The sequence below is a fragment of the Natator depressus genome, chromosome 14, assembly GCF_965152275.1.
Source record: "Natator depressus isolate rNatDep1 chromosome 14, rNatDep2.hap1, whole genome shotgun sequence".
Classification (NCBI taxonomy): Eukaryota; Metazoa; Chordata; order Testudines; family Cheloniidae; genus Natator; species Natator depressus.
In genome coordinates this window covers 3,253,113-3,320,601 of record NC_134247.1, presented here as the reverse complement: position 1 = coordinate 3,320,601, position 67,489 = coordinate 3,253,113, and the positions used below count along the sequence as shown (strand labels likewise).

The window sequence follows — 67,489 nt, the reverse complement described above, 5'->3', positions numbered from 1 at the left end:
TTCCTCACCCCCTGGACAAGCCCTCTGGGAGCCCAGATTAATGAAGATTGTGGGACGGAGCTGGTGGATGAGGCCCCGTGCTGGGGGTTATGGAGCTAATGGTCTGAGCATTAGAGGCACTTGGTGCCTGGGAGCTGAGACGCTGGGCCCTGCTGCTGCTTTCAGAGGAGTCTGGACCCTGCAGGTACCATGTCCAGGAGGAAGTGCCTTCATCCCCGAGCGCATCTGGAGACAATGTATACCTTCAGATCAGTGGCACTGTTATGGGTACCCGCGTGGCCGCACAGTATGCCAACATTTTTATGGCTGACTTAGAACAACGCTTCCTCAGCTCTCGTCCCCTAACGCCCCTACTCTACTTGCGCTATATTGAGGACATCTTCATCATCTGGACCCATGGAAAAGAAGCCCTTGAGGAATTCCACCAGGATTTCAACAATTTCCATCCCACCACCAACCTCAGCCTGGACCAGTCCACACAAGAGATCCACTTCCTGGACACTACGGTGCTAATAAGCGATGGTCACATAAACACCACCCTATATCGGAAACCTACTGACCACTATTCCTACCTACATGCCTCCAGCTTTCATCCAGACCACACCACACGATCCATCGTCTACAGCCAAGCTCTGCGATACAACCGCATTTGCTCCAACCCCTCAGACAGAGACAAACACCTACAAGATCTCTATCAAGCGTTCTTACAACTACAATACCCACCTGCTGAAGTGAAGAAACAGATTGACAGAGCCAGAAGAGTACCCAGAAGTCACCTACTACAGGACAGGCCCAACAAAGAAAATAACAGAACGCCACTAGCCGTTACCTTCAGCCCCCAACTAAAAACTCTCCAACGCATTATCAAGGATCTACAACTTATCCTGAAGGACGACCCATCACTCTCACAGATCTTGGGAGACAGGCCAGTCCTTGCCTACAGACAGCCCCCCAACCTGAAGCAAATACTCACCAGCAACCACACACCACACAACAGAACCACTAACCCAGGAACCTATCCTTGCAACAAAGCCCGTTGCCAACTGTGCCCACATATCTATTCAGGGGACACCATCACAGGGCCTAACAACATCAGCCACACTCTCAGAGGCTCGTTCACCTGCACATCCACCAATGTGATATATGCCATCATGGGCCAGCAATGCCCCTCTGCCATGTACATTGGTCAAACTGGACAGTCTCTACGTAAAAGAATAAATGGACACAAATCAGATGTCAAGAATTATAACATTCATAAACCAGTCGGAGAACACTTCAATCTCTCTGGTCACGCGATTACAGACATGAAAGTTGCGATATTACAATAGAAAAACTTCAAATCCAGACTCCAGCGAGAGACTGCTGAATTGGAATTCATTTGCAAATTGGATACAATTAACTTAGGCTTGAATAGAGACTGGGAGTGGCTAAGTCATTATGCAAGGTAACCTATTTCCCCTTGTTTTTTCCTACCTCCCCCCTTCCTCAGACATTCTTGTTAAACCCTGGATTTATGCTTCAAATGGCCCACCTTGATTATCATACACATTGTAATGAGAGTGATCACTTTACATAAGCTATTACCAGCAGGAGAGTGGGGTGGGGGGAGAGAAAACGTTTTGAAGTGATAAACACCCATTTTTTCATGGTCTGTGTGTATAAAAATATCCTCACTGCATTTTCCACTTTTATGCATCCGATGAAGTGAGCTGTAGCTCACGAAAGCTTATGCTCAAATAAATTGGTTAGTCTCTAAGGTGCCACAAGTCCTCCTTTTCTTTCATCCCCGAGGTGGTCCTGGCCCGCCTGGGGCTGGCGAATCTCCAGCAAACCAAGGGGGGCTGACCTGAGCTTCAGCCCCGCTCCCCAGCCTGCTGCGGGCACATCTTCCCCTCCCTCCTGACTTCAGGCAGTGGCCAGACAGAGGTTCCCAGATTGGGTGGCAGCTGCTTTCTCTCCTGGTGGTTTTACTTCCTGCTCCGTCCCCATTGCTGGGGTCAGAACTGGGGGAGGCTCAGAGGAAGGCCTGAAACCACTGGGAGAGAGTCCTGTCCTCAGGACTTGGGAGGCCCAACTGGGAATGGGGCTAAGCTCGTGGTTTGCTGACTCAGGGCCTGAGCCGCCAGGCTGTGAGGGCCACACGCTGCCAGGGATGAGACCCTGGCTCGAAGGCGGGAAGCAAAGAGCCAACTTTTCACCCCCGGCCCAGGTGAACAGCGAGGGTCTGTGCCAGGCCCCACGTGGTTTAAGGCAGTGAGCTGGACCGGGGCTGAGCAGTGCTGGGGCAGGAGTGCCGCTGACACCATGGGTCAGTTTAGGGTTTGGGAAACTGTGGGGCAGAGGAGGGGGACCCGCCCCAGCCACGGGACGGGCAGCCCAGTGGCAGGTGAGAATAGTTGCTGGCAGGGTGACGCGCGCTGGAAGGCGAATGCTGGGCTCCGTCTCGTGGCTGGGGAACTTGCCGGCACAGGACAAATGTTGGAGCGAAGAGCTTAGCAGGGCTCAGAGGAAGGACTGGCAATTTACACGGCTCCTGAGAACAGCTCCACAGCCTGCCAGGCTTCCCGGCATCAGCCAGCCGCTAACGAGTGGGGCTCCGAAGACACCGCTGCTATGGGCAGGTTCCTCCATCCAACTGGCCACGGGGTGGGGAACTTCTTGCACCTTATCATCAAGCATCTGGGACTGGCAACCGTGTGAGCCAGGATCCCCACCAGGCTAGCTGACCCCCGCCGGGCTGAGACAGGTCCGGCTCATCACAGCAGTACAGCCCCAAACACAAGGAAAGACTGGGTGTGGGAGAGGGCAGATAGGTCGCATTGGGCGGGATGTTGTGCCCACAAGGCCAGGGCGCCGGCTGAGGGGGACGGAAAGTGGCAGGGGATAAGTGCTGTGATATATCGCTCCGAGTAGCCACAGTGACAGCTACAGCTCTCCAAGGACGGACAGACAGACACACACACTGCAGGGCTCAGGACACACACCGACGTCCTTTGTGTAGTATACACCAGGTTCTTTTAGCCTTTGTTTTACAAAGAGGGCCTTGCCCGCACGGAGGCATATCTGAAGCGTGGGGGTGTTTGTTGACAGCCAGGTTGGGGTGTAGGGTTTGCAGTACCTGTTCTGATTGTTTTCTCTGCATTGCACCTTTAAATGCCCAGGCATGTGTCTGTCAGCAGGGGCAGCTGCCACGTTTGCCAGGGCTCCCGCAGCATGGTACCGTGTGAGTCACGCACACTGCGCTCTCTTCTGGACATTCGACTTCACTCCGGTTGTGCTTGCGTGGTTGGCTGGTTAAGGACAAATCGAGGTTGGCCGGACCAAAGGGTGCAGACTGTTCTTTGTATGTAGAACAACGTAATGCTTCTGGGCAATGTGGGGCTTGTGGGGGATGCATGGGTGACGGGGCAGGAGCTCGAGGGCTGCTTTCTATTCAGGGAGGAGCAGAAGGCGGGTGCTGTTAGTTTTAAATCAGATCTGCTGGCCACAGAGGCTTCAGCTCCCGGCATACACTGCAGCCCCTGGGTCGGCGCCGAGGTGGGATTGGTGTGTACGTGCCTGGTGCATGTGGGGAAGGAATACACCTCGCACCCAGGTTTCGATCTGGGGAGCCAACCTGGGAGCACCCGGTTCCAGACCTGAGCACTGAGATTGCCAGCCTGAGCGCTCAGTGCAGGGCCGGGCGCCCTGCTTCGGGTGCCCCACACACCAGCTGAGCTCTCTGTAGTGTGAGCTGGCGAGTGGGCACGCGCTCCACACACCCAGTCAGCTCTCCCACCTCTTCCGTGGGTGTGATCTTGCACAGATGCGCACAAGTGAATGCGGGTGTGTGTCAGAGCCCTGGCTGAGCTTCCCACGGGAGAAGGGGGCATGTGAGCGCCGGGAGGCCACTGCGCCCTTCCCAGTGGGGAAACGCTTGGTCCTGCCTCAGCGCAGGGGGGCTCCACTCCTTGACCTCTCCAGTCCCTTCAGGGACCCCTTCACCCCAGCACCCCCCTCCAAACCCGGTGTGGGCACCCTGGGGTTCAGCGGCTGAGAAGGAGAGCAGGGGGAGGAGGGCCATCCGGAGGGCAGGTGAACAGGGCCGCTGCTCTGAGCTGCCAAAGCTACAATCCTAACCTGCAGCCTGGTGATTCATTCTCCTGAGCACAGCCAGAATCCCCCCCCCATGCTCCCCCCCATATGGGAACTGCAGCCCCTCCCCGGGGCAGGGGTCTGAGCACAAACCGGGCAGCCTGGCTGCCATGGCGTCGCTCCCCGGGTGTCTGCTGAGCTCTGGGCTTGGCTTAGGGGATCCTGTTGCCCATTATCTGGCCAGTGCAGGGCTGATCCCTGGCGTCTTCCAGGGCTTTGCCAGCTCTCCCCCCCCACCCTTTGGAGACTTTCATCCCAGGCCCAAGCCTGGGTACTCTGGCCCCAGCCTGCCTGCCCAGCCACTGCCCAGGGGCTCCCTCCCCTGTCTCCATTAGCTTAGCTCAGCACACACACACACGCACACATGCACGCTCCCCCTCCCAGCAGGGCTCTAGCATCTCCTCCAGCAACTCTCCCTGGAGGCTGGCTGCCAGGAACCCGTGCACACACTTCCCTGGTGACGGTGCATGGGGTGAGGTGCTTGGGCGCGCCCTCGGGGGGCAGGGATCAGTGACTACAGCTGTTCGGGTAGCGTGAGGCCAGCAAGAGACCCCAGGACAGGCGCTGCTGAGGGGCACCAAGGTAAGAGCCCATGGGGCCCATAAGGCAGGCTGGGGAGTCCGTCTAGCGGGCGCTGGAGACCCTGCAGCCGAGGGCAGCTGCTCTCAAAGAGCCAAGGGCAAGATGGCAAGTGAGGGGGAGACGAACCCCCTGGACACACGGCCAGGGCACGTGACCAGAGCCCGCCCGCCAGAGCCCACGGTGGGAAGGGCTGGACCTAAAGACAGGTGAGAGGGTCCTATTTTACCTGCTTGTCAATAAAGGACTCCTTTGGGTGTGCGGCGGGGGGGTTAGGCGTTTGCCCGGTGGATTATACAGATATGATTTACCAATTTGATTGACATACCCTACCTATCTATCTCTCCCCACATCTACCCTGCAATCTGTCTATCCATCCATCCATCCATCCCCACATACACCCTGCTATCTAGCTATCCCCATATCCCCCTCTGTCTATCTCTCTATCTCTCTACCTTCATTCTCCCTGCCCTGGGTGCGGTGTGGCATGTCAGGTGAATTCTCCAGGGCACATAGCTGCTGGGGGGTCCTTTCCGCAGGGGGCCATGCTCCAATCTGGGGTTCGGCAGAAGCGTTTTGCTGATGTGACAGGTTCTCCGCTGTAACATGCTAGCGACTTCTGGCTTGTTCATTTCCCGGCACTCTGGAGGCAGGACGAGACCCTGGAGTGTGAATCCCTGACAGCTTCAGAGGCCAGATCCCCGCCTCCCTGGGACAAAGCAGCCTGCAGACAGACAAACAGATAGACAGCGTCCCAGGGAGGTGAGTGCAGACATGCTTCTTGCGGCCGACCCTGGGATCTGACCCCGGCAGGGTCTGCACAGTTAAATGCCTGACTCCTAAGGGCCCCCGAGGCCAGAAGCAGGCTGAGCGGGGGCCACAGGCTGGCACCTGGGGACAAGCTGGGACTGGCAGCTGCTTCCCCGCTCTGTCCTGTTCCTCTGGGTCCCTGCTGAGGGGCACACAGACCCCAAGGAAAGGACACTTCTGTCCAGGTGCAGCACCGGTCAGCGGGCCAGGTGCACGACCAGAGGGGGTCGCCCAATACCCCAGTGCCAGGGACTGGCCCCCCTAGGGCTCAGCGGCCCGAGGGCAGCTCCTCGGTCAGTGCTGGTGCAGCGGGCACAAGACACGCCAAAGAAGAGCTTAGAGCTCACTGGGAGGGACCTCAATGACCTCGAGTCGCCAGTGCTGGAACTGGATCGCCCCGTCCGTCCTCAGGAGACTGAGGGAAAAGGGGCTTGCACCAGCCAGGCCCCATCTGAGCTGATTTGGCAGCTGTTTCTCCACACCCGGTTCTTAAACCCCGCCGGGGCCCTGAGGTCTGGGGGGTAGCATCTGTGCAGCCGGGAGGGGTCTGGCCTGAGGAGCTCGGACAAATGGTAGCACAGCCGGTTTTGAGAATCCGGGGGGGGAGGGGCAGGGCCACTTTTGCTCCTCACACGGTGTCTAATATACACGCAGGGCAGGGCCGGGGGGTCCTGCGTGTACAGAGCCAGCTAATAGGGATTACGTCTGCCTCCCTGCCCACAAAGGAAGGGTGACCGTGTGGATAAAGCACTCGGCTGGGACTCAGGAGATCTGGGTTAAATTCCTGGCTCTGCGTAGGCTCCCTTGGGCAGGCAAGTGCACCTCCCTGGGCCTCGGTTGGCTACCTGTAAAATGGGCAGAATGACCCTCCCTTCACCCGCCTGCTGTCTGTTGAGACTGGGAGCAACTTGGGCCAGGAACTGTCTCTTACTCTGTGGCTGTGCAGCGCCTGGCACAGTGGGGCCCTGCTCTCAGTTGGGGCCCACAGGGCGCTACCGTTATCCCAACAGGAACATGAGGCCACCACATGCTGGGACATGGGGCTGGATTCAATAAGATTCACTGCGTTACAGTCGCCCTGTAGTATCCCCCGTCCTTCCAGCCTGCTCCATTCTGCAAAACCTCGGAAAACCAGGAGCCAGAGTGAAGAAACAGCTCCAGCAACCTTCCCTCTGCGAGCTAGCAGGAGCCGCTGGGACTTAGCTCATGCTCTCCAGCGGCAGGCACTGTGTGTGGGTAGCTGCCTTGAATGGTAGAGGACTTTGGTGGCGAAGCTTGGCAGAGCTGTGACTGTGATATCGGGCAATCGGGGGGCCCTGCCCTGTGGCAGGGCGGGGGGTCTGAGCACCTGCTCTGAACCCCATGGGTGTGATGGACGGAAACAAGTGCCCGGGGACTCTTCGGGATGCAGGTTGCCCCACTTCAGCAGAGTTGTCCAGCCTGGGTCAGTAGTGCGCCCATGGGGCTGGCCAGCCGGGCGTGCCAGTGGTGTGTGGGTGTTGTCTGGGTGAGCCAAAGGCCCTGTGACGGGGTTGTGAAATCCCCCAGGTGTGGGGTTATTTCTGGGCCGCAGGCTGCGCAGAGATCCCTGGGGCAGTGCAGCTCACCTGAACTTGGCAAAATGTGCAAAGAGAAGGTGCTAGGCTCCATCCCAGACTGGTCCTGTGCCCTGCTCCCAGCACTGTCAGCAAAGGCTGAGCGCAGGGTCGTGCTGTGGGCGTCTTGGGGCATCACTCGAAGAGGGCAGAGGGCGGATTGCCCGGGCACAGGCCTTGGCGCTGCATGTCCTGGGGTGAGAGGACTGGGTTTTGCTGAACTCTGCCTTCTGGAAGGGCGCCAGATCCCTCTGGGCACCCTTAACTTTGTGCTACTAGACTTCCCTACAGGGAGAACCAAGGGAGGCGCATAGCCGGGGGCGACCCAGCCAGCCAAGCCAGAAGCACCTTACCCTGACTGTAGTAATGACAGATACTTACCTGTCCCTTACCCAAGGGCTACCTTCTCATTGGCTTAGAAAATCCCCAGTTTCAGCCAATCACAAAAGTGCTATGGTTTTGTGAATAAACTGGGCCCACCAGGGCTCAGTCCAGACCTCACACCTGGGGAGCCAGCTGTCCATCTGAGCTGCTACACCCATGCCCTGCACCTTGCACAACTGACCCATGGGCCTGAGACGGCGTGCCCTACAGAGCAGTTTGTAACTCGCGGGAATAACAGCAACGCTGGCACCGAACCATGGCCCGGTCCCTGGTGTCTTCCCGGCGGGGCCGTGATAAGCCACCCCGCTCTCTGTGCTGGCTCCGCCTGCAATCCCCCACTGCAAATATTTCCGGCCCGTGAGATGAGGCTAAAAATAACCACAGGCTGTCGTTCCGTCTGCATGGCTGGAGCATCCCTGGCGCAGCACAGCGGGACTGCACCGAGCGCTGGGCAGTAGCTGCATCCCCAGCACACGTGGTTTGATCCAGTTTTCTCCAAGTCGAGAATGGGGCTGAGCAGATAAACAGCGGCGCAGGCTCTCTGCTGATAGAGTGTTCTCCTGCCCGCGTGCCACCCGCCCTGCCAGAGAGGGGAAGTACAGCAGAGAGAGGCCCAAGATCACCCTGGGTTGGACCTGGGCCACCAGCCCATTACTCCAGAAAGGAACCTTTGGGACTGTAGGTTCTGCAGAGCATCACTGGCAGGGGCTAGCTTGGGAAATGCCCACTTTGTGACATGCTGTGTGCAGCTAATAAATTCTGCTTCTGGCGCTTACACACGGGTGCTCCCATGTGCTCATGTAACCCATGTGCACGTGTGACAGGTCCCCCCGTCCACACCAGTCCACAGTGGCAATGAGCCTGGCACGGCCCCCATCTACGGGGCATGGGGAGATCTCCCATCTGCCCGAATCAGGGCTCAGATGGGGAATGCACTGGGCTTAACGTGAGCTCCTCACTTCTGGGCCAGGGTCCTGGGAGCACCGCGGGCCGGGCAAGGCTTGCTCCAGGCTCTGGGGGCTGCAGGCTGCAGCACGGCTCCTGCCCGGCTCAGCTAGGACCCTTCGCCCCATCATGGCTCGGTGGCTGGGGCCTGCCTGTGTCGTGTCTGCTCGCAGCACCCGGTCTGTGACCTTGCCGGTCCCTGAACCGCCCGCTGGGAGCCCAGGGCCTGCAAATGAAATAACGGCTGGCGGGAAGCCACGCCCAGGGGTGTTTTAATTAGCGCTAACAGCTGCTCAGCCAATCGCAGTGCTGGACCCGTAAAGGCTGTTGGCCAATCACAGAGCTCAATAGCTACTCAGCCCCATGTGGGGCAGCACATGTAGGGCCCCCTAGAGTTCTGGAGCTCCAGGGAAGGGGACAGGGGGAAGGGGGCAGTGCCACCTCCGAGCATGAAAGCAGCTGCAGCATTTCTGACCCCCCTGTGTACCTCCTCCCAGATCTGCCTCTGCTCCTCAATCCTGACCCACAGCCCCCTGCTAGCCCAGCTCTGCCGGTGCCCCTCACTCCCGACCCGCAGCCCCCTGCTAGCCCAGCTCTGCCGGTGCCCCTCACTCCCGACCCGCAGCCCCCTGCTAGCCCAGCTCTGCCGGTGCCCCTCACTCCCGACCCGCAGCCTCCTGCTAGCCCAGCTCTGCCGGTGCTCCTCACTCCCGACCCGCAGCCCCCTGCTAGCCCAGCTCTGCCGGTGCCCCTCACTCCCAACCCGCAGCCCCCTGCTAGCCCAGCCCTGGGCTCCCCCCCACTCCAGCTGTGCCGGTGCCCCTCATTCCTGACCCACAGCCCCCTGCTATCCCAGCTCTGCCAGTGCCCCTCACTCCCGACCCGCAGCCCCCTGCTAGCCCAGCTCTGCCGGTGCCCCTCACTCCCGACCCGCAGTCCCCTGCTAGCCCAGCTCTGCCGGTGCTCCTCACTCCCGACCCGCAGCCCCCTGCTAGCCCAGCTCTGCCAGTGCTCCTCACTCCCGACCCGCAGCCCCCTGCTAGCCCAGCCCTGGGCTCCCCCCCACTCCAGCTGTGCCGGTGCCCCTCATTCCTGACCCACAGCCCCCTGCTATCCCAGCTCTGCCAGTGCCCCTCACTCCCGACCCGCAGCCCCCTGCTAGCCCAGCCCTGGGCACCCCACACCCAGCTCTGCTGGTGCCCCTCACTCCCAACCCTGCTCTCCCCCACCCTCGGCCCCCCTCTCTACTCCAGTCCTGAGACACCAGTTTTGCTTGGCCGTATGAGGAGCATTGCTGGGGTCTGGCCCACGCCCCACACTGGCTCACCCCGGCGTTGGCCTGGGGCAGGGTTCGAGCCCAGCGCTCTGGCGCTGAGCAGAGACTGCTGGGGATCCCGCGGCGTGGCCTGATGCCCTTGGCTTTCCCTCGCCAGCTGCCGATGGTGAAGGATGATGATCCTGCTGCCCAACAGCACAGATGGGGCCCGGGCGAGCAACGCCGAGCCGCTGGAGTGGGAGCAGCAGCCACTCTGCGGGGAGGAGATCATCCCCGTCATTTACTACAGCGTCCTGCTGGGCCTCGGGCTGCCAGGTAAGGCTGGGACGGGGGAGGGAGGGCTCCCTTGCCCCACTGCGCCTGGTGCTGCTCCGGGGCCAGGGATTCGGGGCTGCCCGAGACACAGCCACCACCTCACCCCTGGGGGGAAGGGATGGGACTGGCTGCGGTGCATTTCGCCGGGAGGCTGCCTAGCCCAGGGGATTCACCAAGCGGCCAGGTGGAGAGGGTCCCTCCGCCCTGCCGATGGCACCAGTTATGCTGGGGGCCTTCCCTGGAGCTAGCGGGGCTGCATCCTGGGTGGCTTGGCCCCCCTGATCTCGGGGGGGGGTTGTGCCAGGTCTAATGCTTCATGCCGACCTTGTGCGTCTGGATCGGGCTGGGGCAGAGACAAGCGATGGGCAGGGGCAGTACAGGGGTTGGGCAGCCCGAGCAAGGGATGCCCACACACCAGAGCGTGGGAGGAGAGGAGGGTGCCGCGACTGAGGGTGTGAGGCTGTCCGGGCTCCCCAGGGACCCCTGGCGCCCAGGCTGGTGAGTTGGCATTGAGAATTGTGCCCCTTTTGGGGGGCAGTCAGGGAGGACGCTGGGTGTGGCCATCACATCCTGCCCTCACTCAGAGGGGCTGAGCTCCTGTGAGAGGCACAAGGCCACAGGCCCATACCCGAGGGCACAGCTGTGCCCGGGACGGAGAGCAGACACTGGCACCCTAGCTTGTCATATCCATCCCCACGTTTGGCCTGTCCTGGTGCCCTCTGGTGGCCAGCTGAGCCGTGACTCCCCTGCTGCACCCCCAGGCTAGCGCTGCTGGAGCGGGGTGGGAAGTGCTTTTCCTGGCCTGGGAGAGTTCACCATTTGGGGGTTTTTCCCCGTCCCAGAACAGGACGAGGGGTTGGAAGCTCCGATGTTTTTGCGAACCGAGACGTCGGGTCGGGGCAATCAAAACCTTCTGATCATTTTGCAACATTTTGTTTCCATTTCAACCTGTTTCATTTTTTTAACCTGTTTTAAAGTATAAATTCACTACAATTTCCCAATGAAAACATGAAACTTGCTTTAGAAAGTGTTGGTGGGGAGCCTTGGGACACCAGAGAGTCTTTATAAAAACATTCGCCTCCAGCGATGGTGGGAAGAGAGGGATCCAGGCCCCTAAATCTGTGGGGCTACATCCCAGCAAGCCAGTAGCTTCCTCCCCGACCTGCCGAGCTAGGGCCTGGGGTATGAATTTAGATGGAATAAATGAGCCCAAAGAGCCAAAGGAGATAACGTGACCCAGTTACTGGGCAGCGTTAAACAGTGCCGGTCTGGGGGCTGGTACCCGGAGACTGGAGCCCGTTTAGAGCCATGGCAAACACACCATTCAACAGCCTTTTCACCTATTAGTAACGGTACAGAAAAGAAGGAAAAACAGTGAAAGCCTTTGGAATATAAAGGGTTGAGTAAAGCTTTCAGTTTGACAGCCCTTGTTCCCTTTCCCTGTAGCTGGAGAGAGATTTTAGAAAGACCCCCCCCTTGTCTGACCGTCTCTTAGATGGTGTTAAAGATGGTAATAATCTTTTTGGGAGAAGGGATGACTTTAGTGAGGTGGGCTGGAGCTGGCACTGCTGTTAAAGTCCGATCCCGTTTCCTAGAGGACAAGACAAAGACCCACAAAAGGGGAAAGAGAAGAACAGCGATGAGAGAAAATGCAGCTTCAGTCTCTGGGGTTAACTCTCACTTGCAGCCTCGCTGCTGAAAAGACCCAGGCCCAGCTCACGATCTGATCAGCCACCCTGAGCCCTGGCAAACTTGTACCAGCGATGGGCCATTTAGGACCTTGCATTTCGCTGCCTTTCTGGTCACAGGCTCCCAGCACTGTTGCAAAATATACTGTCTTGGCTGGCTAAGCCAGACGCTTTTCAGACAGAAGGAAAAAGAAGGGAGAGAGGGGAAGGGAAGAAATAAGGTGGGGAGGAAAAGAACCCTGGGGGAAGAGGGGTAGACACAGGATAACTCAAGGAGCGGGAGTTATAGCCTGCTTGGATTGAGTCCGTCTGTCTGTCTCCCCTTTGCACCTTTGCCCAGCAACGTTTGTTCTCCTAGGTTACGGTGGCGTGAACTTTCACTCACTGTACACAGTTGAGCTTGCAATTACAGCAGGCCTGCCAGGAGGGGGCACTGTGCTGGCAGCCCCCAAAGGTTGGCTAATTTCTGCCTGACTGGCTTTGCCCAAAGGGCCGTCAAACCTAGGTGAGCGGAGGCCCAGTTGCCGCGGCTTTCAGGGACAGACGGCATCTGCATCTCTCAGGCTGACCCAGAGGAGAGATTAACCAGCAAATGCGCCCTGCGCGGGGTATTTATAGATGCCCAGCTCAGCCGAGCCTCCATCCCCAGGTGCAGCTTAGCCCTGGCCCATTCCCAGCACCTAGCACTTTGCTTTCAGCCAAGACGCCCCCCCCCCCCCCCCACAGCAGTGCAGGAGCTGGCAGTCTCCCCGGACCCAGCAGCGAATGTCGAGATTGAGAGAGGAGGATGCTGGTTCCTCTCTCCAGCTCTGTGCCGGGTTGCCTTGCAAGCAGTCACTTCACAGGTGGCATCTCCCTGCAGATTTTGAGATGGGGTGGCAGATGCTCAGGTTACCCCAGATGCTGCATGGAGCCATGCTTTGCTCTAGGAGCACGGGCATCCCTAGATCCGGCCAATCTCAGACCTTCCCTCTGTGCTGGGCAAACACCTTCAACTTCTCGCTGTGCTTTGTCCCTGCTCCAGTTAACATCCTGACGGCCGTCGCCCTGTCCCGCCTGGCTGTCAGGACGAAGAAATCGTCCTACTGGTACCTGCTGGCCCTGACCGCCTCCGACATCCTCACCCAGGTCATCATCATCTTCATGGGCTTCATCCTGCAGATGGCCATCCTGGCCCATGAGGGGCCCCATGCCTTCATCCACACCGTCAACGTCCTGCAGTTTGCCACCAACCACGCCTCCATCTGGGTGACCGTGGTGCTGACGGCCGACCGCTACGTGGCCTTGTGCCACCCGCTGCGCTACCGCATGCTCTCCTACCCTGAGCGCACCCGGAAGATCATCGCCGCCGTCTTCGGCGCGGCGCTGGCCACCGGGATCCCCTTCTACTGGTGGCTGGACATCTGGCACGACTCCCAGCCGCCCACCACCGTGGACAAGGTCCTCAAGTGGGTTCACTGCTTCACCATGTACTTCATCCCCTGCAGCATCTTCCTGGCCACCAACTCTGTCATCGTCTGCAAGCTCAAGTGGGGGAAGCGGGTGGACGGGCACCACCGGCGCATGGGCAAGACCATCGCCATGCTGATGGCCGTCACCACCATCTTCACTGTGCTGTGGGCACCCCGGACGTGCGTTATCCTCTTCCACCTCTACACGGGCTCCACCAGCAAGGACCAGAGGCTGCACGTGGCTCTGAACCTGGCCAACATGATTGCCATGCTCAACACCACCGTCAACTTCTTCTTCTACTGCTTCGTCAGCAAGACCTTCCGCCGCACGGCCGGTGAGGTGATCCGCTCCTGCAGTCCTTTCTGCACCAGGCACGGCCAGCCGCCCAGCAACGGGGGCTTTCTGCACTCGGTTCTGAAACCGCAGGGGCTGCTGGAGAGTGTGTCCCTTTAGGGCAACAGCGTCGGTGCGGTCCTGCTCTCGAAGGGTTCCCAGTCACCGGAATGTGCAGCCTGGCTACCCCATTCCCACCAGTCCCCTCGCATCCCTGCCCCCGAGGGGCTTGGGCAGATGGCAAGATGGGGCGTGCAGCAGCCAGGGCAAGGCGGTGGGTTACAGTGTACTGGCTGGGTAGGAGGCAGCTGGCACTAGTTGGCATGGGCAAGATGCCAGCTGGTGCAGTGGCCCCAACAGAGCAGGAATGCTCAGACCTGGTGGCCTGACTTGAGGCATCTGTGATTGCTGTGAACTCATGTGGAAGGGAACCAGGCCGTCCTGATCCTGTGCCCACGAGACCATATTGGGCAAGTGCCAGGCCTAGTGCACTAGGCCGCTCCACCCAATGCCGCTCTCCCACGAGGTCCATCTGGGACCTCAGCATGGGTCAGACTGTGGAGAGGCCTGTTTTAACGCCTGGGCCCGGAGGGAGGAGACGCACAGTTGCTTGGGGATGCTGCAGGGGGTGCTAAGCCCTTAGCATGCCACTGGAAGCCCTGCAGTTGTAACACGTACCCTAAGGACATTGGATTGTCAGGTGGGGAAGCCGAGATGGTGTGGAACTAAAGGACATGCCCATGGTTACCTGGCAAGGCTGCGACCCGGACGGGAATGGAACCCAGGAACCCTAACAAACCGTTCCCCGTTCTAACCACTAGGCAAGACTGCTCGCTCGGCCATTCGCCGCTTCTGGCCCCCCAAGATCCCAGTTCGGTCAGGTCAGAGCATTTAATCTCTCTCTGTTTTACTGCCCATCGCTCCTGAAGCAAAGGGCTATGCACGCAGTGCTCTGCCTGGGGGACGCTGGTGTAGCTGGATGTTCTGGGGCCCTGGGACCAGCTGAGCTACCGGGTTCCTGCGGCTGAAAATGTCTGTGATGCCCACGCGAGCTCCACCACGTATCAAAGCACTAGCGCCTGGCACAGCAGATGAGCCGGGAGCGCTGGGCAGAGTGGGTTGCTGGTGGGGCCGTGGCGAGGGCCCTGCCTCACACTGCCAGTGCAAGGCCAATAAACCTCCAGGTCATGATCAAAATTCTCGCTTTGGATCTCGTTCTTCCCAGAGCAAACCTGGCGCCGTGTCCTGGGGGGCGGAGCGGGGGGACTCTGGCCTCCCTCCCATTCAAGGCTGTATACAACCAGCCCGAATGGGTCTGCAACGCACAGGCTTGGCTCCATGACGCATCCTCACCCGGCTGCCCCGGTGCCCATGAGGGACCCTATCATAAAGCATTGTGCACGGCCCAGGAGACCCTACAATAACATACCACTATGTACAGCCCTGAGTGCCCCTACAATAACCCACCAGGCACAGCCGTGGCCCTCACAAGTCACCCTACGATAACAAAATCCTCACTTCAGAGCTCCCCCGCAAGCTCTCTCCTAGCCCATGGGGCCTGATACCTGCCCCAGTGGGTGGGGACTGTGAGCCGTGGGCAGATTGGGTGGGGGTAGAAGAGACCCACGGCTGGAATAGCCAGGGGGCTGCGGGGCTGCATTGAGGGACGTCAACAGCACAGTTTCGGATTGGGAAGGAGCTAGGTTTCCCCCGAGTCGCCTTGGCCAGAGCCCAGCTTTCAGAGCTGCCTGTCCAGCGCACCCATACCTGGCTCCTCGCAGAGCTATGCCCCAGCCGGATCTCCCAGACATTTCTTTCATCCCTGCCCCCCAGAGCCCAGTGCCAGCGAGTGACCCCCTCCTGCGCCCTGGGCTCCCCCTCCACCGTTTGCCTCAAGCCCCCGCAGCCACCCTTCCAGTGCCTCTCCCAGCCCAACGCCCCCTCTCTCCCCGGGACTTTTACACCAGCCCACTGCCAGCTGCCTTTTCACACGTTGGCCCCAGTTTTGGGCAGCTCAGCCCGATCGCATGGGCCCCGTCTCAGGAGGGGCGGGGGGCTGAGTTCCCAGGCCAGAGGGTCTCCAGCTGGTCACCCCAGACACTAATGGCAACGGGTGAAGGGGGTGACCAAAGCCGGCCTGCGTGGGGACGCCCTGTGTCCGATCCATCTCCGGGCCACCAGCAGAGGGCAGAAGACCCGGCAGCCCCGGCACAGCCAGATGAACCCGTTCTCCCAGCGAAGCGGGAGGGAGGGCAAAGCCAGACAGGCTCCTTGCAGGAACCCCCTTCTTTCCCCCACCCACTCCTACCCCTGCCTTGGAGTCAGGCACGGATGAGTCACTTGTTCCTCCCCGTGTCACCCTTAGTGGCGCTCTGCTTTCCCAGCCCAAACCCTTCCCTTCACACCACCGCAGACCTGCCCTTTCATTGCCACCACCTGGGCATGGCAGATAAACAGCAGCCACGCTCCACCCCAGAGGGGGCTGCATGGCAGTGCTGGGCACAGCGCTCCCCTGGGCATAGTTTGAGATTGAAACATCAGGTGCCTTTATCATTCATTCCTCAGCGGGTCTTGGCAGCGGGGCTGATGGCCCAGCGGGCTGGGGCGGGTTCCCCACGCCAAGTAACTGCCCCATTGGCTTCCCTGGCACTTTCCGGAGGAGGCTCACCAAGCACTTTCAACAAGAGAATGAGTGGCGGGCACAAGCTGGCGAGCCACCTGCCCCGTGGTGAGTCTGAGGCAGAGGCAGGAGGGAGCCCAGGCACCCTGGGTCCACCCACAGGGCTTGTGTGACGAAGTGAGAGAGTTTCTTGGTTTTGGTTGTTTCCTATGGGGGATTTTCTTGGTTTTCCTATGGGTTGCATGCAGAGGGGGTGAGACTCAGTTTCCGTAGGTGCTACAGGTTTAACGAGGTGATGGGAGAGGGAGTTTGTTGTTACAGAGGACCGGCGAGGAAACTTGGGACCCCAACCACTGGCGTGGAGAATGGAGACCCCAGCAACTGGGGACCTGGTGACCCAGAGCCCAGCTCAGGAGTCCCAGCCGGGTCTGGCCAGTGGGACGACAGTGGGCTGCAGAGAGAGGAGAGGGGGCCCAGGCGACCCTGTTTACCTGGAGAGAAGACAATGGAGAGAGGCAGGGCTTGGCGCCGGTGATCTCAGATGCCCAGCTGGGAAGCCGGGGGGAGGGGGGGCCTCTGGGCTGGAGAGAGGGAGCAGGCAGAGTCCCCCTGGATACAGGGAAGACTGGGATGTGCTGTGCTGAGGGAGGCCAGGCCTGAGGCGCGGAGAGTTTCCTGGGCTGTGTTCAACGCTCAATAAACCCTCCTGTTTTACGCTGGCTGAGAGTCACTCCGGGCTAGAGAACAGCGGGGCATCATACCCTTTGGGGGGTGGAGGCCCCGGGGGTCCAGAGCGAGTGGACTCCCTGAGGGGGCCCACGGCAAGAAACAGGCATGTTAAGACTCAGAGAGGTGCAGCTCCAGGAGGTGGAGGGGCATAACCCCGAGAGAGAGTGGACCCCCCGGGAGAAGGGCTGTCTCACTGAAAGGGGCACCCCCCACCGTCCGCACGGGACCAAGAGTGGGCATGATCTGTGAGTCCGTGACAGCCTGTATTTCAGAAGAGCTCAGCACCCCCGTGCGCCGAGCTTGAGGATCCGACCCTGCCACCATAACCCCCAGCCACTCACCCCCTGGAGGAGACGCCCTTGATCCCAGCCTGGCCCTGCAGCCCTTACAAAGGGCCTTGTCTTTCCTGCCGGCTTGTCTCAGCAGGGAGGGCACATGCGGTATATTGGCTTGGCAGCCCCTGCTTTTTTTAAGGGACAAGGTTGTTGTTTTTTTAAGGCTCCTCACCCTGGGAAGAGGGGGGCCTGCAGCATTGCGGTGGGAGGGAGGGAGGGAGGGAGGAGGAGGGGGGCGGGTTGTTAGAGGGCCAGGAGGAGGAGTGGGCGGGATGGGGTGTGTTGCGGGGAGGGGGAAGGCAGGCCCAGGGGAGGGAGGGCGTATCTATATTTATCTGCACACCCAGCTGCAGCCCTCACTGACCCCCGCCCCCCAGCACTCTGCAAACAGGCAGCTGCAGAGGTGCAGACAGGGGGTGCCAGCACTCCTGCTGGCGTTTAATTAAGGCTTCAAGTGGCAGTGCCCCTCCAGCCCAGGCCTGGCATTGTGCCATCTCCGTGACTCCAGATGTCACCTTGGTGATGGTGTGGCTGTGGGGAGCGCTCGGCTGCCAGGCGAAGCTGAGCCGGCCTCTGCCAAGCTGCCAGCCGTCGCCTTGTGGGCCCCCGAGTACCCCAGGGCCCCTGCAGCTCAGTCATTCCAGGCCCACGCTGAGGCCCCCTGAGCCCAAACCTGCTTGGGCTGGAGCTGCCCCTGCCTGTCTCTGCCTCCCAAAGCCAGGCTGGGCTCAGGGTTCGCTAGCGGGGATGGAGCTGGCTGAATTCCTGGGACAGGAGCGCAGCACTGGCTGCTCCAGCCGCGCCATGCCGAGCCTGATGTTGCCCTTTGAGACACCGTGGCCCGATGGGTCAGGGGCTGGGCTGGGAGCTGGGAGGCCCGGGGACTAGCCCGACTCTCCTGGGTGACCATGGGCAACTCCCGTCCTCTCTCTGGGCCTCATTTTCTCCGTCCCTAAAGCCGGGCTGAGGAGACGCCAGGTCCTAATGGGTTTGGAGACAGAAAGCTGCTCCCTAATCATCCTGCTTGCTTCCGTGGGAGGTGGGGCTGCAAAGACAGCATTCTTCAGTGTTGGACCTAGATGGGCCCTGTCCCAAGAGCTCTAATCCCCCCTCGCCGCTCTGTGCCTCAGTTTCCCCTTCTGTGAAAGGGGGATAGAAGCCTCCCCTGATGCAGGGAGCCGGCTGTTGCGAAGGCACTGAGCCACATGGATGGAATTCTTTACACGCCACGTGTGATTATTGCTTTGATTTTTTCCCCTGTATATTTAATCCAGAGGTGGATGCTAGCCCAGGCCCGGTCCCTGCTGTGCCAGCGTGAAGCCAGAGGAACACCGTGGATGCATCTATTGTAGGTACTTTTAGGCTCCCATCATGGTGGTATCTGGGCACCTGACAGTCTTTAATGTATCTATCCTCACACATCGCTGCGTGCCAGGGCCGTGCAGTTATCCCTGTTTTACAGCTGGAGGGTGGGGAGGGGGGGACTGAGCGGAGAGGGCTCTACGCACTCGACCCTCCTCTCCTGCCATCGGGGGGTTACGCTGGAGTAAGTGTGGGAGCGGGGCACTGTTTCTTGGTGCCACTGCAGGGTTCCTGTCTCGGAGCTGAGCCCGGGATGGCCTTTGTCACGAAGCGTAGCTGATGGAGTCTTGCCCTGGCCCCTCTGGGCTGTGACTGTGCGGGAGGGAACCGGGAACAGCTGCGTTTTGGTTTGTATGGAGCAGCTCACCTGCCGCCCGCCCCCATCCCCACCCCCATCCCCGTGGGCTCAGCCATGCAGCACGCCAGGATTGTTTGCCCCACTTTCCTATCCTAAGTCGTCTTTAAGATCCTTAGCGTAATCCCACCGAGTAATTCCCAAAGCCAGACCGTGCTTCCCACACTCAGTCTGCATCAACCATGCAGCTCGGCACCCTGGGAGTCCTGCTGGCACACGGGGTTGCTGTGAGCCGCCACACCCCACTGGGCCGGCCGTGGGAGAAACCCGGACACACAAGGCGATGTGTGCTTTCGTCAGAGCCCCTGGGCATCTGCAGCATGGCATGCCCAGGGCAGAGGCAGCCTGCTGACCCGCCTAACCCAGTCCTGTTAACTTTCACCAAAGGCATGACTTAGCCGTTACCCTCCACAGCCTTCGGGGGGAAGCTGGACCCCCACCCCAGTGCTGCAGCCGTCGGCGTAACAGGTCCATAGTCTCCATCCAGAGCTTTGTGTGCCATCCACTCTCCTCTCAGGCTGCCCTGGCCCACAGGAGGCTATCAGAGCCAGGGGTTGGCTGTGCACCCATCAGAGACAAGGGTGTCTCAGCCCGCACACTGACTTTGGAATGGCTGCTCCGGATTTGCACCGGTGAGAGCAGCATCTGACCCAACAACCTTCCCTCTCTGCCCCATGGTCCTGCACCCAGTGCTGACGTCCTTCCTGTACCCCCAAGGCAGGTGGAGTGGAGCGGGACGTCAGGCAAAGCTGCCCCCAGCAATGTGCCTCGAACTCAGCCTTGATCTGGGGTCAGGCAGGGAGTTCTGTCTCCAGAGCCCATCCAGTCCTCCCCTCTCTGCTGGGCCCACCACTGTGGGGTGGGTCAAGCCGTGCCACTCGCACTGAGGACGCTTGTCTGCTAGGAACCCAGCCGAGATGTGCTCAGCCCACTGTAGCCAGGCGGTGAGCCTGTCGGCCCTGGCTCCCTGTCACCATGTCCAGTGGGCCCTCTCTGACTGGGTAGCACGGGGCCTTGGCATAAATGGCTGCCAGGATCCCCTCACGGGCTGCTCACAGCACTTCGATCCAGGCTGGGTACAGGGACATTGGCTTTTGCCTTGCTGCTAGCACCCCTGGGTGAGACACTTCGCTGAAGCCGACGGTGCGACGCTGCTTTGCACTGTCTGAGAATCGGCCCCATCCCTTGTTCACGCTCATATAACTGGGCGGGGGCTGGGGGGGGGGATGCCCTGGACTGAACCGGTGATATTTGTCAGCCCATTAATTTTGGCATTTGAGGGACATTTGTGAAGAGATTAGCTCGCTATTAAACGCTGCGGGGAGGTGCCTGCCCACTGCCCGCTCAAAGTAACCGCATCTCATAAACATTTCCGGGGGATTTACTAGCGCTGTGTCCAGTTCTGCACCATCCCAGGCCTGGGCAGGCTGGGGCGAGTCATGTGTGCAGGTCGAGGTGCTGGTGAAGGGTGTGGGGGGGGGGGGGCGGGAGGGTGCATCTTTATGTATACAGCTGCTATAAGCCAACAAGCTGCAACTGGCAATGGAGAGTCTGGGGGGCCTGCTATGGGGTGCTGTAGTGTGTGTGGGATTTTTTGATAAGCATTGGGGCCTCAGGAGCTCATGAGACCTGGGTTCTACCCCTGACTCTGCCACGCCACCCCCCCCCCCGCTGGGTGACCTTGGCCACACCACTTTTTCTCTGTTTTTTCGCCCTTTTGTGTGTTTAGACTGTAAGCTCTTTGGCGCAGGGACTGGTTCTCCTTCCATGCCTTTGCAGTGGGGCCCTGCTCTCAGTTGGGTGCTCCTATAGGACACGTAATAACTCTGAATTTTGCCCAGTTCACCCTGTGGTGAAAAAATCCCCCACCCTTTGTTTTAGCAACTAAGTTATGTTTTTGCCAGAGGAAATTGAAAATCGGCAACCCTTGTGCATTTCCACGGAGGGGCTGATTTCTGGACAGGCCCAGCTGAGACAGGAATGTGTCCCCGAATCCACAGTGTAAGCACTGGGCCGCTCATCGTCCAAAGTAAAGTGTCATAACCTTCCCCTGAAGGTGAGTCTTTCTGCTTACTTAAAACAAACAAAGGAATTGTTCAAATAACAATGGAGTGGTGACTCAAGCCGATGAGAGCCAGGAACCCTGAATATGCTGGCTGATTTTCTATGCTAGATATAAACCAAAACCAGCATGACTAGAGAGGAAAGTTTAGCCTGCAAAGAAATCCAGCAACCAATTTTGACTTAGCAGTGAATCTTTTCTCTTTCCTTCTTAGCAGAGTGAAAGGAAATTATTTCCTTATTAGGGCCTGATCCTGCAACCAACCAAAGCCCGTGGTGCTAGGCAATAGCTCCAATTTATTTGCATCTCTTTGTGTATTATCATTGCTGGTGATGTCAGCACCGACCAGCAGATGGCTGGGCTCGGCAGGAGGAATCAGGTGACAGTTTCTGTAGGACCTATACAAATGGCGGCCTGCATGTTAGGAAGGTTGTGAATTTCCAGAGATGCGGTGTGAAGCCTCCCCTGCGATAGCAGCAGGAGGAAGGCACGGAGGAGCCTAGACACGGTCTCTGAGCAGCGGCACATATACGGCTCGATCTTTGTCCAGTGGGTAGGGGCTGTTAGACTTTGGCCGCAGGTCGATCTCTCGGAGCACAGCCTGGCTCGGTGCTCAGCCCCTCTCAACAGCCATCTGTCCACCCTCACCGGCGAGAGGAGACGGAGCGCTGCCACGCACAGCCCTGGCCAGAATTTACAGGCCGGGGGGGAGCCGGTGCCAGCGGGCCAAGTGTCAGGTGCAGGGCTGAGTCAGCCTCTGGCAAAATAAACCCAGGCTCCGGGCTGCGGAAGGAAACAGCCTTCAGGAAGCCGCGTGTGGTGCTAGCTGGGGCCGAACTGATGGGTCAGCACTTACGGCCGGCAGGAGAGGGGAGCCGGGCCAGCTTGCACTGTTTGTTGTTGTCAGCCAAGGACAAAACCCTTCTGCGGAGGTGGCAGCCGCCAGACTGGGCAAAAGCCTCACTCAGCGCCAAGGGCAGCATGGGGCCGCACCAAGCTGCCGGGGCAGGGGGGAGGGAGTTCAGTTTGGGGGAGGAAATACAGCTACCCAGCCGCCTGCCACCCCTGGGCTGGCTCCCTAGGCCAGGGCTGGACATGCGGGGCCCCAGCAAGGTTATTTGGTGGGATGGATGGATTCCCTCGCTCTCCCCACAAACCCTCTCAGTCTTCCCTTCCCCCCAGCCCCCCGATCCACGCACAAGCAGCCCCATGGGGACTGCCCCACCAGCTGAGGGGAGCAGCCTCCCCACATGACTCAGGGGTCCCTGTTCAGGGGCAGGTTCTGCCGTTCCCCAAATCCAGCCCCGCCCTGTGCTGGGCAGTGACAAGTGCAGGTCCTGGGGGCTCCAGCTATTGTGGGGGCCACGCTCCTGGATTCTCCACCCCCTCCGCACCCTGGTCTGGTCTGGGCCTGCCCTGCACCAACAGCAAAGCCCCTGACACCATGAGTGGCCGAGCTGGGGATGGGCAGGGTTGTTGGCAATACCCATCTCTGCTGATTCTCACGGCCGCTGGCATAACGGCTTGATTCACCTTATTTATTGATTGGCATCTCCATGCCCTGCTCCCATCCTCTAGTGTCTGAGTACCCTGCGTTCATGAATGGACTGATCCTCCCAGTCCCCCTGCCCCAGTGAAGTAGGGGAGTATCCCCCCATTTATAGATGTGGAAACTGAGGCCGAGAGAGGCCTTCCCCAAGATCCCGTAGGACATCTAGCGCCGCTGGGAATCGAGCCTAGTTCTCCCCTGGCTCTCACCACTCGTCCTACTCTGCTGTACCTGGGGACGCATGTGAATTCCTAGATGGCTTTCATGGGGGCATAGCTGGGGGCATAGTTGGATTCCAGTTTCTGCTTTCTCGCCTGCTTTAGCCAGTCTGTGACTGGAGTTCTGGCAGCTGTGGGAGGCAAAGGCATTTCAAGCACTGTTTAAAAGCAAAACCTTGTTTAAAACCAAACCAAACCAAAGCACACCACGGGAGGGTGAGTCGTATTTTGAAATCTAATACAGCGTCGAAGATTAAGGGATTTCAAGGAGAACTGAGCACAACTTTCTGCTTGGCCAAATGGTCTCAATTTAAAGGGATTACGGGGAAGGGGAGGGAGGGTGGGTGTGGGTAGGTGTGTGTGTGTGTGCGTTGCCGTTTTCTAACCCTGGGGGGAAGCAGAAACTGCCATAGTAGGGTTGAAATTTCAGCTAAATCCTTCACCCTCATGCCTCACTCTCCCGAAATAGCAGCAGTGATGGTTTACCACATCCCGTGCAGCACTGGGCATCTGACCGTGCAGCCTACCAAGGCTGAGCCTTGACTCCCTGGACTTCCCCGGCCCAGCCCGCCCCACCTTCCACCTGTTCCTCAGGGGCTCATCCGTCTGGGCCTGGGAGCACTCGGGTTGTTTGGGCTCTGCTGCCGTGGGTCCGTTCCTCGCGTGGATCTGGCTTCCGGCTTCCAGCTCCCTTCCCCTGGGGTTGAGCGTGCACCGCTGACCCAGCTAACCGCAGGGCAGAGCAGCACTGGCTTCGAAAACCTCCCTCTTTTCTTCAACAACGGGCTTTTCTTCCCACTCCAGGGGCTCTTCCTGGATTGGCCTCTCGCTGCAGATTGCTACCAGCTGCCAAGGCCGGCTTTTCTAATTATACCTGCACCCTGCCAAAGGCTCTCCACAGTCAGGTGACATTTTCCATACGAGCATTTCCCAGCTCCGAGGAGCCCCTCAGCCTCTTGTGACAGTGGCAAAGGGCTCTGCCCGGGGTCTCTTGGGCCTTTTCACTCACAGCCCGGTAAGTGGAGGCTGCATGCACAGCTGGCTAGAGTGTCAGCGTCTGCTGCTCAATGCACATCTCAGCTACCAGTCTCCAGCCCCTCCCAAGCATCGGAGAGCTGGGGATGTTCCCATTCACATAGCAGCTTTGCTACACTCCCCATCTGGGATCATCAGCAGGGTTTGAACCTGGGACTTTCCACCGGGAAGCACAGCGTCTACTACCACCTGAGCCATCGGGGTAACTCCATTAAAACGTAGCAGTAGTAGGCTGTTGTCCTCCAAGTGGCTCCCTGTGAGCGAGGACGTGGCCCATACTTTACAAACACGTTACGCCAACACATGGACTTTTTCAATTATCCTGCTTTTCGACTTGAATAATTTGGTGCAGGGGGAAGGTGCCTGATTCTCGGGAGTCTGATGTCCCCGAGCCCTGGGCAGCCACAGGCCGAGCTTTCGCCACGCGCTGCCCCCTGCCAGCGTTCACCCTGTGTGGGTGAGAGAGGAGTGCAGCCTCCATTCACCCCTTAGCTCCTGTGCTCCCCAATCAGTACCAGCTGGGCTGTAGTTTATCTGTGATATGAAACTGAGCGGAGACCCCAACAGCTCATTGCACCCAAGAGTCACCAGTTGGGAACAACGGATAGGCGTGAGTGCCCTTAGCCTGATGTGAAAGGCCTTTCAGTCTGTTCCCAATCCCTGAGCCCCTCAGCCCCTCACTATTTGCATTCAAACAAATGATGTGGTGAACGCTTCCTCCTGCCACAGACCCACCGGACCTGCGTCCACACTCAGATCACCCAGGCCATTGCAGGGAGCTGCACTTGTTTCCTGGCCTCCTGTGCCCTCCTGGCAGCCCAGCGTGGGACAGACCTACTCCTGTGCATCACCACGTGAGTATGTGGGTGACATCTGAGCTAATGGGGGATTGGACATTGTTTCCTCTCTATTACCCCCACTTCCTCATTAGCTCCTGTATTGTCACGCTCATTACACCAGGCCTGTGGGGGCTTTGTCTGCGCGTTAGCCAAGCACATGTCCTGCTTAGTACCTACTGCCCCCCCAACACACCCCATTCCCAGGACCCCCCAGCACATCCCTTCCCCCACCTCCTGTAGGAATCTTGCCCTCCCCGGCATACCAGATACTGCATGGTGGCTCCATAGACGGGGGGGGGAGGGGGCGAGCAAAGGGCAATAGCTAAGAGGAGAGGTTCACCAGGACCCAGGCTGGCAGGGATGTAGAAGCCGTGGGCTGGCAGGGATGTGCCCAGCGCGATACAGCTGGGCTCTGTCGGGGGGAACTCAGCACCCACAGCTCCCTCCGTTCCCCCACTGTGTATGTCTCCCCCCTACCCTTCTGTTTCAGGGACTCCCTGCAACCCCTCCTGTCTCTCTGGTGCCAGGGATTGTGTGTGTGCCCCCATTCCCTGTCCTCCCATAGCAGGGCCCCCGATTGTCCCCCCCCACACACACTAACGGCTTCCCCCATCCCTCGTGCCAGGGTCCCCTATTGTCACCCCGTGCTGGGGCAGTTTGCCGGTTCCCATGCCCTGTTCTCTCCTTCAAGGTGTCAGCGCTGGGCGGAAGAGCAGGGGGTTGTTCCGAGGGAAGGAGCTAGCTGTGGCGGTGCTAGACATATGCTGGGGGGGGGGCTCCCCTGTGTTCCCCATTTGCCCTCTTGCGGGTTTCCGACCCTCCCCCCGGATTCCCCTGCTGTATGTCCAGAACATGCCCCGAAACTTTGGATCCGCTGGGACGCGGCGTTTCCCCGCCGGAGACGAAACCCCTCGGGGTGGGGGGCGAGGCCGCCCCAGGCCGGGCTGATCAGCTGTGACGTGGCCAAGCCCGGGGGAAGCCGGGCAGGGGGGCGCTGGAGGGAGGGGGGCGAGGGCCGGAGCGGGAGGCGCGCAGTGGGGGGAGATCCCGAAGCACCCACAGCCCGGCAGGGGCGCAGGCAGCCCCCGGACCCGCGCTCAGGGTAGGAGAAGCCCCTTGCCCCGGGGCTTGCGCTGGCGGGCGGGGGGCTGCAGCCGGGAAGTTTGGGCCAAGGGCGGGCGGGCAGGAGCGGCTGGGCTCGGGGGCTGGGGAAGCGGAGCGGGCGCGCTCCGAGCAGCCCCCGGCCCCGCCGGCTGGCGAGGGGGGCCCGGGCTGTGCGCGCCGCGCGGGGCCGCTTCCCCCGAAGGGCCGGGCCGCCAATCCCGGCTCCGCGCACGCCGTGATCGCCGCCCAGGTAGGAGCCCGGCCGCCCCCCGGCGCCGCTGGGCGGCAGAAGTTGGCAGGCTCCGGGGCTTAGCAGCCAGCCCGCCCCAGCCGGAGCCGAGGCAGCCGCGGCCCCAAGCGCCCCTCGCCGTGGGGTGCGGAGGACCCAGGAGCGGAGGCTCGTGGAAACACCCCCCCGCCCCCGCCGGGGGGAAGCGGGGAGAGCCCGGATCCGGATCCCCGGGCGTGAGTTCTCCGGGGCGAGCGGGTCGTGGCTGCCGGGCGCTGGCGGGGCGGCTACGAACAATGGGGCAAGTTCCTCCGCTGGAAGCGAGCAGCCCCCTGCCCCCAGTCCCGCGGACCCGGACGGGCGGGGGGCCGCCTGGGCGTGCTTGGGACAGTGCCTTGCCTCGGTGTGGGGGCCTGGGAAAGCGTGGGGGCTGGGGCCATCCTCTGGGGCACAAGGGGAAGGCTTTGGGAGGACAGTGGGGGCTAGTGGGGGGGGACGACGCTGGGAGCCAGAACTCCTGGGTTCTATCCCCGGCTCTGGGAGGAGAGTGGGGGCTAGTGGGTCGGGGGGGGGGGCTGCGAGCCAGGATTTCTGGGTTCTATCCCTGGCTCTGGGAGGAGAGTGGGGGCTAGTGGGTTAGAGCTGGGGGTTGGGGCTCAGGGCTCCTGAGCGCTATTCCTGGCTCAGAGAGGGATAATTGTGTTTTGTGGTTAGATCAGAGGGAGCTAGAAGCCAGGACTCCTGGGTTCTTGCCCTGGCTCTGGGAGGGGAGTGGGGGCTAGTCAGTTAGAGCAGCGAGGGAGGGGGAATGGAAGTCAGGATTCCTGGGTTCTGTTCCCACAGACTTGTTGTGTGACTTGAGTGAGTGGCTTATCCTCAGTTTCCCCAGCTGTATCAGGAGCGGAGTGACACAAACACACCTTGAGAAGGGAAGTGCTGTGGGGAGGGAGGCCTTGCCTCTGTCCCAGTAGGCGTCTAATGGAGAGAGGAGGGGACACGGTTCTCTTCTCCCCATCTTTCCTCTGTCATATACACACGCACCCAACCCCCATGGCCAGACCCCGGCAGTCCAGGATGGATGCCGGGGCCACAGCCAGCCCCCTGGGGAGGTGGTGGGAGACAGAAATGCTGCCTGGCTCCTGTGTGAGAGCGAGGGGCCTGGAACTGGAGAGGCTGGGGGACAGTGGGGACTGTCCGCAGAGCCTGGATTAGGCGTGTTTCACCGCACACGGTCTGTGGCTCGATTCTGCTGTGAAACCTCAGAGACGTTTGCTCGTGGCTGGTTTGTGCTTTGTGACCTGCTCTGACTTCGTGTCCTTCATGCCGAGCAGGGGAGAGAGGAACAGGGGAGAGAGGAACGGGGATGGGTGGAATGAAGAACCAGCTAGTGGAGGAAGGGGCTCGGGAGGGGTAAGAAAATCTCCCTGTGGGCTGCGTGCAGGGTGGAAGCAGGAATAGGGGCCTTTCTGCCCAGACCTGGGGCTGAAACCAGCCCACGTGGAACCCAGTAGTAACCATGTGCCTTTTCTCTAGGCCAGATCCTTCTCCCACAAGGCTCTGTCCTTGCTCCCTGCCCCGCCCCCACGACACGACATGCTGCTTGTAAAGGTCTGGAGAAAAATGGCACCAGCCTAGACTGAGCCAAACCAGCTCCTAGTGCGGGATAGTATCTGAGCTGTAGGAAATTCTACGCCAGGCTGCCGTATGTGGGGCAAACATTGACATAAGCCGGGGCAAGGCCCATGACTTACCCCAGGCCTGGGTTTGGCCTGCTAGGAAACAAGTGAAAGTGAAGGGATCTTTCTGTCCCGTGGTGTAAAGGGTTAAGTGCAGCTCCTATTCCTCCCTAATAGGAAAGGCTCCGTAGCTGAAGCCTGGGGAAGGGATGGATCAGTCCATTTCCCCAGTACTTCCCCGTGTGTCCTGATGGCAAACCAGTTGGAGCACAAGCCTGGGAACCAGGATCTGCTGAGCACTCTGGTCCTGGATTTGCTACGGTCTCTCTTTGGGGCCTTGGATTCATCCAGCCCCTGCAGGCTTCACTTTTCTCCTCTGGGAGAGGATAAAGCAACGTCCCTTCCTCCGTACGATAACGCACGTCTCCAGGGAAAGCTGGCGTTGCGGCCTCTCGAGTCTGTACAGACGAGAATGAATCCATCATTCCCGGCCACCTCTGGGGAGGAGCCAGAGCAGCCGTTGAACAATGCAGTGCAGCCCTTCGGGCCGTTTAGGACACGAAGCCATGTCCCGTTGGTTGGGGGGGGATTTAGAAAGGATGCAATCCCCTAGACTGGGATTTGGCCAGGACATCCAGGCTGTGTGATCTTCAGTGATCACAAGCGATCTCACCCAAACAACTGCACTTCAGCGCTCCTCGTACCCGGGTTCTCCACTAACTCTCCCCCTAGGGCACGGTGCGTCTCCTAGCCGAACACCGGCCTGGGCCAGCCCTCCTTAGCTTTGGAGAGGTGACACAGTTGCCAAGTCACATCCAGGAGAGGCGAGGTGCAAACCCAGGGAGCCTTAACTCGGTGGTGCAAACCGGCCACCGTAGCGTTCCAGCTGGCTGTAACTTCCAGTGGGACGGGAGGGGCAGGGCGGCAAAGTAGCCAATTGTATTAAAGTCACGGCTCTTGATTCTGAAGAGTACTGCCATGACATTGCAGGGACAGGGTGGGGTGGAGCGGGGAATGTGAGGCGGGGGAGGCGGGGATCGAGGTGGGGGAGTGAGTGAATCCCGGGGCTACAGAGTCTGCCAAAAACAGAGCGAGTGGCAGGGAAGAGCGAACTGTTTGGGCAGGAAGGGCTGAGGCAGTTGGAAGCGAAGGTGCAGTCGGGTGGTTCTTGGCCTGGGCCTGCAGGACACGCTAGAGCTACGTGCCGGTGAGGGAGGCCGGGGCTCAGTGCCTGGAAGAGCCAGGTGCTGCTGGCAGGTAGAGGGAGACGATCCCCCGAGAGCCTGGGAAATTTGCAGCAGCTCGGGACAGGCGTCAGCAGCAGCGAGCTGTGAGCTGGTGAGATTCCAGCCCGGCTCCCAGGCCCACACCCCTGGGGGGTCCCGATCTCTAGGGCCGAGGACTTGTTTTCGCAGGTTATCAACCTCGTTTCTCCATCTGTGCAATTTTTACAGGCTCCTTGGGAACCCCGCCCAGCGCCTTCGTGACAGCCCAGGATGGCCACGCCCTGGTTGCTGCTGATGTCTGTCTGGCTCCCGCTGAGCCTTCTCCCCGCGTGCCAAGCTCAGAAGGCCCGTCCGTCTGGGTGCGGCACGGACCTGCCCTCGCTGTACTATAACCTCTGCGACCTGTCGGCGGCTTGGGGCATCGTGCTGGAGGCGGTGGCCAGCTTTGGGGCAGTGACCAGCTTCGTGCTCACCATCATCCTGGTGGCCAGCCTGCCCTTTGTGCAGGACCCCAGGAAGAAAAGCCTGGTGGGGACTCAGGCGTTCTTCCTCCTGGGCACGTTTGGCCTCTTCTGCCTGACCTTCGACTTCATCGTCAAGCAGGACTTCTCCACCTGCGCCTCACGGCGCTTCCTTTTCGGGGTCCTCTTCGGGATCTGCTTCTCCTGTCTGGTGGCCCATGCCCTCACCCTCAACTTCCTGGCCAGGAGGAACCATGGGCTGCAGGGCTGGGTGACCTTCGGCGTGGCCCTGCTGCTGGCCCTGGTGGAGGTGATCATCAACGCCGAGTGGTTGCTCATCACCCTGGTGAGGAGCAGTGGCCTCTCCCAGGACCCCTGCGCCGTGGCCAACGAGGACTTTGTCATGGCGCTCATCTTCGTCATGTTCCTCCTGCTGGCCGCCTTCGCCACCGCCTGGCCCGCCCTCTGCGGCCGCTACAAGCACTGGAGGAAGCACATTGTCTTCATCCTCCTCACCACCTTCCTGTCTATGACCATCTGGGTGGTCTGGATCATCATGTACCTCTACGGGAACCGGCAGAGGGGGGGCCAGGCCTGGGACGACCCCACGCTGGCCATCGCTCTGGTGGCCAACGCCTGCGTCTTCGTCTTCTTCTACATCATCCCTGAGGTCTCCCACGTGACGCGGCTGGGCCCAGAGCAGGCCTACGAGGACAACATGTATCCGACCAGGGGCGTGGGCTACGAGACCATCTTGAAGGAGCAGAAGTCCCAGAGCATGTTTGTGGAGAACAAGGCCTTCTCAATGGATGAACCATCCTCAGGTAGGCAGGAGAGCCCCTGGCCAAGGGGGCCACAGGCACAGTGGGCAGAGAGGCAGCTGTGGCTCTGGGTGATCGTACGTCTCTCTGCAGATGGGGCTTGCGCTGGGGTGCTGGTACCCCTGTCGCGGCAAATTCCAGCTGACTTGGGGGTCCATCCTTCATGTGCACACGTGCTCATACACACAGACGTGCATTCCTTGAGCTGCCCGACAGCACCGTCCTATGGGAGCCCAGCCTCTGAGTCTTTTGGAGGGCCTGGGGACCTCCCTGTGAGCTGTTCCCTGAGCCCAACCCCGCATGGTGCTGAGCTGCCTCCCCCGAGCTTGACTTCCGTGGGAGCTGGCTTCATAGCACCTCTCGGGGGAGCTCGGTGCTGGGCAAAATTGAGCCCTTTGTGACTCAGGGGGGCTTCCATCTAGGGACTCCCCGCCACCTCCATTCAGCCAAATATTTGGGACGGGGCAAGGGAGTTGGTGTTAGGGCTGCTGCTGATGACAGTGTGTGCTGTGAGCCGTGGCTTCGGCAGGGACCTGGAGGCCACCACCCCCCGTGCACGGGGAGGTTTATGTATGGCATTATACCCACCCGTCTGATGTCACCCCAACAGAGGGTGGCAGGCCAGTGCCTGGTGGGGAGGGCTGAGATCAAACTTGTTTGTTTATGTCCTCTAATTAAACCCACTGTGTAAATCCGCAGCTCCAGGCTGTGCCCGTGGCAGCTGCCTGTCTCTCCCTGCCCCTCTCCGGCCGCCTCACCCCTATTGCCTCTTACACTCAGGTAGTGTCTTGGTGTGTTAGGCGGCGAGCTCTCTGGGGCAGGGCCCTGTGTGCGTGCAGCGCCCAGCACCGCGGAGCCCTGATGCTGACAGGGGGGCCCCCCGGTTGCTCCAATACAAACTCCCCTTTGTGGAGCACAGAGCGTGGCTCCTGGGGGGGAGTTGTCCGCCAGGCAGCCTGCCCTGGTGGGAAGGTTTGTTGTGGCACAGTCCATCCAGCAGGACCTGGACAGAGACCACCTGTGCGCTTGGATCTGGTGAGGGAACAGCCAGATACCTGCTCACGACCAACCTGGACCGGTCTGAAAGAATGGCTTCAATTGTTGTCGTTCCTGAAACCACACACAGGCTGTGTTTGCTGGCCTGGGACACTTGATGCTGGGGGAGCCCACCCCTTTTCTCCCCTGTGCCTGTTGCCAAGAGCCCGGCGTTCTTCACGGGCTTTTCCTCCCCGACGAGACTGTGTAGCTGCCATTTCTTCTGGCCTCCCCCTGCTAAGCCCAGCAGCGTCCAGGAGACCCTGCAATAACAAACCTGGGCAGTGACCCAGCTCCATCGAGAAGCCAGGCGAGAAAGGGCTCGCAAGCCACCCTACAGTAACAGGCTTGTGTTTCCCACGCATGCACAGCCCTCCCAACCCGCCAGAGCTCCCAAGTGACCCTACGATAACAAACCATTGCTTGCGCGTAAATAACATGGACTGGCGCTGATTGGCTAAGACTGCGTGTGACTTAATTGCTGCTGGGACTGAGGCCAAACAAACCTTGCCTCCAGCCCCCAGCTGCTCGCCTGCGGTGGGAGGACCTCTTGTGAGTTAGCTCATTAAAACCCTGCTTGTCGGTGCTGTGCCATAAACAGATCCTTGCTTCACAGCCGCCTTCTGACCTGTAGGGCTGGCCTGCGCCCGCAAGTTGTACCCCGTTAATGACACCAGTGTAGGGAGAGCGGTACAGTCCTCCTAGTGGGGACACAGTTGCTGGTACCCCTACAGCTTATTCCTGTACACGCTGGGGAATAAGAGAGGACCATGGGAGTAGACGGGGGTCCCTGAGTCCAGTTCCTGCTATCGCAGGCAGTCCCATCGTATAACCCTAACATATCCCGGCATAAGGCCCCTTGAGCCCCGTGTAACTGCGGCCCCACTTGGGGTTGTACTGGTGTAACCGTGACCCCCTAACTGACGTGGTTCTACCCGCACGCGGAGCGGCCAAAAGCCAGCTGGTGCGCTGGGCGGGGGTGGTCTAGGTTTGCCTGCCATGGGGGGCTGGACCTGGTGATTTCTCCAGGGCCCTTCCAGCCCCAGGTTTGTGTGATTCTGTGGCTCACCGGTCTGTGTGACGCCTCCCGAGCTCGGCCACCTGCCCGCGCTGGAAGGCTGCCAGCTTGTTAAGGCAGCGTGAAGACCAGCACATCCCGTCTCCACCTTCGTCAAGCCCCTTGTCGTGCGTCCGATCCAAAGGTTACTGGCCTCAGGGCCCAATTCCCATTGATTTCAGTGGGCTTGTGTCCGATCGCAGCCGTCTACGCCAGTGTCCAGCCGGGAGGTCCCTGCCCTCCGGAGAGAAGTCTCTCTACGCCCTTCAGCACGCAGTGTGTGGCAGTGGTGGATTAACGCACGGGCCCGTGGGTCCTGTGCCTGGGAGCCCCGGCCAATTTGGGAGCCCCACGAGTGCCAGAACCTTGTAAAAAGGGGGAGTGCGGCACTGGTGCCGGAACTGTGACCCCATCCCCTGCTCCGCCTCTTCCCTGGGCCCCACCCCCCGGCCAGGCCGGAAGCTGGAGCTGGGTGGTGGTAAAAGCTGCCATGGGGAGCCCTGGACGCACCACCTGCCTTGGATGGGAGGGCCGGGTGGCCTAAGAACAGCCCCCGCCCCGTGTCCCTGCCCCCCGGGAAGAAGTTGGACCAGATCCCCTGCCGCCACTGCTCCGCACCTGCCCGAGGCGACTATGCCCATGTTAAAGGGGTGGGCCTGGGCCCCCTGGTCCAGCACCTCTGCCCGCAGCGTGTGGGGGGCCCAAATGCTCTTTGTGCCCAGAGCCCCAGTAAATCTTAATCCACCTCTGAACGCGGCCTGGTGTTTTTTCTCTTTTCAGCCAAGAAACCGGTGTCACCTTATAGCGGGTACAACGGTCAGCTGGTGACGAGCGTGTTCCAGCCCACGGAGATGGCTCTGATGCACAAAGGGCCCGTAAGTCAGACCGCGAGTGTGCGTGGTCTCCCCACGTCAGCCGGCCGGCGGTCGCTTGCCTGGGTATCCCCTGGGGGCAGGACGGGAGAATGTCCCAGCCCAGGCCCCGCTCTCCAGCCAGGACACAGGGCTGTGGCCAAGCGAGGCAGCACAATCTCGAGGCAGGGCGCCGGGGCGTGTATGTTCCATCCCCGGCTCTGCTGCTAGCTTGCTGAGCCGCCTTGGGCAAGTCACTTCTCCCTCTGGGCCTCGGTTTCCCCTCCCGCCATCTGCCTGTCTGGCCTGTCCAGCCTGTGATGCCGTCTGGGCAGGGATCGTCTCCCACCCAGTGTCTGTGCAGCCGCCTGGCACGGTGGGCCCTGGTCTCGGTTATGCTATGGTCATAAAATGGTCCTGGGGCCATTGGCCCCAGCCTGGAGCCCCCTCCCGCAGCATGAACTCTTCATTTCTGGCCCCACCCCAGAGCCCGCACCCCCTCTCGCATCCCAACCCCCAATTTCATGAGCATTCATAGCCTGTCATACAATTTCCATACCCAGATGTGGCCCTCGGGCCAGAAAGTTTGCCCACCCCTGCTTTATAGGTGTCACTGTGGCCACAGGCGGGTTGCTTCATGAGACAGATAAACCCAGTCCCCCTCCCCACCGGGACTGTGCCAGGCGGGATGTGGGTGGGCGCAGCAGTGGGCATCAGCCTGCGAAGGGAGTGAGCTGAGCAAGGGGCCGGTCCCCAGCACCCTGCCGTGAGCTGCTCCAGATTCCGGTCGCATTAGGGTGCAGCCGGGCGCAGCCTGACGCAGTTGGGCTGGGGGCAGGTTGCACCAGGGGCTCTCTACCTGGGCATCCCTGGCCCCATTGCAGGTGGGGGAGGTGGGTGGACAGGCCCTGCACTTTCTACCTAGACTGTGAGAGCTGATTTGAATGGTCCCTGTTGGTGCCTGGAGAGCCCCTCCCTGCAGGGACGGGGCTGGGCGCTAGGGTGGGGCTGGGTGGCAAGCGCAGGAGACTTGGGGAAGCTGGGGGGTAGCTGAGCCGCTCCGAAGTGCCAGCCAGGTCTCTTCTCAGCCCTGTCCTCACTTGTTCTGTTTCCAGTCCGAAGGCACCTACGACATCTTTCTCCCCCGGGCCACCGCCAACAGCCAGGTGATCAGCAGTGCCAACTCCACCCTGCGCGCAGAGGATGCCTACGCGGCACAGAGCTGGCACGCAGCAGCCCAGAAGGATGGCAAGGGCGTCCAGGTCTGTGATAACGTGCAGCTGGGCCACTGCAGCAGCATGGTCGAGTGGTTACAGCAGGGGTCTCCCTATGGGACTGTTGTGCTCTGTGCCACAGTTTCCCCACCTGTTAAATAGGGATTAGACAGACACCTGCCCCCCCTTTGTGAAGGTGTTTGGAGACCTCCTGGTGGAAGTGCCTCCTGCGTGTAAATCCAAGGGATTGTATTGCTACTAGGACCCATCGTCCTTGCATCCTGTTGTTAACTCCAGCCTTCCCAGCTGGCCTGGGAATCTGCAGGGATCGGAAATCGATCGTGCTTCATTAGAAGGGTCTAGGACCTCAGTGGCAGGTCTGGGAATAAAAACCCTCCTTCCACAGCTGGGGATGAGATTTCCCACTTCCCTTGCGTGGAGGGTCAGGACTGGTGCAAATAGAGTGCACTGTTCCCCACCCCCGCCTCGGAATCGCCGGGTTTTTACCGCTGCCTTTCTGATGGGATCTGACCTGTCCCGGACAAAAACAACAAAAGTCCGGTGGCACCATAAAGACTAACCGATCTATTTGGGATAAATCTTTAAGGTGCCACCGGACTCCTTGTTGTTTTTGTGGATACAAACTAACACGGCTACCCTCTGATACTTTGTCCCGGACAGGAATTGGCTCATTTCTAGACTGTCAGAACAATCAGTTTGTTTATTTGAACCAAGGCCCAGACTCGGGCATGTGACAAAGTGAGAGGCCATTGGACAAACCCCTGCTGACTCCAACTCGGCCATGTCCAGGGGAATTCCACGTCTAAGATACGGCTGTGCCTCTTGGCTGCACCCTGATCTCCGTCTCTCTGCTGTAGGCTCCCTCTCCGTACAGCAAGAGCAGATGGTAGAGATGCACGCCCTGGCTCCTGCAGCTCTAGAAATCACCGGCAATCCCCTTCCTCCAAAGAGGGAACCTGTCTCCTTCCCCACCCATGGACATTCAAGCCAAGGCCAACAATGGGAACTGATCCTGGAGCCTCCAGCCAGGCCGGGTCTAAGCCCAGAAGAGGAGAGAAAATCCAGCTCCTTCCCCACCCAGCCGTCCCCCGAGGGAACCCAGAGACTCTGCTAAACGCTGGCTTGGCCCTCACCCCTGCTATGCTATTGATCCTCCTGCTGGGGAGGCTGGACTACACAGGCTGCCTGTGGGCTGGGATGCTCCAGGGGCTGCTGAGGTTGGGTCCAAATATGGGAACGGCCCTTCCTGTAAAACCACCGGGGTCCCCCTTGGCAGTGGTCACCCTCCTGGCAGCGCCTCGTCCCCGTGGGAATCACCTCTCAGCTGCATGGGCCACGTTAGCTTTGCTGCAGAGCCCACTCTATCCGCTGGCTCCGTCGATTCACTCCCTGTCCCCTCCTGAAGCCCCAGGACGATCTGCCACTCGGTGTCCGGATACAGGAGAACCACCCACAAGTCGCCGCGGCCGGAGGGCGGCTGCAAGCTTCAAAGGCAGTAGCTTCACGTGGGAGACGGGCAAGCACCTCTGTCTGATGGAGCCTCCGCTTGCAGAGAGCCGAGCTGAGCAGGTCTCGGCTGGGACCTGCCTTGGACAGAGCCACACAGATCTTCCCGGCTGTTGCCCTTGGTGTGGGGCCCTCCAGGGGCTGCGTGGCGTTCCCTGCCCTGGAATCACGCCCATTCAGCCCGGCATGGAAGAAGCTGGGTCCCAGGGCTGGCGTCCTCCACAGGCCCTACCCTGGGGTCCATCCTTCCTGTTGCAAAGCCCGTGTGGTATCTTCCCCACCACGTCTTGGTGCAGGTTCTGGCTGGGTCCCCGCCTGGCTCTGAGAGGCGTTCTCTCGGGAAGCCCCCCAGCTGACATAGGAGACCACGTGGTGCTTTCTCCTGGGCATCTCCGTCCTGGGTTTGGAGAGCGAGGTGCATAGAGGTGTTTGCTCACGGACCTGCTGTATGGGAACTGTCGGTAAAGGCTGACCCCTCTGCAGCAACTGCTGTCTGTTCCCCTGCCCCAGCCGGGGCTTGGAGTGGGGGGTCTCCCCAGCCAGGTGCAGAGTGGGGCCAGCGGCAGGACCCATGGAATAGCAGCAAGTGCCCCATGCACATGTGTGGTGACTCTTGGGGCAGCTGCTGCAGCTGGGTGTGTGCTGTGTGGGGAGCTGGCAACAGTCTCCCGTGGGGGTGGGGGAGCCCCCGAGTGGGCTGCCACCAGTGTGAATGTGCAGGTGGAGCAGAACTGGGGTTGGGGTCCTGTCCCCCTCCCACCCTGTGAGCGCCCTGCACCGCCAGCCAGCTGCTCTGAGACCTGCTGTGGCCTCCCAGGGCTTCCTCTTGACTTCAGCCGTCCTGGGATACCTTCCCTCCTCCATCATAGGCGTGGAGCTGGGGTCAGAATGCAGGCTGGGGAGCCAGCAGCACCACAGGTCTCACCCCAGCCCTGACTCCTGCTATGCCTCAGTTTCCCCCCTCCGCCAAGTGGGGATGACAGCACAGATCCTCTTCCCATGCCGCTGGCTGCGGAGAGGGCAAGTGATCTCCTGGTGCAGAGTGAGATCAGAGGCAAGAAACAGGCCACGGTGTGGGGGGAGGAGGAGACTGAGTGGGGAAAGACAGAGATCCAGCAGCTGCCCCTCCTCCCTCTGAACAACCCTCTGGCCTCTTCTCTGGCCTCTTCTCCAGCCTCTGAGAGCGACGCACTCAGGGCCTTCCTTCAGGGACTATGAGATCATTTGGTTTTTTAAACTATCCTGCAAGCAAATATATTGGATGACGTGGGTGTGGCCAGTCCCTCGACCATCTTTGGGCTCTGACATGCAAAGGGCCAGATTCTGCTCTCATTCGCCCCGGCGTCCAGGGGGAGCGAGTCCACATTGGTGTCAGCAGGGGCGTTCCGGGATCACCCCAGTGCCGCCGAGAACAGGGATCAGCCTCCCCCGGGGCTGGGTATGGAGCACTGAGCTCAGCTGCACCCAGAGCCATGGTGGGGTGCAGGGGCACAGGGGGGCCGCTCATGCTGGAGCCAGCGAGCTGTTGACTCAGATGTTGTTCCCCCACCCCCAGCGCAGAACTGTCCCTTTTTCTTTTCAGGTGACTTCTGGCTTTTTTTCGGTCATTGTGTGTGCAGAATAAAGCTGATTTTCCCTACACGGCGCGGTCGTCGGTCCCTGTCCAGCTCAGAGTGGGGAGCTGCGGTTGGATAGATGGGGAACGGAGGGGCGGGGGCGCATTGCACATGTAGGTCGTCTTGGGGGGGAGTGGGAGAGGGAATGGGGACGTCTTGCAGGCCAGTTGGGTGGAGGAGGGGGAAATTGGTTAGAGCCTGGGGCATTTGCTTCTCGCTCCCACCCAGTAAATAGGTGGCTGGAGCTCAGGGGGCCAGACTGAATCTGTCCTGCTGACACAAGTGCCTGGAGCAAGGGGCTGAGGGGAAATCACCCTTCCAGGGGCCGAGCCGCAGCCTCCGACAGCCCCTGCTTTGCCCTAATGGAATTAATCCAGTCAACGAAGTTTTCCCGGGGCCGGTTGTAAACCCCGCGGAGCTTCCTGCCTTCGCCGTCTTGTTCCCCCGCAGGAAGCACTGGCCCCACGGCCTGATTTGTTCCTTCCGTGGGTTGGAGTCGCGGTGCCGCCGAGCACGTCCCTTCCCAGCACAGCTCGGCCTCATTCCCACGAACGCGGCGCCTGTCCTGCGCCTCTGCTCCCTGGGCCGCCCCGCAGAGGCTGGGCTGCAGCAGGAGGAATGTGGGTGAGTCAGGTGGCAGCGGTGGGATCCTGCCGTGGGTTATAAGGAAACGGGGTGTCCCAGCCCTTCCCAGGGAGCCTGGACAATGTGGGTTGGCTTTTTTTTTTTTTTTTTTTTTGGAGGCAGGGTCCTCTCCAGCCTTCCCCAATTTTCCTCTTTATTCCCAACCACCACTCTGCACTCCTCAGCCCTGTCCCCCCTCCCCCCACTCTGCCTCTCCTCCTTAATCCTGCCCTGCAGCCCCCTGGCATCCCTGCCCTGGGCTCCCCATCCCCACGGCTCTGCTGATGCCCCTCACTCCTGACCTTCAGCTCCCCCCGCTGTGCCTCTCTGCAGAGCAGAGACTGTAGCCGAGTGCATGAAGTGCATGCGGGGCTGAGACCTATCAAACTCATTCCCCTGGCGGTTCTCATGCACGTTCTGAACTGGAGCCCCAGAGTGCCAGGCGGGTGCAGCTGTTGGGTGCATGTTGTGTCCCTGGGACGGGCGATAGGGCCAGCCAGCTGGGGGAGGGAGGGTAGTAAAGGACGTCCCAAGGTCAGGTGAGGTTTCTCCTGCCCGGATTGTCTTTCCCCTTCTGCAGTGATTTTCCTGCCAGGCAGGAAGTGGGAACCTGAGCAAATAGCGGCTCCATGAATTATTTAGCACCTGGAGCTCCTCAGTCAGGGCTCGGGGGAGCCTGCGACCTCTTCCTCCTTGAGACGCAGGCACCCTGGGCGGGGGGCAGGTTGGCTGGCTTGGGTTCCCTCCCCGGGGCAAGTCCCTTGAGGGCGTTGTGCTGGAGTCGGTGCTCGGGCTTGGGCAGGTCAGTTGGGTGAAATGGCTCCACAGCCATTGGCTCCATGTTTGAGACGTGCCCGTGGGCCCCTCCCTGTAATGCCAGAGCCAGGAACCATCAGCTGGGACCAGAAAGAGGAGCCCTGCGCTGGGCCTGGGGCCACACAAGGCGAGACCCAAGAGGGCTTTTCTGTCTCCAAGCCCCCTGCCCGGAGGGTGGCCAAGGGGCTCGTGGGCGGCCGTTCCACGTGTGGCGTTCACCAGGGCACTGGTGCCAACAGCACGCAGCCCTCGCAGGGCAGGGAGCAGCGGCGAGAACCCTGGGCAGCTGCTCCCCCCCAGCTGTCCTGGGCGCGATGCCAGCACGTCCCCTGCTGTCAATGGAGCACCCACCCCTTCTCGGCAGGCGGCAGGGCCTTGGGTCAGGAGCCGCTTCCACCTCCCACTCAGGCTGCGGGGCAGACCTGCCAGGCCTCGGGGAGGAAGAGCACAGAGGGCACCAGGCATGGGTGAGGGAGGAGACATCAGCCTGGCGCATGCAAGGTCCGACCGTGGTGCCAATAGCTGCTGCACCAAGATGAGAGGAGCCCAGGCAGGAAACGGGCTCGTCGAGCCAGAGCGGGGCTCTGCTGGGCCTGGGGCAGCAGAGGAGGGGGCTGCCTGGGGGCAGGCTGACAGCTGGGGTTCGGCTCACGGCCCAGCTCTGGGCCGAGGCTGTTTAGGCTGAGGAGGGGCAGGGACCTGCTGTCTCCATGAGCCGCAGCTTGGTGGTAACGGGGTAGGTGCAGCCTGCAGGTGCCTGGCTGCTGGTGGCACAGACCCAGCCCCACTGAGTGAGCCCTGGCCCCTGATCTCGGTGCAGGCCCCTGTGAGAGCCTCCTCTGCCCAGGCCAAGGGTGTATCAGGATGGCCCGTGGTGGGCAGGGACCCCAGCCAACACAAGGCAGGGAAAGGTGGACGTTCCTGGAGGCTGAACGCAGCATGGGGCCCTCATCCCGGAAAGGCCCCAGCGGCAACGTTTCCCAGGCATACAGAGGGGACGGGGGAGCCTCGCTCAAGGATGCAGGCTGGGAGCTGCAATCAAATGCTGTGGAGCAGCAAGGCTGTGACTGGTGGCTCTTCAAGCCAGGGAATTAGCTGAGTTCAGTTCATCTCCCAGCCCCTGCCTGGAGGGGCATGGACCAGGCTGGGGCCCTGGGCACGGCACCTCATAGGCAGCTTCAGAGCAAGGGTTGCAGTCTGCTGTCTGTGGGCTGGGCGTGCCAGCCCATGACTGCACATCCAAGCATGCGCGTGTGTGCGCACGCGTGTGGTGCCTTGCACAACGGACGTCACCACACAGCTGTACACCCTGGCGCTGCAGGTACACACTACTGCACCCCCGCACATTCGTGCACAGCCTGCCACTTGCTCACACGCCTGCACCACCTACGCTCTGTCCTGCCCCCTTACCCTTGCACCTGCTGTCACACACACTTGTGCACACGCTGCCTGGCACACTCACACAGCCTGCCAAGTGCGCACATGCCATTGCAAAGGCACTTGTCACCCACCCAAGGGCCCTCCCACGCTCCCCCACGGCCCTGTCACTCTCCCAGGCCCGTGGTGGAAGGAGTGCTCCTGTGGGTGCGAGGGATCACATGTGTGCTCTCTGCCCACTCACGGCTGCTGGCTTGATTCCCCCTGGGCTGCTCTCTGTTCAGAGACCATGTTCAGGTTAATGAGTAACCCTGGGGGCAGAGGCTGAGAGAAGAGCTGAAGTGGGGCTGGGCAGGTCCCTCCCAGCAGTGAGACCTGCCCGGAGAGGTCAGGGGGCAGCAGCCTCTGGTCTGTAAAGGAAGGGCATGAAGCCGGGCAGGGGGCTGCTTTCCTCTTAGCCATGATTTGAGCCTCTGACTTTCCCTTCCCTGCCCTCTGCAGGTTAGTTGCAGCTCAGGGTTTACACTGGGTTTGCCCCCTCACCCCACAGCCATTGCTATAGCACCAGCCCCACTGGAAGGAGCACACAGGTCCTTCCAGCATCTCCCCTGGGCTCCGACCGGCCACCCCAGTTCCCTGTTGTGGGCGGCCCGTGGCGCGGATGGTTGTGCTCCGGGGGGGGGGGGGGGAGTAGGTTGGAACTAACCCCATGATCCACCCCACAAGCCCAGAAGTGGGAGTTGGTGGGTTTCCTGTGGTTCTGAGCCACGGGGCACAGGGGCTGGCATTCACTCAGCATGTGCAGCCCCTCACCCAGCAGGCCCGCTGGGTCAGACTCTGGGGCTGCCACACTGTAAAGGTTTGAGAGGGGCGGGGTGCAAGGGTCACAGATCCAGGCTCGGGGCCCCCCTCCAGAGGGGACGTGCTCCGACACCGCCCAGCGTCGCTCAGCACCCCCCGCTGCCCGCCCCGTTCTATCTCTGCTTAGCGCTCACCCCCGCTCTCTTCTCGGGGCCGCACCAACGCTGGCTGCTTTGTTTTCTGTGCACTTGGAAATCTTTAACCAGCCGTGACCCTGGCCAGGCAAACCAGACTCAACTCAGGCCCCACATAACCCCAGGGGCCCTGCTCTAACCACCGTGCAGGTGGCTGGGAGCCAGGGCCCCACCGATTTCTGGATTCCCCTTTCCAAAAGCCCAGATCTGAGTCAGTAACGAGCTGACTGCACCCAGCTAAACCCTCCAGGCCGGCAAGCAAACTAGGCTAGTGGACACGTGCCCCTGCATTGCCTGCCCCGGAGTGACCCACACATCCCACCTCACCCCCAGCCCTATGGGGGAAGGGCACAAAAAGGGAAGTGGGGAGGATTTGACTGTTATCAGTGGCTCTGGTAACATATTAACAGCCCAGAGCTGGGAAAGGTGGATTAGGTCGGTTGCCTGGTGCAGGCTGCTCTGGACTCGCCTGGTCTAGTTTGCAAGGACACAGTGATTCCCCAGCCTCATGGATCCCCCAGCTGGGGAACCAAACCGTGCCCTGCCAGCCAGCTGCTGCTGCACCATGGCTCCGTTCCCCGCCGCTACCCAGCCTCCAGCTCCAGCTGTGCGAGGTGCGCGCCAGGCGAGAGTCACCAGGGCCCAGCCCGAAGGCTCATGAAGTGGGTGCCATGGGAGCGCCCCAGCCCTGCACCCCGGCCAGCTGGTGTTTACCAGGCACCTCGCCAGCAGCATGGGGGTATCTAAGCAACGAGTGTGTGTTTAAGGTCCTCGTGGCCACGGGCTGGCCTCATAAACAAACCACGCTGCCCTTTCCAGCAGCCCATCCAGGGAGCTCACAGGGTGGAGGGGATGGGAAACCCAGCTGCCTTCAGCACTCGCCTTTGATGCCACGGTCAGCATTCGTGGGATCGTTTATGTCCCTCCACCCTGAGCCACACAAAGCCAGAGTCCAGCCAAGATGCCCAGCGGGGGCTGAGCATGGGACTGGGAGCCAGGCACTGGGCAGGGGGGCCCTGGCTAATGTCTAGGACGGGCGTCGGGGAGCAGAGAGCCCGGCACGCTGCAAGGAGCCTGCTGCGGTTACTTGAGTTGACTCTGGCTCCCAACCGCTACTCCTATTAGCCAGTCCCTTCTTGGCCCGGCCCGGCCCTGGGGGCTGCTCAGGACAGGGTGGGCAGGAGAAGGCAGAAGGGATGGACCCGAGCGTTGGGGGTAAATACAGCTAGGGTGGGGGGAACCGGCGCCCTCCAGACGGGTCTGACTAGCCCAGCTGTGTTCGACCTGCAGCGGCTGCTCAGAAAGGCCTTCATCTGCCTGGGGAGGGCTCGGGCTGACATGGGCTGTGTCTACACTTGAACCACTCCGTGCGTAGGGCTAGGTTGGCGGCTCTGGCTCTCGGGGGTGGATTTTTCAGGGTAGATCAGCACTCAGAGGCTGCCACCCTGGCTACTGCCAAGCCCGTTCTTTCCTGGACATGGCGATCGGCGCTTTGTCCTGCCTGCCCTTGGGCTCCCTGGGCTGGCAGCAGACCGCCCGGGGCTGCCAGCAGGTGAGAGGTGTGAACAGTACGGCTCCTCTCCCGCCTGGCAGGCAGGGCTTGCTCTGTTCATTCAGCTGGTGTGGAAGGAGCGGCCGCGGGGGCTGTGCTCAGCTGATGCAGACCCTGGCCCTGCCCTCTCGCGTGGCACAAACTGCTCCGGCCGCGAGAAGGGAAGAGAGTAAACAATGAGCCAGCTGGCTGAGGAGCTCGTAACGTGCCATCTAATCTGGCCACCCTGCCTGCACTGGGAGCCGTGGTCTCTGGGCATCTCAGACAGCACAGCTCAGGGGCTATCTGCATATCACTGGGCAGGTCAGCTGCAGCCAGCGACAGCCTGGGGTCGGGGCCAGTGCGGCTTTGCTGGGGTACTGTTGCTTCAGACCCAATCCCCTGGACACGATGGGCAGAGTGAGGGGCACGGGGGAGTGACCCCAGTAATGATAGGCCAGGCCCGCTCCAAGGTGACAGGGAGCTGCTGGCTCCAGCATGCCCTCTGCCAGTGTGAAAATGCCAACCAGAGATGGGGATGTTCCCTTCAGCTTCTCAGCATGTGGCCAAGGCTCAAGATTAGTCCACGGACCAGGCCGCTTTCACTGCCCGCTGCTCTTCTGGAATCTAACTAAGGTCCTGAAGCCAATGGTGGTTCTCAGTCCAGCTCCAAGGGCCCGTCCTAGGGAAACCTGGGCACTAGCTGGCACCCCGTTGCCACAGCAGAGATGTCAGGGTCCAGTAAGGCCATTGCAGAGCGCAGCTGCAGAGACCAAAAGTCACCCCCATGGTGGAAGGCTGTGGCTCCAAGCAGACTTGGCTTTCGGTGTTATCAGTGCTTGGGAAAAATCACAGCTGTTAAATGTATGTTATTGCTTGAATGCAAAGGACAACGCAGCTACGTGGATTCCACTCACCCCTGCAGCTGGGCCCTGCGGCACCGGGCACAGCCCGTTTTACCCTGTTTACCCATCCCGTATCTACTTGGGCGACAGAGGACGCCAGTCGGCAGGCCTCTCTGCCCAGCACCTTCCACCAGTATTGAATTTCCGTTCGAAAGAAAACCCACGAATGGAGCGACGCAATGCTATCGTCAGAGCCAGCCAGGCCCAGGTAGGCAGGGGCTGGGAAGTGGATCAATACCAACAGGAAATCTTTTGTGCAAATACCACGAGCCAAGCCAAAGTGACACTCCGCTGGTCGGCTGAACAGCCCTGCCTTTGTCCAGGTGCAGCAGGTGAAGCAAATCGGCTTCCAATGACTCCCCTTGCCAAGAGGGACCCCTGCTGGGGAATCCACCACAACAGGGGAGGGGGCTAAGCCCCAGGCTCGCCTTGGCTGTTGCACACACTGCCTGGCTCTGGGGCAGTGCCCACGCTTTGGATTCTTTTTTTTGGTCCTTGGTTGCTGTTGGAGGAGAAAGTGGGTCAGTGGGCGAGTGAATTGGCCGGTCCCAAGGTGGCTGACAGAGCGTGCCCCATGGGCACCTGGTATAGGGGGCCACAGCTTTTCATTCCCATTGGGCGACCCCTGAGTGACCCCTGCTGGATGATCTCAGGGTGCCTCTCTGGAACACACCTGCACAGTGCCATGCAATCCCCCCCGAGCTCTTCTGCCAGAGCCCCCGAGCTGCCAGAGCATCAGCAGGAAACCTGGCATGAGCTGAGCGAGCCCCACGAGCAAGGCAGCCTGCTAAGGGGGCGCAGGCTGCTCTCAGGGGGCCCCTTCCCAGCAGTCTCCCTGACAGCCGGGGCTGGCTCTGCTTCTGCACGAAGTGCCTTTGGAGGAGCAGCAAGAGCCGCAGCGAGTTCCATCTTCCCTGGAGCTCCCTGTAATTGTTCCTGGTGAACTTCAGCTGCTGCTCTGAGCTGGGCATCGCCTCTTTGTTTGCACCTGGTCCAAACACCTGCAGAGGCCGGGGCTGGGGGAGGGCCCTTCCACTTCACCCCGGGTTTGCAGAGGAAAGCAGAACAGACACCTGCTCAGCACAGAGCAAGCCGTTGTCCATGGAGCTGCTGCCCAAGCCAGACAGGCCCTTCCTCGCCCACTGGCACGGCGGAGCCAGGGTGCTGCAGCCCCAGAGCCTGTATTCCCTTAAGGGGCCTTGCTCGCTGCAGGCCTTCTGCAGTGCAGCTATAAGGTTTGCAGATGCATCAACGTCCCTACGTAAGCATGGAAATGCACCAAGCACGGAACTGCCAGCAGGCCTGGGAGCTAGGCCAGCGCACACAGGTAACAGCTCAGGGGAATGAGGGGCTTCCGTTGAGTGGTGCATGCAGGGAGCCCAGGAGCCGGAGGGGGATTGCTCTGTACTTGGCTCCACTGAGCCTTCACTTCCAAGAGCACAAGCACCGGGCGCCAAGTGAACTGTTCCAGTCAAGCCTCCAGCTGACACAGGCCCCGTGTCCGGACAGGGAGTGTCACACAGCAGCCAAATTCTAGAGCTGCATTAGACACAGAGAAAAAACTCTCTTTGAATGAACACTGGTGAAACCTCCCCAGAGGCCCAGCTGGCTGGTCCCGATCAGTCAAATTACCCTGGAAAAGTGGGGAAACAAGCTGCCATGTAGGGCGAGTGTTTCACTGGTGTGGGAAACGTCAGGTGTATCGCAGGCGTCCTGTGGCTCCAGCTGGGGGCCGGGGCCCTTCATGGAGCTGGGCACTGGAACCCACGCAACCGAGAGCGAGTCCCTGCCCCAAAGAACTTAACCCAGGCAGTAACAGTCCCGTGTGTAACGGGGGCTTGCCCCGTAGGCTGGAGAGCCGGGGCTAAGCCAACCTGATTACAGAACAAGCCCCACCTGAGCGGACTGGTCACTTCCCTGTAAAGGGCAGAAGGTGGCTGCAGCAGAAGGGGAGAGGCGGGCTTGAGTGGTGATGAAGCCCAGCTGGGGGGAGAACCAGGTAGGCTGCTCAGAGCAGGGAGGCCTGGGAGAGACCCAGCTTAAGCAGGGAAGAGACTGGGAGACCGGGGAGAATATAAGAGGCTTAGTAGGAAGCGGCCCGGGGGAAAGCAGAGGACCTAGCTGTGGAATACGGAGCCTGGGGCTGAAGCCCAGGGTTGGGGGGTGTCTTGCAGGGGGGGCTGCAAAGCTGAGACCCGAAAGCAGCCTGAGGAATAGCCCGGAGAGGGCAGGAGGGGTTTGTTTGTGGTAAAGGCAGCTTGGGATGCTTAGTTTGGACAGTGGTGACCTTGGAAGGGGGGGACTGACCCAGCTGCGTCACTGGCAATCCTCCCGGTGCTGGGTGAGGGGGGGAAATGCTGGAGAGCTGCTAGGCCACAGCTGCCCACTAGCGGGTGCTGAGCAGCCCCCTGCAATGGGGCAGGGCAGGGGGCAGTCACCGAGACCGAGTCCCAGTCCTCAGCAAACAGACACACAGAGCAGAGGCTGGATCAGCTGGAGCCAGGTGCGTGGGGATCCCAGGTGCGCTGGGCCGGCGCCTTTGCCAAGTCCCCATGGCACAGCAGGCAGCTGCCAGGTCTTCATCTTGCTGACTTCAGGACAGGGCGCCCCCCCCGCTGGGCTCCAGGGCAGGGCAGGGCTGAGTGCACGGCCCAGGTGCTCAGCCCAAACAGAGAGCAAGAGACAAAGGTGGGGGAGGAGGGGATATGTTTCCCACTCCGGCGGCTCCGCCAGTCTGAGCTATGGAAGCAGCAGGGGACTGGCAGGCCCAGGTCTCGTGGCTCCGGCTCAGGCCAGGGCCAAAGAACGCTGCCCAGGAGAGCAGAGGGGGCAGTTTGGTGCAGGGGCTCGGTGGGCCTGATACGGGGAGGTGCCAACCGCCCTCTGCTTGCTGACCCCACCCTGCCATAATCCTGCCCCCACCCAGGTGGCCGCAGGGCTGGTTGGATTCCCCCAGCCGGTTCCGACACCAACAGCTGCTGTGCAAGGAGCCCTCTGCGCTGGGCCTGACGTGCTGGCCTGACGGGGCCACAGATCAGCCCAGCAGCCAGGCTCTGCTCCTTCTGGCTGGCTAAGCCCTGGGCTGAATGGGGGTGCAGCACGCTGACAGGGCTCAGGGGAACCTGGGGCAGTGTAAGCCCATTAACCTTGGTCTAGAGAAAGGGCTGGAGGCTGGGGGGGGGAGGCAGAGAGTGAAAGTTGGTGGAAGGGGGGCAGCTGCTGGGCTACCTCTCTTGGCAATGCCACCTCAGGAGCGTGGGCTGGGGGCACTAAGCTGGTTACATAGGGCATGGAGCAGGCATCCAGCAGGTAGATTAATATTTCTTCCTGCCCCCCATCTCCAGCCCCCACGCACCACAGGCCCAGGCTGGCTCCAGGTTATGCTGGCAAAGGCTCCAACCACAACTCTTTGCAGGCCATGCCGGGGTAGAACGTGAGCCTCCTGCCAGCCATGGAAGGTCACTGCAGTCGGGCTGGGAGTGGAGGCAAGGGGCTGAGGCCCTGGAGCTGATCGGTCTCCGTGGGGCGGGGCTGGCAATGCCCAGGCCTGTGATTAGCGCGTCAGGAAAGAGCCGACAGTCACCAGCCGTAATTACCCCTTGGAGAGCCGCGTGGAGCCGGTGGGGCGTGGCCCATCTCCGAGCACAAGGCCCCAGCAGCTCAAACGGGGTACAAGCCACGGCGTGTCTGTTCAAACCAACCAGCGCTGCTGTCTGTGATGGAGCGTGTCTGGGGGATGAGGCAGGGGGCCTCTGCAGGGACCAGTCTGATGTCTGGCCAAGCAAACAGCAGGACACCCACCAGCTTAGCCCTGCCCCCAAAACAAGCTGCCACCCGCCTCCCCAGGGGCACTGGAGCTCCTTGCCTCAGGAACGAGATGCCTGGGGGATCCCCAGCCCTGCTGCATACAGAGTCTTCTGCTCAGCCGCTCCACCCTGCTCCTGCAAGCGGTGCCAGGGAGAAGCTCCACAGGGAGCTGGGATGAGCGAGGCACAATGGTTAGAAAGGGAGGGTCCCAGCCGAATTAAAAGCTGTTAAAGCTGGAGGGGAACCCCCTCAGGGACCAGGGAGGTGAGGGCTGGGAACTTGGTGTGTGTTGGACCTACGCAAAACAGTGGCTTGCTGGGAAAATGCCCCAAAGCTGTTCTCTTCCTCACCTCTCCTGGTGGGAGCAGAGGCAGGCCGCCAGGTCTGGGGCTGCGTAAGGGGACCCCAGCGCAGGGACACAGGAGCAACCTCAGTCACAGGCAGAAGCTGCAGGAGGAGCGTACACCCAGGAGACAGAGGGCTCAGGAGCAGCTGAGGTAGGGACTCAGCCCCACGTAGGCTCATCCGGGGCGAGGGGAGGGTATGGATGAGGTCCCCTGCTGTGCCACACAGACTGGCCTGCGGGGGAAGGCCAAAGACATGCTGCCCTGTCTAGCACCACCCCAGGACACTCAGACTATGAATCATACACTGCCTAGGGGAATCCTACCTCAAACCCTGGTTCTCTCCATAGCACATGGGGAAACTGAGGCACAGGCACACACAGCCCACAAGTTGCCCAACAAGGCTGCAGAGAGAACCCGGGAGTCCCCAGTTTCAACCGGTGCCGTTAGCACAGGGCCAGCCTGCCTCCCATTATGGAACGAGCCATGCACCCAGCGGGAGCTGCCTCTCCCAGCTGTAACGGTGGGCGCAGCATCCAGCTGAGTCTCCCCTCACCAGAGGCCAGCAGTGAGGCCCACGTTGGGGAATGCAGGCCAAGGGGAGCGGGCCAGTGGCCGTGCAAGGTTCACACTGCCTTGGCCAGCCAGGTCACGCTGCCGAGTGCAGACTGCCACCTGCAGGGGAGTCGTTGCTATTGCAGGGCAGGAAAGGAAGCAGGAACACCCCCGCCCGGGGATAAGGGGGTTCAAATGGGTGAAGAAATAAGGGGGGCGAATTTCCATTCATGTTCCTGCTGTTTATTCAGTTTGGCTGAAGGAGCAGACATCCCCAAGCTCAGTGAGGGTGAGGTGCTTAGGGACGCAGACAAGAGGCAGCTCAGCGCAAGACTGCCCCTTCGAGAGTGTTTCGTATCAGCGGGTTCGGCACCTCCGGGAGCCGGCCCAGAGCGAGCTCCCCCGGCCGAGAAGGCAGGCAGCGCTCTGCCGACTCAGCGCAGCAATGCATGGGCACAAATGGGCTTTTTGAGTGCCTCCCTTTAATAGCCCAAGCCACGGCACCGTGCCTGCCTCCTGCCGCTAACACGGTGTCGCCTCTGGGCTGGGCCTGCGAGCAACAAGGACGGATCCCAAAGACACGGGAGTGACCTGCACCCTCCCGTCACAGGTGGTTCTGCTCCAGCAGGAAGGGGGCAGAGCAGAGTTCTGGGGCCTGATGCAGCATGTTGCACCAGGTGAGGGGCTAGCTGCTGTCAGTGCTTGGCTAAGAGCCCTGTGCTCCACATGCTGAGGGAGGGGCTGTGAGATCCTGTGCTCATGGGCCAGTGTCCTGATGACTCAGTCAGACTGTCTGGGGAGAGCTGCTCCCCATACAGCAGATCCCTGGAGCACCTGTGGACACCTCTCACCACATCAGCATCCATCCCCACATGTACCGAGACCAAAGCCACGTCATCTCCCCAGGACCGCACTGGCCGCCCAAGGGCTCAGAGTGGCTTCTCCAGCTTGTCCCCCACGAGGCAGCTCTCGGATGCCTGCTGCTGTCTGCGTTTCTTTATGTCTCTGTAGGCCTGGATGACCCTCTCCCGCTCCTCCTCCACAATGCGCTGGCGAGCAAGGGACAAGGGGGCAGCTTTGCGGACAGGAGCCACATGGCTGGGAGCCAGGAGAGCCGTCAGCAGGAGCTGCCTCGGACCAGCCTACAGAAATGGAAAGAGAGCCACTGAGACTCGACACATGTTAAGGGACAGAGGATCAACCAGGGACAGAGCCCACCGCAGAGCGGGGTGCAGGGAGAAGGCACCTGCCAAAGTGCAGCGACTGATGCCAGGAGCTTCCAAGTCTCTACTGTCAAAATTCCTACTAAGCTCAAGAGGCCCTGTGGTGCCAGCAGGTTGGTGCCACTCCGCTTTCATCCTGCTGGAGAGCTGGCTTCAAATCCCAGGGCCGTGGCGAGAGAGTTTGGCAACCCTACAACTTGCAAGATCTGCTCAAGAGAGACCCGGGCTGAGACGTGGGGGTCAGCCTGAGCAGCACTGGCAGAGCTGGGAGACAAGCCCAGGGCTGAAATGAGATGGGACGCAACAGCCTACCTTCTCTTTGATTACCCCCTTTCTGGGCTTCACCGTAAGCGCTGGTGGCTGCATGGCGACCTCGCCAAACTGAACTGGATCTGAAAGGAAGGGGCAGGGGAGGAGACAGACGTTGCTTGAGATCTCGGCCGTGATGTGAGCCAGCAGACACCCCCAACAGCTCCCACCACCCCAAAGCTCTTTAAAGACCCTGCATATACCGTGATTGCTGCTGAAGTGCAGCCGCCTCTGGGGAGAGGTGCTTTGAACAGCGCTGCAGAACAGCACAGCTCAGGGAGTGAAGCAGAATCCCAAGCCTCACAAGGATCTGCCGGCAGCATTTCACGAGGTAGGCTGGAGGAAGTACCGCCCGATCCGCAAGCTATTGTCTGGGCCCCACAGTGTGTTCCCAGGAAGCTCCCTGGGTGCATGCAGCCCATCACGGAGCCAGGAAAACGGGGAGCCAAGGAAGCAAGAGAACTTGGGAGCAAATTTCAGGTAATGCAAACCTCCTCTACACCCCTCTCCTGGGACCCTGGCCAGGGTGAGAGGTCTGCAGGAGAGCCAGGGCTGCCCGGAGCCAGAGCAGCACTGCCGATCTGTACCCACGCCTACCTTGGAACAAGGCCTTCTCCAGCATCGCCGCTTTCTTCTCCTCTCTCTTCTTTTGCATTTTCTCCAGTCGTTTATTCTGAAATCTAAGTATGCCGAGCCGGGTCATTTAGAGGGGACGGAGAGCTAGTTAAGAAAAGGGTGCTGGGGGTGGGAGGAAGGGTGCTAATGCTCTGATTAGAACAGACCCGTCTGCAGGATTTAAACCTGACTCAGACTGCGAGCTTCCAGAGCAGGGGGCGTCTCTTACTACTTGTGTGTGCAGCACCTTGCGCACCGGGGGCCCCTGATCTTAACCTGACACTATCCCATTAAGAGTTGAGAACTCCACTCCCTCACCTCCAGGGGCACAATCCCCACCCCAGCCCTCTGGGTGTCACGCAGGTGCAGCAGCCTCCTCAGAACGGGTCTGCCCTGCATGAGCTCAGTACCAGCTGCTGGATGGCTGAGTGATGGACAGTGCTGCCCCCAGAAGGGAAAGTTCCTGTACGGGCCCCAGGGGGAGGATAGGACCAGTCTCTGCCACGGCTGGTGTCAGTTAATTGCTCCCTCTCTGGGCTGGCTTGGTCTCCTCCCCTCCCCTCAGTAATGCAACTCCAGTGCCAACAGGATAAGCAGCGATTTCTGAAGGCAGGAGCTGATTCTGCATTTGCTGCTCAGGCAAGCCCCTGCTGCAGCCTTTAGGAGCCGTGACTGGGCCCTGCCCAGCAACATCAAAGCATTCCCTTGGCCTTGGCGTGAGCTTCCCCCCCAGACCTACTCCTTCTTCCTCTGTGACTTCTCCGGGGCCGGCTCCTCAGTCTCAGGCTCGCGCTGCAGCTGGTTTTTGGTGAGAAACAGGACGTGCTGGGTCTCCTGCTCCATGCGCTGGATGTAAGCCGACACAGACTCTTGCTTCCGCCTCCTGAACTTGGGCACGGGAATATCACGCTGGGCTGCAGGATCCGGGGTCACAGGCTTCCTTTTGCTCACTGCAACCAAGATCACAACAGCATTAGCCAGAAGAAGGATCTGTGGGCACCACCCATCCCAGGCAGAACAAATCCCAGGGACACAGGATCTAGTTCGGGTGTTTGCACCCGCTGCGCCTGCTGGAAGCTGACACAGAACCTGACTCCTCTGATGGTTAGGATCAGCTCTGCAGCCCCATGCTGCCACTCAGCACCCCTTTGGGCTTGGACAGAACCAAGCAGATTCCAAGATACTGCACAGTCATGTACATCGTAATCCTCTCCCCCAGTACTTCCAGCCTGAGATCAGTGAGGCATCACGACAGCGGCAGCATCCAAGAACCTGACAAAGAGCAAGAGACCGAGAAGTGGGGAAAGGAGGCCCAGAGAAACGAAATGACCTGCCCAGCCTCTGTGGTAGACCCAGGAATTTGGAACCCTTTTCTTTTTCGTTCCTAAGAAGACCTGTAAACCCCCGTGTCAGAGCACAAGATGACCATCAACTGACGAGGGGAAGGAGGAACAGTACCTGGTGGCAGATTACGCCAGAACTGCCTCCTGCAGGGTCTCTGCTACTTGCTGGTACTGGCCACCACTAGAACCAGGATATTCAATGGGAGGGACCTATGGTCTGATCCCCTGTAGTGGGGCCATGTCCCATTTTCAGTGAAGTCAACATAACTGGTGTAAACTAGGCCTCATCTGTATGTGATGGGATCTTTCCAGTGAGTTAAAAAGGTCCTGGGGAGGCTGGCCTTTACCTGCTTTCCTTCTCTTCCTGCTCTTGGGGTTTTTCATCTCCTCTCTGCTCTTAATGAGCTCCCGAAGCCGATAGGGGATTTCCTGCTCATCAAGATGTTTGGGCTTTGAGTTGGTTTTCTTCTTCTCTTGGCTGAAAAGGAAGAGACGTACAGAGGTCCGAAACCAGGGACAGGGAAAGGTGCAGAACTCACTGCTGCAGCACTGACAGCCAGGTGAATGGGAGGCAGGGTCTGAGCTGAGAAACAGGCCCACTGAGCTGGGTTTGTCTATCCATCAAACTGTTCCTCTTCTCGCTGAGACAAGGCAGGTGAGGTAACATGTTTTAGTGGACCAGCTTTTGTCAGAGAAAGAGACAAACTTTTGAGCTTACGGAGCTCTGCCGTAGGTTTAAAACAAACAAAAGGAAGTATTTTTTCACACAATGCACAGTTAACCTGTGGAACTCCTTGCCAGAGGATGTTGTGAAGGCCAAGACTATAACAGGGTTCAAAAAAGAACTAGATAAGTTCATGGAGAATAGGTCCATCAAGGGCTATCAGCCAGGATGCACAGGGATGGTGGCCCTAGCCTCTGTTTGCCAGAAGCTGGGAATGAGTGACAGGGGATGTTTCACGTGATGATTCCCTGTTCTGCTCATTCCCTCTGGGGCACCTGGCCCTGGCCCCAGTCGGAAGACAGGGTACGGGGCTGGATGGACCTTTGGTCTGACCCACTATGGCCCTTCCTATGGCTGTGTAAGCTGGACGGCTCATCTCTCTCCCCAACAAAGGCTATTTCCCCACCTCGCCCCTCTCCTATCCCGTGCAGCTACGCAACACTGCACCCCTCCTCTGAGGGGCTGGGCTCGGGTGTCGCCTTCCCAGCCGGTAAAACAACAGTCCCACAGCCAGTGCGCGGGAGGGAGAGGGGGACAGTCGGGGGGGGGCGGTTGCCCGGAGGCAAAGTTCCCAGGACCAGCGCGGGCGATGGCGCCCCAGGGCCCTAAGGCGCAGCCAGTCGCACCCTTCGGAGGCTGGATGCAGGCCTCGCTGGAGGCGGGGGTGTCCACGGGCCCGTGCTGGGCAGGAGCTCGGACACACCAGCGCGACGGGCCGCATCGCCGCCGAGGGAAGGGACCAGACACTGCGGTGACAGGCCCTGCAGACCGAGCCCGCGGAGCAGCCCCCCCCCCCGGATATCGAGCCCACATACCGAGCCCGGGGCGGGACCGCGGCCCTCGGCACCGCCCCGCCCTTGCGCGACTCCCCCCGGGCAGCGCGGCCCGCAGGGCCCGGCGGCGGCTGCTTGCCCATCGGGAGCGGGAGCCGCGTGCGCCTCCCACGTGCGCGCGCCCGGCCCGACGGCCCCACTTCCGGCTGACCCCGGCGCCCCGCCCCCTCCGGTCCCCTGCTCCCATTGGTCCGCGTCCCCAGGGACCGCCCCCTCCGCCACTATTGGTTCGCGCCTGGAGGAGCCGCTGCGGCTATTGGCTGAGGAAGCTGTCGCTCGTACGGAGACGAGGCGGGTTGTCGGGGCGCCGCGGTCGGGATGTTACTGCAGGGGGCGGCTCGGTGCGGCCGGGGCCTGGCGGGGGGGAGCCGCGCGGCGGGGCCCGTCCCCAGGTGAGCACCGGGGGCTGTTTGGGAGGCAGCAGAGTTGGGGGGGGCTGGATGGGGGAGGGGAGCTGGACTGGGGGGGCCTGTATGGGGGAGGGGAGCTGGCATGGGAGCGGGGGCGCTGGGGTTGGACTGGGGGGGCCTGGATGGGGGAGGGCAGCTGGCATGGGAGCAGGGAGGGGGCTGGACTGGGGGGGCCTGGATGGGGGAGGGGAGCTGACATGGGGGCGGGGGGGGCTGGACTGGGGGGGCCTGTATGCGGGAGGGGAGCTGGCATGGGAGCGGGGGCGCTGGGGTTGGACTGGGGGGGCCTGGATGGGGGAGGGGAGCTGGCATGGGAGCGGGGGCGCTGGGGTTGGACTGGGGGGGCCTGGATGGGGGAGGGGAGCTGGCATGGGAGCAGGGAGGGGGCTGGACTGGGGGGGCCTGGATGGGGGAGGGGAGCTGACATGGGGGCGGGGGGGGGGCTGGACTGGGGGGGCCTGTATGCGGGAGGGGAGCTGGCATGGGAGCAGGGGCGCTGGGTTTGGAGTGGGGGTGCTGGATGGGGGAGGGGAGCTGACATGGGAGCAGGGGTGCTGGGTTTAGAGTGGGGGTGCTGGATGGGGGAGGGGAAGGAGGCTGTGGGGGGGAGAAAGGTTGGAGCAGGGGGGCTGTATGTGGCGGAGGGGAAGGAGGCTGGTTGGGGGCGGAAGGATCTCCTGTCTGTCTTTGGACCCATCTCGTCCATCCCCAGTACGGGATTATCAAGGGCACTTGGTGGGCCGACTCCTGCCTTCCTCCCCGCATGCGAGCTGCTCCTGCGGCCCGGGGCACTGTGAGAGCGGCTGCGAGTCTTGCCCGGTGCTGGGCGAGCTGCTGGGCCCACCCCAGGGGCCGTGTGGATAGTCCCATCGGCGCAGATGGCCATCAGAACGATGGACCAGACCCAGCCCTCGGCGCGTGACAGTTCGACCTCTCTTGTAAGTTTGTTATTAATTGCCAGGTAAATCTGCAACTCTTCAGGTGCACCGAGCGCTGGAGACTGCAGAGATGTGGGTGTCCTCTCTGGGACAGGCTACCTCGCAGAGACCACCTAGAAAGCTACTTCTGCAGTGTTCGGAGGCTTTCCGTGGACCTGTCAAAAGCAGATTTTAGCCACCATCAAAGCCATTCAGAGGCCCGAGGAGATGGCTCTCAGACTGATCCCCAGCAGAGCGACGGAGAGCCCTGCACTGCAGGGGGCTCAGAGCCTTTGAAAGACACAGAGCCCCCCTTTTCCAAGCCCCCAACGCTCCTTCCCCCCACTAACTGCTGTATGAGCGGCTGCCACAATTGCGTTTGGATTGCATATGTAGAGGAGCTGCTGAAACACTACCAGGATGGGGGAGAACAGGCCTTAGCTGCTGTGGAAAAGCACATAGAAGATGAGAACATTAAAATGATTTTAAAGATGGAAATCAGATTCCGTATGAAGAAAGACTGATGCGCACAGCTTAAGCTGTTGGCTCCTGCCATGGCTCCTCTATTCCCATGGCGCTACAAACTCCAGAGAGAGAGTGCCCATATTTATTTATTGTCCCTTCTCCGAAAAGGCTCCTTATTTAACATAATTTATCCATCTTCTTTGAAGCTTGGTTCCTGGGCTCGAGAACCCAGCTTGACTACTAGTTGGTAAAGGATTGCCATTATTTATTGGCATGAGTTACAGTACTTGGCGGAAATTGGGTGAGAATAAATTCATATCCGTGTGCTTAAAAATGTGAACCTCTTCTAGGCCTGCCTTTGTGTTCTGGGCTTGTTCAATGCCTACCGTGATGGGGCCCTGGCCCAGGACCTGGGCTCCTAGCTGCTGCTACTTCACGTTTTGTCTCATGCTTAACTACTGAGTTAAGCGTGAGACAAAACGTGAAGTATGCTGCTTTAAAAATATTTGTTTAACATCTAGGCTGGGAATCCCAAAGGGGACGACAAATTCAGCACCCAAATCCCACATTCTCTGGGAGTTTGTCCCTTAGCCCTTTTTAAAACCCCTGCTGTAGTCTAGATAAATGTTCCTCTCTCTCCCCTGATGCATGGCCAGCTGGGTTCCCCTCTGAATATGCACTGCTTCCTCACCCAGCTGCTTGGTGGCTGGAATTGAAGAGCCTAGTGCATAACCTCCAAGTGACAGTAGCATTCCCTGGGAGGGCCTGGAAACCCTTTAGAAACCACCCTGTTTGCTGTGTCTTTCTAAGCTTAGTAGAGGCTTCAGCATGTTGTAAGCACTTGTTGAGGCTTTCTGTCATGTCAGCCCCTCAGATGGGGTTGGCTGCAGGAACTCCGCCTTTCTTCTAAGAGGAGGCCTCGCAGGGGGTTGCTAACCTGTCCCCTCGTCCTCCTGAGGAAATGGCTTTTCCCCTGGGCCAGTGGGATTTGCTGGCCCGCTGGGATCAGAGGTGACTGTATTCAGCATGGGATACCTGTCCCTGCACAAGGGGGTTTCAGCAGTTACCAAGCAATGGGACCAACCGTCTGCCATGCTGCTTGTTCTGGTTAACCCTAGATGGCTGCAGTTGACTTTTGGCATCCCAGCCTAGTCAGAGGGCAAAGTACCCAGTCCGGGTGGTGAGCATGTGGATTGTATCTGCATCACAGATGAATGCAGTGTGTACGTTAGACCACTAGCTGCAGATAGGATAAACTGCAAGCAGCAAGCTGGATCTGCTTGTGTTAGCAACAGGGCAGAACCTTGCTAAGCCACACTAAACCTGAGACTCTTTTCACCCCTTCTCAGCAAAGATTTAATACCGGAGCTCTAGCGAGGCCTCCTGATTATATAGCCTGCACTCTGCCAGGCTTGGTATCGCTAATTAAAGGGAAGCTACACTTGTCCACACACACGATGAAAACCCCGTTCACCAGGCAGTGCCCTCACTTTGTTCTTTAGTGAGTTTGCTCCTTCACCTGTTACTTTGCAGCTATTTGTGAGAATGGGGGAGGTTCCCTTGCATGAAGAAACAACAGCAAATGGGGTTTCTCTTCCTGGAGGGGAGAGGAAACTCCTTCTGCAGAGGTGGCTCTGTCCATCTCGGGCACGTCTGTCCCACCCTCTTCTGTTCAGACATTATCACTGCTGTAGAACCAGGGGGCAGAGGGTATAAATCAGCTGCTGATTGTGGGTCTTCTTTCAGTTCTGTAAGGGGGAGATAGATCCCTAGTGACAGTTTGGACCTGGAGATCTCCCCACAAAACATCTCAGTTGAGTCCAGTGCAATGAACGGCCTGGCTTAGCTCTGAATTGTGAGATGAGAACATAGCATTTATTTCCCTGGGCTGAAGGTTTCCTTGCTTGCTAGAGAGATCAATGAACAGCAAAAAGCAACTTTGGGGATTTTACAATCAAAATTGCAGCTTAGTGCAGAGCTGCAGTGCTGGGCTCTGCCGGATGGGGGCTTGCAGCCATGCCATCGATGTTGGGCTCTCTCACCGAGAGCAGGGCTAATCAGCGTTTGCATGGGGGACCTGCAGTGAAAACCCAGGTAGCATAAGAGAACTGTTCCCTTGGGGTCAGTGCTGGGCCATTGCCCCAGTGTGGTGCGAGGGGGCTCGGTGCTGCTGCGGGTACAGGTTTTTGAGGTGGGATCTAAAACCAACCTGCTGACCGCTCTCGTTTGTTAAAGGTTTTAGGTCAGTGTGTGATTTTTAGCTGTGGAGTCCTGCTCCGATTCAAGTGTGAACAATTACCTGCTGCCTCCTTACATCCACCCTGTTGCTTCCACTGCATACAGTGGCCTTAGCTATCTCCTCTGAGAATGGTTCGCTGGCAAATGGCTGTGGTGTTCTGCCATAGATGTGGCTGCATTTCAGGGATTTGGGCATCTGTGAGGGGAATGCGCGCTGTATGAGTGGAGGAGGATGGTGGAGAGTCTGTCCCTACCTCCAGGAGATGCAGCGCAGAAGGCATAGCCTGGTGTGGGAGGGGCATACGTGGCTTTAAAGCCACATTTGTGCCTCCGGGCTGCTGTGGTGGTCAAAATGGCGCAGGCATAACTAAGAGCAGCTCCAGGGCAGCTCTAATTTGCAGCACCTTCCAAGAGCTGCCTAGCGGCTGCTGTGCCATCTGGCGCAGCACAGAAGCTCTGTAGTGGCATGTGCTGTGGAGGCTCCCCTCACACACGTTCAGCCCCACCTCCTGTACCACACCTGGCAAGGCGGCTGAGCCAGAGCTGCTTGGGGTGATTCAAGGCTTTGCACCTGTGGAATTTCCTGCCGCACCTGGCACCACAGATCTGCTCCCTCCTCCCCCTCCATGTGCATCCTGGAGAGGTGTATAGAGGCTGTGGTAGAATCTGTCCCACGCTTTTTGTGCTAAATGACAGCATTTTCCTCCCATTTGCTAAGGGGTCTGTGTCACAAAGAACCAGCCGCCCTAAAACTTTGCCCGCCAGAGCAGTGCCCTTGCTCTGCTTGGCTGCAGAGTTTGAGGTTTTTAATGAAATCTTGACAGAAACTCAACCCTCCCCCCAGCTGCGGAATCTGGCTAACGAAGCGGGTGCCACTAAGACCTGCTAGCTATTTAGCAGTATGTGCTAATAAAACTCAAGATGGACTCAGTAATTAACAGGAGTCCTTGTCTTTATCAGACAAGTAACCAGTTCAGCTGGTGTCCTTAAAACGTTCCTGGATTCGCATAATCCTATTTGCTGAAGCCTAACTAATTGTAATTAGTGGAAGGGCCTGAAGTTCAATTAAAGTGTACTGAGATTATGCCTTTTTATAATTGCTTTAGTGCAAGGGGATTAGCTTTGGAATGATACTCATCCAGCAGACAAACTGGTGCTTCCACAGGAAACCTGGGCAAAGACCAAGGAGTTGCTTTTCCAAGAAATTGAGCAGTGATCAGAAGTACTTTTTTAATGCTTGATAGTTGATCCATAGGACTCCCTGTCACAGAGATTTATTGTCAACTGAGGCCAACACCTTAGCAGTGGTCAGAAAAGGATTAGACAGTCCTATGGAGAATGGGGAACATCTGTAGTGATAGGATTAAAACGGGGAAGGGATATCCACTTTCATGCTTCACTACTAGGGGATAGGAAGAAACTTCCCCAGTGGACAGATAAGGAATAACATGCCCACTATGGAGCCTCTTGTGCCTTCCTCTGAAGCAGCTAGCAGTGGCCGCGGTCGAGCACCTGGGAATGAACTTGGTGGACCCTTTCTTCTGCTCCACCCTGGCAATTCCTAGGTTCCTAAGAATACCAAACAGCAAATCACCCAGCAGTGACGACCGGACTTTGCATTAGTGCCTGTGGCCAGCATTTGGAAAGGGAGGCACCTGAATCCATGCTTGGTTGCTAAGTGAGTAGTCCGATTTTTTTTTTTTTTTCCCAAGTGTCTCAGGGCCCTGCGGCTTCCATTGACTTCATCTGCCCAGGAGGGGGCCTTACAGCATTGCTAGCCTCGGCCAGGAGGATGCTGTCGTATGGGGTAGCATCCCAGAGTCCTAGGCCCTTGGTGACCTCACTGTTTTTCAAGATCGGACAGTAGCTTGGGATCCATATGAGCTGAATCTGGGGCCCATCCCTTGTTATCATGGGGTTTTCTGTCTTGTAAGAACCTCGGGGCAGGGACTTTGTCTCCTGGTCTGTTTGGTGTCACGCTAATTGCACTTTATCTGCTATTAATTAATGTCTTTGCTCAGCTTGTGTGCTCTTTGGACTGTCTGAATAGCGCAGTGGGCCGGGATCCAGGGTGGGCCCTCTAACCATATGGCAATACACATAAGTCGGAAAGGGAAATGTCATGTGCCCATAGGCAGAGCTTGGTGAACACTGCAAAGATCTGGGCCCACTTTTAAGCCCCGTTGCAGGTGCTTTGCATGGTCTTCTAGTAAATGTGGTTCATGGCAGAAGGGTTCTGAGAATCAGCCCATTGGACCCCAGTATTGCAGATTTGTGCAAAACATGTTTTAAATTGACAGCTGGGACAGCAGGTTCTGACAGGGTCAGTCAAGGATCCTGCGCTCAGACTAGCTCCGCTGTCTGGAATATTTGTGACGGTCGAGCTGCAGGCTGAAGTCTGCTCACGGGAACTCCTGGGTCTTTGATTGCCAGCCAGGGATCTCCCAACAACAAGCTTCTAAACTGAAGAGGAGGCAAAATCCATCCGATAAATTATTTGCTAAGAATTATTCTGCCCCGAACACAGCACTGCACACTGAAATATTGCACAGAGCCAGAGAGTTGAGCAAATGCCCCTGTGGAACAATAAAATACACAATCAAATGGGCGGGAACGGACAGCGTGTTACAGTAGCATTACCCCAAGGCCCCTCTCTCTCACCCACATGCTCCTCTCACCCACCCCAAATGATGTACATACCATTAGAAATTAAATCAGCTTACCCATTTTAAAGGAAGGGTCATAATCCTATTATCCAGGAGCAGAATAAACCCACCCGCCCGCAAGAACCATCCAGAGTGTCGTCTATAGGACACGGACCCATCGCTGACAGAGCTGGCTGGGGCTAGTGCCAGCCCAGTGCAGCTGGCCCTGTGAAACATCTGCAGTGGGGTAAGTAATCCCCTCTGCTTTGAATACACCAAGTGCAGCTGTTCCTCAGCTTCTTACGTAAGGCGTCATTGTGCTCCAGTCTCCATCCTGCTTATGTCCCTGTCTGTCTACTTCTGCCACCCTGCGTGAGACTGTGGTTCCTTTCCTTGGTCTTTAAAATCTAGTCGGTCCCTCCACTGTGGATGCCAAGTGATCCGAGGAGTTTGGAGAGGTGAAGGGAGTCGTTATTCTAGGCCGTGGTGCCGTTCGCCAGTGCAGGATGGACTCGAACCTTATCAGACTGTTGGCATGAAATGGTCCAAGGTAGCTAGTCTGGACAGGCACTGAAGAACCAAAATAGATAATAGCTGGGGTGCTCTAAGCTGTCATTGTACTTCCAGCCTGCTGAAGGAGCAGCCAAGTGTCCCTAGCAAACCTCTGGGCAGCTCGGTCTGTTTCCGAGGGTCAGACAAAGGCTCAGGATCGGAGTTGGTCACGATGGGTGTTTTTTCAGAGAAAATGTTTAAAATGTTAATTTTCTGGGATTCTTTTTAACTTAAATGTTTTGGTTTTTTGCTCTTTCCCCTTTTCCAGTTGCAAACTGGGAAGTGGGGTGGGTGGATTCTGGGGAAGGAAAAACCCCTGGAAACAGGGCTGGGGGTCCTAGAAAATTTCAGAGAGAAGGGAAATGTTCCTTTTGCAAAAAGGCTGGTTTTTGTTGAAAAATGTTTTGAAAGGGAGAGCATTGACTGGCTGCTCTTGCCAGGGGAGCCCCAAGTGTCGAGCCATTCCCCTTCTCCTTGCAATCATTTGTTACGGAGCAAGTCGTTTCCCCTCTAAGGAACGGAGGGGGACTCCTCCCCGCCCACTTGGGGCTGTTGTCAGCCCCATCAGGCCTGCTAGCCCACGGCTAGTATCTGCAGAAATATTGACATCTTGCCCTGCCACCCAGGAGAACAGCCCTGCTCGGATTAGCGCTGCTCTGGGGATTTGCAGAGGAGGCAGGATACATAAACCTGTCCAGTTGTTTGCAGAGTTTTTTTCCTCTGGCTTGCTGTGGATTTAGGTGCTGAGGGCCTGCTCCAAAGCCCCTGAGCTGATGGGAAGACTCCCACTGCCTTCAGTGGCTGTGGATCAGTCCCCAAATGTTTCTGAGCCAGTAGTTAAACTGGCCTTGTTAGAGAGGGGAACCGCAACCACTGCTGACCCTGGCCCCATCCTGCAAACAGGCACATGTTGCACTATTGCCCGGGAGACGGCTTCATAGATTCCACCTGTGCTTAACTTTATTATTTGCACTGAAATAGCACCTGGCGGCCCCCGGCCAGATCAGCTCCCCCTGCTGCTCAGCACACACACCGCTTAGTCTGAATACGCCAGCCAGCCAGTGAGGTAAAGAGCACAGTGAAGTGATGTAACCAGGATATGGCAAAGGCAAGGCTAGAATCCAAGTCTCCTGACTCGCAGCCCCGGGTCCCTTTCCAGCCTGGTAGACCAGACCCCCCCCCACCCCACCCCCCGTGAGAGGTGTTGGTAATGGAAGGGAATGCCACTGATCACAGAACACAGAGCGAGGGGAATGAGGTGCCCCGCAGCTGGAGAAGCCAGGAGGACAGTCTTTGGAAGGGGCGGCGTTTGTGAACAGATAGTAACTGCACAGGTGGCTTGGTCAGGGGGTCGCTGAAATCCCTCATAGGCTTCATGGATGTAAAGGGGCTGGAAACAGCACTCACTGTTGAAGACCCAAGCTTCATTGGAGGCACCTCATAACTCAGATCATTTATCCACGAGAAATAAACACTAGGGGCTAGAATCCGGCCTCTCAATGCCCAGGGGCTAGTCGGCTATTGAGTAACCTGGGAGGGCTGCTTGCGGGATAGCATACTAGCCCACGGGCTTTGGGAGGCCAGCACTGGGGGGAGGGATAGCTCAGTGGTTTGAGCATTGGCCTGCTAAACCCAGGGTTGTGAGTTCAATCATTGAGGGGGCCATTTTGGGGATTGGTCCTGCTTTGAGCAGGGGGTTGGACTAGATGACCTCCTGAGGTCCCTTCCAACCCTGATAGTCTATGATTCTGTATTCTATCTGGCCTTTAGAAACTCATCTCTCCTTTCACAAATTATATCTGCCTTGCTAAATTGCCTGTGGTTTTACTTGGGAGTGACTGTAACTGTCAATACTTTGCTTGTTTCACCCTGGAACACGTCCCAGAACTGAGACGTTTCTTGGGGACAGAAGGGTGACACTGCTGCAGAAGCCCCTCCATTAGAAACAATGGAATGATAGTAATTTACCCACCCCGAGCATTCAAGAAACCATGAGTCAGCGCCCTGCCCTCCCAAAAAAATACAAGATTGGCTTAAAAAATCATGATTTAAAAAATAATAAATGGGGGAGGGTTTTTTTTATTCCTTCTCTGGTCTTTGAGCCTCTAGGGTTTGTGTTTCGTATGCCACCGTGAGGGCTCGAAAATTACTACGCTGAAATTCCTGTGTAATGACATGATGCAGGGGGACTGGGGCTTGAAGAAAAACACCAGCTCTGAGACTTGTGATCAAACCATGAGAGCTGGCAACATGGAGGCGAGTTTGGGTTCCCAGGTATGATCGGGCTGGAGAAGTCATGGGTGCTGCGCCCCCCCGTTATACCGGTCTCGTGTTTCACGGGAACGAATAGTGCAATCACTGGGTCCCGCACAGCTACTAGTAACAGAGCAGCACTAAGGTGGGTGACCGGAGTGCAGTAACCCACAAATTGGCAGGCTGGGCGAGAGCAGGGATCCAGCTACCCCAGTGGCCAGCCCCAGCTTTTTCAGAAGCTCCCCCTGCCCCCAGGCAATTATAGAATAACACTTCCACCACCTATTCCTTTCAAAGGTCAGTTCCTGTCCTGAAACATGAAGAGTTCGGGCCCTTCCAAACCTTGGGGATGGGGGATTGTTTTTAACTCCTGGATGTTTTCATTACCCACAGAAGCATTCAGTCTTTTGTGAGTCCAGCTGAGCTTGTGGCCTCAATGGCGTCTTGTGGCAATGAGTTCTGTGGAAGAACTGGGCTCCGTGTAAACTGTTTCCTCAAATTGGTTTTAAATCTGCTGCTTTTCGCTAATTGAGTGGCTTCTTCTTGTGCTCAGAAGGATACATTGAAGCCATCTACCTGTATTCTCATTATAGTCATTATGTTGTATTCTTTTATCATGTCCCTTTATATTTATCTCCTAACAGCTCCATCCTTGCCCTCAAAAGTTAGAAAATGCCAGAATTAAGCTTGCCTATGTAACCTTAATTCTGCCCTTGGTGGGTATGCAGCAGGGGACAGTCTTTCATTACATGATCAAACTGTCTCTCGACTAGGCTATTTTTACTGCCCAAGAGAACGGACATGCCAACAGCAGCATCCACAACGAACGGTCTCTGAGAGCTCATTTCAAATGCTAATCTTGCGACGCATTATCTGTAGACCTGGATCTTTGTCTTTTTAAATATATATGACTTTTAGCTCAATTGGGGCGCAATAACGCCCGTGCTTGCAGCAGCCCATACTGATAAATGTGCTGGATCAGCGCCTTGGAGCACAGACTTCAGGGCCCGCAGTCCCAGGGAGAAAAGACCTGTTTTGTCCTTGCAAACACACAGTTTAAAACAAGCCAGCAGGGACATTTCAGTCCCACACAGGTGCTGCTCCCGTCCTTGTTAACAAGCTGTGGTACATTATCCACCATGCACACAGCTAAGCGTGGGGCCCCAGGGCTTTCTGAGCACTAACTGGCAGGAAGAGACCTCTGCACAGTGCTGGTCCCAGCAGCCCAGCTGACCTTGCACGCTCAGATCTTCCCTTTGCTAGGACACCAGCTGCTCCCAGCACCCAGTGTCAGAAGCAATAACAGCACCCAGCAAAGAGCCGCCCAGATTAATTCAGCCCTCTCTGCCCCCAGGTTCCCGACAGGCTTGGCATGGGAGTCGAGACGTTGGGGGGTGGGGGAGAAGGAGCAAATAGTTGTAACTTCAGGGATTTGTTGTCTAAAGAAATAGACACTAAAGCCCCCAGTTTGTCCCATGTTCCCTGGTGCCGTCATTGTCCTTGCAATAATGAGCTTAGAGCTGTCTGAGCTGAGCTAATTCCAAGGTTGCAGAAGCTTTTCTTCTGCAGCAGGGGCGGGGGGCCTGGCAAGTGGGTCACTGAGCCATGGAACGGAGCCCTGGCCCACTCTGGGCTGATGACTGACTAAAACTTTCGTTTAAAGGGCATGGGAGGGGTCTGCATTCCCACTCCCCAGCTAGCCAGCACTGTCCTTGGCCTCTTGTATGCACCAGCCCTCTGACCAGAGCTGATGGGGGTTGGCCACCCAGCTCCCATTCATTCCCAGGAGCTGGGTAGCTACAGCCCCTTGTGGGCACTGAAAATCTCTGTCATGGGTGGGGACTGAACTGTGGCTGCTGAGCACCAGAAAGCGCATCCCCCTGCCCCACAAGCTACAGCGGTAACAGGCCATCAGTTAGTGAGTCAGCCACTAGAGGGAGCTGTGGTCCCATGCACCACCCACATTGCACCCACATTCTCTGCTCCCAGGAGCGAGCAGCCTTGGGTGACCCACACCCGCTAGGGTGCCGCTGTGTCCCCCCTCTAGCGGCAGCTGGGTTGAGGAGCCCGCTGCTACGCACTTGGCTAAGAGGGCTGGGTCAGGCATAGAGACTTGTGCATCTAGATCCCCTTCCAGCTGCTGCTAGCCCACCCAGGAACGCCATGGGACGTTTGCATTGGTGGCCTGTCTCAGCGGGCACCGTGGGCCGCCATCTCCTTGCTCCCTTCACATGGCCAATTGTCTTTCCTTCTTTCTGCCTCCAAACCTGTGACCTGCAGGGAGAAGCTGGGACCTGGAGCCAGGGGGACTGCACCAGCAGCTGACACCCCACCGCAGCCATGAGCCTGGAGACCCCCAAGCTGGAGATCAAGTCAGCCACCGGGGTGACTGGAGGGCCAGCCACCCCCAGGAAAGGGCCCCCCAAATTCAAGCAGAGGCAAACCAGGCAGTTCAAGAGCAAGCCACCCAAGAAGGGGACCCAAGGGTGAGCACGTAGGGTGGGAGTGCTGCGCACTCAGAGTCTGGTCTCCCCCCCAGTACCGGTGAGCAGCCAGGGCATGGTCCCCTGCATATGCCAGCAGTGACTTGCCTAACCCAGGGGCTCTGTGTGCTGCCAGCCCCTTCTGGCCAGGACTAACCTCTGGGCCTGGGCTCTGCCCCCCATGAGGAACAGCTGGAACCCCTGAGCATTTAATCCTCAGAGAGCTCAGGGGCGGGGCATTGTCACAGCAGAGCCCCGCCCCCATCCACTCTCCCCCGAACAGTGGTCTTTAGGGCAACCCATGTGAGGCTAGAGGGGACTCGAGCGGGTCAGGGTGGCAGGACAGTCCAACAATGCAACAGGAGGGGAGCCTGGCTAGGTTAGCCCTTTAGAGAGCAGCTGGCACCAGCCCAGGGAGACATTGGTGGGGGCTTTACAAAGAGAAAGGAGTGTCCCGAACAGCAGCTAAATGAGAACCAGAGTCGTGAACGTCTTCTCGCCCCTCTTGCCCGTTCACTGGCCACGGCCAGGAAGACACAGCTAGCCTGGGGCTCAGCAGTTCACGCAGGACACCGCAGCAGCGGGATTCTGCAGAGCAGACAGGGCGTGAGCGTAAGGTCCTCTGCAAAGGATCCACACCCAGAGTGAGCTGTCGAGGGCTCCATTCTCCCCTGGGGTGCAAAGAGCCGCAGCCACCCCACTGCCCTACGGCGCTGGGGACTCAGGCAAGGGGCTCTTTCAAGGCTGGGTTTCTGGCCAGTGAGGAGTATGTGCTGGAGATGCTCCTTTTGTCCAGCCCCTCGTCTCACACCCCTCCACGCAGAGCTGGGGGTCACAGGTCGCTGGGGGTGGGCAGGGATGCTCCAGGCTGAGCTCAGGGCGGGGAGAGTGATGTAATGGTGTCTCTCCTTGCAGGTTCGGTGATGACATCCCTGGCATGGAGGGGCTGGGAACAGGTAACTGAGCAGCTGGTGCTTGACTGGTTTGGAAACAGGGAATGCGTTGCACATGAAAGGGAGAGATTAACGTCACCAGCTGTAGCCAGCCCTGGGCCAGGGCGTCCCCACCCCACTCTGCAGAGGCACCTCAGTCCTGGGGAGAGGCCCACAGCTGTGCAGATATCCACCCCACTCTGCATTTCCACCACTCCCAGCTTGGCTTGTGCTGGACTCACCACCCACAGCTCAGCCCTGACCTGCAGCTCCCCACCCCCATTGGTTCCCTCCTGAGAAGTGGCTGCCAGCCATGCCCTGGCTGGGTTTGCTCTGGATAAATGGAACCAGGAGTCACACACATGGGTCAATTTCAAATATGGCCTAAAGCAGGACTTGAACTTGTGCCTTACTTCCCTCTGCCGCCCCGTCCTTCCCCCTTTAGCAGGCCTCCTTCCCCCCTGCACCATGGAATGAACTTCCAGAACAGCTGGGTGGCAAAGGCGGAGTGCCACGGGGAGAGCTCTGCCGTGGGTAAACAGCCCCCAGCCCCATGGCACCGATCTCCACTGAAAAGGCAGGTCGCGCTGCTGTGGAACAAGCCCCATTTGAACTGGGACTAGGGGCGCCCATAGCAGGTACAATGTGCCAAGCAGCTGTGCTGGGGAGAGTGCTTTTCCCAGACAGCCGCCAGATCCTGGCTCACACTGACCCCTGCCTCTCTGGTTTTCCCCTTTCAGACATCACCGTGATTTGCCCCTGGGAAGCTTTCAGTCACCTGGAACTCCATGAGCTGGCGCAGTACGGCATCATCTAGCCAGCCCCTGAGCTCAGAATTGAGGCATGTGTCTCCTGGCAGCCCACGGAGGTGTCGCTATTTATACAGAGGGTGATGCAGCTGCTTTTGCGGCTCGTGACGTGACCAGACCAGCCTGAAAAAGCTCTTTAAAATAAACATGCTCAGTTGAATCTGCCCTGAGTCTTACCTGGCTTCTGTGCTTTCCGAGCCAGCTCTACTCCACCCTAGGGTCTCCCACTCCGCTTGGACATGTTGCCTAACGCAGGGTTTCCCTAAGACATGCTGTGTACCACCAGTCTCTTTCACCTCTCAGCTTGCCCAGCCTGCTGGGAGTTAGGCCAGGGCCAGGCCGGTGGGATTTG

General features: G+C 59.2%; 4 protein-coding genes across 7 annotated transcripts; 3 read left to right on the top strand and 1 right to left on the bottom strand.

Moving 5' to 3' along the window:
* The first annotated feature begins 9,885 nt into the window (after positions 1–9,885).
* GPR142 (G protein-coupled receptor 142) lies at positions 9,886–13,631 on the top strand. Its single transcript, XM_074971018.1, has 2 exons — positions 9,886–10,038; positions 12,751–13,631. The coding sequence occupies exons 1-2, from the start codon at positions 9,897–9,899 to the stop codon at positions 13,629–13,631; spliced, it is 1,023 nt and encodes a 340-aa protein (XP_074827119.1). The 5' UTR covers positions 9,886–9,896.
* An 11,974-nt stretch (positions 13,632–25,605) lies between these two features.
* On the top strand, positions 25,606–36,675 carry GPRC5C (G protein-coupled receptor class C group 5 member C). Of its 2 annotated transcripts, none has more exons than XM_074971017.1 (5): positions 25,606–25,717; positions 29,079–30,135; positions 33,005–33,099; positions 34,191–34,337; positions 34,971–36,675. In XM_074971017.1, the coding sequence occupies exons 2-5, from the start codon at positions 29,121–29,123 to the stop codon at positions 34,986–34,988; spliced, it is 1,275 nt and encodes a 424-aa protein (XP_074827118.1). In that variant the 5' UTR covers positions 25,606–25,717; positions 29,079–29,120; the 3' UTR covers positions 34,989–36,675. The 2 variants fall into 2 exon arrangements, with proteins under 2 accessions (XP_074827118.1, XP_074827117.1); XM_074971016.1 differs by having other exon boundaries at positions 25,615–25,717; positions 35,168–36,675.
* An 11,930-nt stretch (positions 36,676–48,605) lies between these two features.
* On the bottom strand, positions 48,606–53,516 carry CCDC137 (coiled-coil domain containing 137). Its single transcript, XM_074971784.1, has 6 exons — positions 53,416–53,516; positions 52,224–52,354; positions 51,273–51,483; positions 50,516–50,598; positions 49,922–50,001; positions 48,606–49,528 (listed from the first exon to the last, which is right to left on the bottom strand). Exons 1-6 carry the CDS (start codon positions 53,514–53,516, stop codon positions 49,316–49,318), a joined length of 819 nt encoding a protein of 272 aa, XP_074827885.1. The 3' UTR covers positions 48,606–49,315.
* A 1,780-nt stretch (positions 53,517–55,296) lies between these two features.
* On the top strand, positions 55,297–67,284 carry PDE6G (phosphodiesterase 6G). 3 transcript variants are annotated; one of them, XM_074971136.1, is made up of 5 exons: positions 57,868–59,141; positions 60,223–60,355; positions 65,194–65,399; positions 66,312–66,352; positions 67,069–67,284. In XM_074971136.1, the coding sequence occupies exons 3-5, from the start codon at positions 65,254–65,256 to the stop codon at positions 67,143–67,145; spliced, it is 264 nt and encodes an 87-aa protein (XP_074827237.1). In that variant the 5' UTR covers positions 57,868–59,141; positions 60,223–60,355; positions 65,194–65,253; the 3' UTR covers positions 67,146–67,284. The 3 variants fall into 3 exon arrangements, with proteins under 3 accessions (XP_074827238.1, XP_074827237.1, XP_074827239.1); XM_074971137.1 differs by lacking the exons at positions 57,868–59,141; positions 60,223–60,355 and adding an exon at positions 55,297–55,526; XM_074971138.1 differs by lacking the exons at positions 57,868–59,141; positions 60,223–60,355 and adding an exon at positions 60,475–60,658.
* Positions 67,285–67,489: the final 205 nt, after the last annotated feature.

Bases quoted from the DNA above. Each gene is read 5' to 3' on its own strand.
- GPR142 (XM_074971018.1), top strand. From the start codon at position 9,897: ATGATGATCCTGCTGCCCAACAGCACAGATGGGGCCCGGGCGAGCAAC. The intron at 10,039-12,750 runs GTAAGGCTGGGA...TCCCTGCTCCAG, and splicing joins GCTGGGCCTCGGGCTGCCAG to TTAACATCCTGACGGCCGTC.
- GPRC5C (XM_074971016.1), top strand. From the start codon at position 29,121: ATGGCCACGCCCTGGTTGCTGCTGATGTCTGTCTGGCTCCCGCTGAGC. The intron at 30,136-33,004 runs GTAGGCAGGAGA...TTCTCTTTTCAG, and splicing joins AATGGATGAACCATCCTCAG to CCAAGAAACCGGTGTCACCT. The intron at 34,338-35,167 runs GTCTGTGATAAC...TCTCTGCTGTAG, and splicing joins AGGATGGCAAGGGCGTCCAG to GCTCCCTCTCCGTACAGCAA.
- CCDC137 (XM_074971784.1), bottom strand. From the start codon at position 53,516: ATGGGCAAGCAGCCGCCGCCGGGCCCTGCGGGCCGCGCTGCCCGGGGG. The intron at 51,484-52,223 runs GTAAAGGCCAGC...TCTTGGTTGCAG, and splicing joins CAGGAAGAGAAGGAAAGCAG to TGAGCAAAAGGAAGCCTGTG. The intron at 50,002-50,515 runs GTAGGCGTGGGT...CCTTCCTTTCAG, and splicing joins GGAGAAGGCCTTGTTCCAAG to ATCCAGTTCAGTTTGGCGAG.
- PDE6G (XM_074971137.1), top strand. From the start codon at position 65,254: ATGAGCCTGGAGACCCCCAAGCTGGAGATCAAGTCAGCCACCGGGGTG. The intron at 65,400-66,311 runs GTGAGCACGTAG...CTCTCCTTGCAG, and splicing joins CCCAAGAAGGGGACCCAAGG to GTTCGGTGATGACATCCCTG. The intron at 66,353-67,068 runs GTAACTGAGCAG...TTCCCCTTTCAG, and splicing joins CATGGAGGGGCTGGGAACAG to ACATCACCGTGATTTGCCCC.